The 72089-nt window shown below is 40.2% G+C and overlaps 1 long non-coding RNA gene across 1 annotated transcript; it reads left to right on the top strand.

The window, feature by feature from the left end:
* The first annotated feature begins 19056 nt into the window (after positions 1–19056).
* Positions 19057–66041, top strand: LOC121923796. Its single transcript, XR_006102464.1, has 5 exons — positions 19057–19216; positions 57517–57606; positions 61246–61409; positions 63013–63106; positions 65275–66041. It is a non-coding gene; the product is annotated as an uncharacterized LOC121923796 (long non-coding RNA).
* Positions 66042–72089: the final 6048 nt, after the last annotated feature.

Here is a 72089-nt window from a genome sequence, read left to right as displayed (position 1 = left end):
GACCTGATAGTTCCTGACATGGTCCAGAATTTCAGTGTTTTCAAATAGTATTTTATGCCCAGGGTGGTTTATAACGTGTTCTGCTATTGATGATTGCTGTCCAACTTGAAATAAGAGACCAGACACATATATGGATTGTAAAATGGGTCACTTTATTGAATTAACCTATTTAACTGTCTTCTTGAAAATCTGAAAAATTTAAGGGAGCAACCTGGTGCGGGAGCAGCTGTGGCAGGTGGTCTATTCCTCAGATCGCCTCCTCAGCTTCCCCTGGGTGAAACACCTGAGCTCCGTTGAAGAACCCTTGACTGGGTTGCTCCCCGGCCAGCTCGCATCTGGAATGCCAACCTGAGATTTCCTCACTCAACTCACAGGACTTGATTGAGGGTTATATCCCAGGTCAGCCCTAAGGAAGGTCTCTTTCTCTCTCTCCTTAGTCTCAAGACCTAAAGAGAAAGTTTAAGAGGCCTAACCTTCACCCCAAGCGGGTACCATAGGTGTTCACCTGACAACTAATTCTCCCCCATCAAGAGCCACGGATATAGGGCAAGCATCTGCTTAGCCCCTATCCCCCACCAGGCTGGCTAAACAAGACTGCCATCCCTTTTACATATCTTCAAGAAAAATTTGTTAACTGCTTCACTTAAGTGAATTCCATCTGACCTGTATAATTCAAGTTGCTGCAAAACAATATCTGGATGAGATATGTAATGGCCCAACCCATTATCCAAGGCATTGTGTATCTCGTTCTTGGCTGTATGGCAAGCCTTATTAAGCAAATGAGGATCACCCCCACAACTCAAAACTTTGAGGGGCTACATTGCTGATATATTATTGGAATAGAAGGTCAATAATCCAAAATGGATCAGAGGTCAAAGGTAACCTGTAAAATCAGGGCCTTGCCCTTGAACAGTCCCAAATCATTACCACCAAGGTAAATGACCAGGATGTGTGGTGGAGGCCCACAGCGCTCCCCAAACAAAATGGGCATCAAGCTGTGTCAGCATAGACCACGCTTGCCCATCTATTCAACCATTGCAGACTCGCCCACTCCCAGATGACTTCCAAAACATCCTCGTCTGGCATGGCAAGCTGCCTGATAGATGAAGCTAGGGATGCAGATGATCACTCAGTGTTGGCTCAGCCATAAGCTAGCATCTGCAACAGAACAAAACAGAACAAAAACAAACATTAGAACTGTAAAAGCAGAACATATCTGTGGTAGGCCTTAGACCTTCACCGAACCAGTTATTTTATGGCCCGAGGCTCATAGCCAAGAGTTGCAGCTGTGGACGCTGCCTCAATTCTAAAGGAGTGTGTAACAAATTTAACACCATGCAGCCCAATATTAGAGACAGCTTTAGAAGTAATGAACCAAAACTGATATTTGGTTAAGGGGGACCTGTCTATGTGACAGAACAGAGGACTAGGGTGAGAACCCCTAAACTCAGTGAAATAGCTAAAGGCCAAAACATAGCAGATGGAATTATCACTGTATCGTCCCAACTGTATCTGCAACCTCCTGGCCATTGGTTAGTCCAGGGTGGTTTATAATGGCCTGATACAGACAGCCAAAATAAAGCTGCTTCGAGTCACTTTGGAGATATGGTGTTTCAATGATGCATGCGTCCTAAGAGTCTGGAAGCTTCACCAAAGCTGCACTCCAGTTCTTAGGAGTGGAGTGTGGCTTCGGTGCAGCTTCTGGACTCTTAGGACACATGTATCATTGAAACACCATATCTCCAAAGTGACTCGAAGCAGCTTTATTTTGGCTGTCTGTATAGGGCCAATGTGTTCTACTACTGCTGATTTTTTCTGGCTGACCCAGTCTGCAGTATCTCTCGTGTTTCTTGATTAGTGTTTGAACACTGTGTTTGGTGGTCCCTATGTAGACTTGTCCACAGCTGCATGGTATGTGGTAAACTGTGGCTGTGAGAAGGTCTCTCCTGTCCTTTGCTGAGTGCAGCATTTGCTGCATTTTCTTGATCAATGGATTTTCTTGTTTACATCACAACCTGAACACCACTGACAGAACTTTCATATCACCCACAACAAGTCAGAAACCAAGCTTTTACTTGAAATGATTCTTGCATTCAATTGCAAATTGTCAACTGCTGAGTAATGAAGTGGTGGAAAATCAAGTTATACACACATACATATGTATGAACTATTACCATGATCGCTTTGCCTACAGGAGTGCATAATGCCATCATTAACACAGAGAGACATATCTGATATTTTGAAGGCTAAAATATTTATTTTAGACAAGAACTTTAATTCATGAGCATTTATGCTACACCAACTCTTAATCTGTAAATGGCTTAGATTTCTTTATCTTTGCTGTGTAACGGACTTAACATTTGCTGTTACTCTTCTATTCAGCACATAAATGGAGTGAAGGTCATTGCCCAAAATAGGAATGGCTACAATCACAATGACATTTTGCCTACACTTTCAGTAGGAAGCCACAATTGTACTATACCACATTTTGTGAAGAAATTTAGGCTGCATCTGTACTGCAGAAATAATCCAGTGTGACATCAGTTTAAAAGCCACAGCTCAATGCTCTGGGATTCTGGGATTTGTAATTCGTTGTGGCACCAGAGCTCTGTGACAGAGAAGGCTAAATGTCACACAAAAATTCCATAACATTATTTCTGCAGTGCGGATGCAGCCCTAGAAAGAATATCAATTAAACGTCCTCAGATTTAGCTATTCCCTTACTCCCTCATATCTCACAGTGGAAAAGGAGAATCTTCCCCAACTGTCTCACCAGGCAACAAAAATGGTGAAATTTGCATGTTTTCTATGGATTCTATATGCCACTAATTTCATGCACTTACATGGAAAAGCAACCTAGTTTTTTTATTCCCTAAAGGGGTAGCATGAAACTTTGTATTTCATAATTTTGATTCATATTTGGATTCAGATAAGATTACATCTGAATCAGTCCAAACTGGATCAAACCTAAATTTGAATTGTTGAACTGAACTCTGAATCCAATTCATGGTCATGCATAGCCCTGTTAGCTGTAGTTTTAATTTTTTTTCTCTAACTTTTAACATATTTTTTTGAAACAGAAGACATGATGCTTCAGGGAAGATAATGGATTTAGAACTTCTTAAATGTTAATGATAGTAAACACCTAGGATATTGTATAGGAGGAGCTCCTAGCCTCTTTTGATGTTGTAGATTACAGAAACTATAGTTCCCTACTATTGGCAATACTGGGTTGGGATGATAGGATGTACAGACCAAAACATCCGAACAGCCAAAGGTTCAAAGTCCCTTACACAGGTGATTAAAGGCATCCATGCTCACTACCGAGTCATGCCCTTCATTTCAGATAATGAATAATAAAAAATTGCATTAAAAAACCCAGGTGTCTGTATTCATATCCTGATCTGAGCAAGTGAATTGCATTAATTGCTTTTACATAGTGTTTTCCAACAGAGGAACCACTTGCAAACATATCTCTTTGGATTTTGGTTGCAATGTAGAAAGTGCCTTTAGAAGGGGTGACATAAAGTGTTTCTCCTTTGCAATGAAGCAAACAAGCTTACTGCTAAAGAAAGGATGATGTATGGTACTAGCCAGAGACTTTGAGATCCCCATTTAATTCTCTCATGTTTTGCAACCCCACTGGGCAGCTCATTTTAGTTACTTTGTGACTCAGATGCCTAGCTGTAATATGGGAAGAACAAGAGGCTTGCAAAGGCTAGCCACCTTTTTTAATAGCCATTGTCTATGGATAGTTGTCATCAACAGGAGGCATGGTAGTAACAGCTCCATTTGAAATTATGATGAAGCTCTCCCATAGGTGAAACAGATTATCTTGGGGTGATTTGTCCCATTTGGAGGAGCATGTCTGGCTTCTCCATTTTTTGCATGGTATTTCCATAGGTAGAGAAATGGGATGGCAAAACTAGGGACAGGTGGAAGGAGCTCTTTTGACAGTACTGAAGAGCATTCTATTCCTCATATGACCTTTATCTAGTGAAAGCTCAAGAGGAATTTGGAATCCATCAATCAAGAGCTTTCTACTGAAAGCAAGTTTCTATTTCAATAGGATACAGGGTTAACTTAAATGTTTGGATGCTCCTGCAGAAGCCACTGAAAACCTCTTATGCATCACAATCAAAGAAGCGAGGGGCACAATATTTAAAAGCCAACCAAATGTGTCAGTCAGGTCAATTGTGGTTGCTGTCACACTGTAGAATGAATGCAGTCTGACATCACTTTAACTGTCATGGCTCTTTCTTATGGAATATTAGGATTTGTAGTTTGTTGTGGCACCAGAGCTCTGTGACAGAGAAGGCTAAATATCTCACAAAATGACAAATCCCAGAATTCCATAGCATTGAGCCATCACAGTTAAAGTGGTGTCAAATTGCATTAATTCTGCAGTGGAGCCTGCATCATCACTATTGCTTAGAATAGATCCAAATAGGATGATACTTGCTCCCCAATCATATTGCTATATTTGGTGGAGAATGTGGATTCATTCTCTGCATAGATTTCATGCAAACAATGTAGAATTGTTAAACAATTAGGGTTGACTGTTATTTCCCACAAAATATGGAGTGACTGGTTCTTTTATATCAATGAATATTTTGTCCCATCTTTTGACTGAACATTTTGAATTATTGGAGAAATTTCCAACAGCTGCTTGAGTAGCCAGACATTTAAATTAGCCCTGTATCCTACTGAAATAGAAGCTTGCTTTCAGAATAAACATTTTGAATTTTCAGCAGCTGCAAAAGTTTTAGCGGCTACAAAATTGAGATTGTTTCCTGTTTGTTGTTGTTAACTCCCTCGAGTCGATCTTAACACATGGTGACCCTATGGATGAAACATCTCCAAGACCCCTTGTCCTCCACTGCTCTGCTTAATTCCTGCAACCCCATAGCCATGTCCTCCTTAATAGAGTCCACCCATCTAGCATGCAGCCTTTCTCTCTTTCTGCTTCCCTCCACCTTTCCTACCATTATTTTTTTTCCAGTAAGTATGACAGCCTAAGTTTTGTCATCTTGGCCTCCAGGGAGATTTCTGGCTTGATTTGCTTTAGGACCCATTTATTTGTCTTATTGGCTGTCCATGGGATCCTTAGAACTCTTCTCCAGCACCACATCTCAAATGAATTCATGTTTTTCTTATCTTGTTTTTTAACTGTCCAGCTCTCACATCCATACATGGTAATAGGGGATAAAATGGCTTCTATGATTCTAACTTTTGTGCTCAGTTATGTATCTTTGCATTTTAGGATCTTTTCTAGTTCTTTCATAGCTGCTCTTCTCATTCTTAATCTTCTTCTGACTTCCTGGCTGCTGTCCCTATTTCTATCAGTGTTTGATCCCAGGAATGAGAACTCTTTTACTATTTCTATTTCTTCATTGTCTAGGTTGAATTTGTGTAGGTTCTCCATGGTCATTATTTTTGTTTTCTTTATGTTCAACAGTAATCCTGCTTTTCACTTTCTTCCTTAATCTTCCTTAGTAGCTGTTCCAAGTCTGGTAGGTTTTCTGCTAGTATTATGGTGTCATCTGCATATCTTAGATTGTTGATATTCCTCCCTCCTATTTTCACTCCTCCTTCTTTTATGCCCAATCCTGCATCTCTTACTATATGTTTTGCATAAATTGAACAGGTGGGGTGATAAGATGTAGCCTTGTCTGACCCCTTTGCCAATTGGGAACCATTCTGTTTCTCCATGTCCTGTTCTGACAGTACTCTCTTGTGCTGATACAGATTCCTCATCAGGACTATCAGATATGTTGCACTCCCATGTCTTTAAGGGCATTCCATAGCCTTTCATGATCTAAGCAATCAAAGGCTTTGCTAAAGTCTCTAAAGCACATGCTGACTGTCTTTTAGATTTCCCTGATGTGCTCCATTAGCCATTGTATGTTTGCAATGTGGTCCCTAGTGCCTCTTCTTTTTCTGAGCCCCTCTTGGACCTCTGGAAATTCTCTCTACATGTATGGCTGGAGTCTATGTTGCCGAATTTTTAGCATAATTTTACTTGCATAGGAGATTAGTGCTATGACCCTATAGTTGTTGCAGTCTCCTTTTTTGTGGATGGGGATGTATATTGATTATTTTCAATCTGTTGGCCATCATTTTGCTTTCCATGTGACATATAACATCTGTTGACATATGTTAGTTAGCACTGTAGTTGACTCTGTCAGTGTGGATTGCAGCAGTTCAGCTGGGATATCATCTGTTCCTGGCAATTTGTTTTTTGCCATTTCCCTTATTGGAGCTTGTACCTCAGTTTTAGAATCTGGGATTTATCTCCTTATGGCTGTACTGTACCTGCAAGGAAGGCTTGGGTTTGTTTGTTTGCTTGTTGAATTTATATCCCACCTCTGTCTTAAAAATGGGATTCAAGGCATCTATTAATTAATAAATAAAGGATTTAATAAAGTGTTGCATGTTTTTAGCCATAGGGTAAATCAACAGCAACAACAACCCAAAATGCACACAGACAACTGATGCCCAGATTATTGGAGAGAAGTCAATTATGTATCGGGGCCTATGTGTGCTTTAGACCTATGTGGATTGGGAGAGTACTATTCCACATCTGGATGATCATTGTGGAACAAAAATGCTGGACAAGAACAGCCTTAAGCCTGACTCTGATCTAGAAGGGTCCTTTTTACCTTATTTCATTTCATTTCATTTTACACAAGTTTTGTACATTTTTTGGAACTATATAACATGAAACGTACATCTCGTCAGTAGGAAGGGGGTTGGGTGCTTGTCGTTAAAGCTCCTTGCGCAGTCTGTCTTTCTAAAAGGAAAGGCATGTCAAAGCTCAAAAATGAAACAGTTTGTGTCAGAGGATGAAATGAATGGGAGGTAGAAAGTCTCTGTGTTGTTGTGCATGAGTATAGTATGATCAGAAGGCTGTGAAGGGCAGAATGTCATGTTCAGAGTTTGTACCAGAATGTTCAGCTTTGCCAGCTTTAACAGGAATAATTTTACTTCCATAAGTTTATGCAAAACCACAGGAGATTCACTGATAGGCACTACAGCAGTCTAATGCTCCACCTGTCAGAGATGTCTAATGCTTTAACTGTCAGCAAGCAGACACTGAGTAACATATATTGAAATCATCATACAGGATTAACGAAACCATCTGAGTCTTGTGAAAAGCAGCCTCTAAGGGATTCTGGGTCTGAACAGCTATAGCAGGATTTTAACAGTAGGCAAGGTCAAAATATTTCACATCTGCCTACCAACTATATTCAACATGGAAGTTCAGTAGAGATGGGGTTTTACAAAAACCTTGGAAGACATTCTCACAACCCATATAGAACATATAGTATGCTTTCCAAAATCTCTAGGAATACAACTGCAGAAGTTCACCAAAAAGCCAAAGAGTCAAATATTGGGCCTGAACAGACAGCCATAATAAAGCTGCTTCAGGTCATTTTGGAGGTATGCTGTTTAAATGGTGCATATGTCCTAAGAGAAACAGCACCAAAGCCACACTTTGGAGCCAAAGCCACACACAAGAGCTTTGGCGCAACTTCTGGACTCTTAAGATGTGTGTGTCATTGAAACAGCATACCTTCAAAGTGACCTGAAGCAGCTTTATTTTGGCCTTTCTATTTGGGCCCATTGCTGAGCAGAATAAAACATCCCTCACTCTAGCCCTTCAATATGTATTTTTCATAATGACGTTACTGAATAGGTTTGTGAAAGCCATTTATATGTCAAAGAGATTTCAAATAAAACTCCATTCCACCCAAACAATGGAAACTGTCCACAAATGACATCCTGTTGGTTGGTCCCAACTAAAGCAGACCCAGTGAATCACTTTTTGAATGATGAGTTGGCATACTGGCAAATTAGTGTTACCAGCTTTTCCTAATAGCAACAAAGGATAGTTGAAATGTACAACATGCAGGACTGACAATCAGGAAGTAACTATTACCAAGTTTGTGTTCTATTTTAAGAAAAACAAAAACAAATGGAAGTATTGATTTCTGTTAACATAGCCTTGTATTTCTCTGTAAGATTAACATGTTTTCTACATCCATAAATTATACAATGCACATGTTTCTGTCCGCATGTAGAGCCCACAAACAAAAATACAGGTCTATTTGGCATCTAATAATGTCTATATAAAAGGTTCGGCATTCCAACCTTCAAATAGGGGACAACTTGCCAGCCCTATAAGGGACATGTTATTTGACCATCAAATAAAGGACACTTGGTAACTCTGGTAACCTAATTGTTAGGACAAACTATTAATGCCTCATTCTCTCCCCCTATACTCTCCCAACACACAGTCATTACAAGTTTTCACAGACACAGAGAGAGAGAGAGAGTCATGTTCTTGGAAAATTGCATGTTTACTTTTCTGTTATAATCCTGAAAAGGGCAGATATAACTCACGCTGTGAAGGTATGGCTGAATAAGGATGACGTGGATACAAACCAACTGCTAGTTCTGGCTAGAGTACACCCATTTAATGAGTGGAAATCACCTATGTGTTGATTCACAATTCAACAATTAGTTGAATGGGCTTATTCTAGTTGAGACTAACCAATAGAATTCAGGCTTATACTTGCAAGAAACCTGTAAATTGATATTTGGACTACACAAACACATTTAAGCCGGAGGTGCACTTTATTTAAAATTGTCTTGTTCAGTTCAATTGTTCATTCCAAATAGAGTAAGTCCATTGAATCAATGGGAGTTACGAAATGGCTGAAATAACACATTCCATGCAGTGGCTCTAACTGGAAATAACCATTGGATTTATCCCATAGTAATAATGTCATGACTGTAAATGTGAACAGTATGAGGTCCTAAGTCTGGCTTATGATATTGTAAATACTGACTAGGGTGCCAGTCTGGACTGATGGCTTGTCTACATGGGTGATTTACCCCAAATTCCCCCTACTCACTGTGTCCTATCTACATGACACAGGGCCAAAACCTCGAATGTGGTCTGGACTGTCTTCACAATGCCCATACCCAATTTGGGGCTTCCTCCCGCTGGCCTGAATTTAAATAACTCACCTTTTGTTGTGGGCTTTCAGCTCTTTTTTCAGTAACAATGACGACTGCCTTTTCACTTGTGGTCCCTGCAAGATGCCTGGCACTGCTACTGCAGGTTCAAGTTGCCCTGAAGTCAGAATGAGGAGCTCAACATCAATAGGATGTCTGAATGGCTTGTTCTAACCATAACAGTGTTGCTGGTGACAAAAGGTGACTACTGTTTGTTGTGAGAGCTGAAAAGTCACAGCAAAAGAGAGTAGGTAAGAGGGAGTGGGATCCAGGGCCAGAATACTCTGGGGGCAGCCTGTAGTATTCTAGCCAGTGTAGCCCCTGTCCTGTGTTATTTCCATTTTGTTTAGTGTAAAAAACGTAGCTGATATCCTTAAATTTACATGTAGTCTGGCCTTCAGTTTATAATGTTGCCTTGTTTGAAATGCACAAAATGCTAATATGAGTATGCTAGAGCGGCAGCATCAGGGCCTGCCGCTTTGATAACAACTTCCTTGTGGCCATTCTTCACAGCAGTGCTATGTCAGTAAGAAAAGCTCCAATCTCATTCCTCATGCAGCAAGGGAGATCTGGAGGTGAGGCTGTCATCTTCAGTTGAAATTATTACTGCACCTTGTCCGTGCTGAACACTTGCTTTCATGTTATTAGATTCTTTGCCAAGAGACTGAGAAAGTTATTTATTTTTGTCTACTGAGGAATTTCTTCATTCACTTATCCACAGTATTGCAGGAAATGCACATCCCATCATGTCAAATGACAACATCAAATCATAGGAACCACAGCAAGATGCCTATCGGGTGAGCATAGTACACCTATGAAATTGATATTTACATGAATTGACTGGGGAGGGGAGAAAGAGAAAACATTTGCTCAAGGTGGCATGGTATATATGGTATACGTGGTCTCAGTGATTCTTTTGTGCAGTTTATTGGCTGATTAAAAAAACATGGAACCAAGGGCTTTCATCTTCATACAAAGCCATTTTAATCAGCTAAATCCTCCAGTTTTCATATTTACATTTCACATTTCACTGGATTTAATTATATATCTACAAGGGTTCTTCACTGTGATGAATAATAGCAGTGAAGCACTTTAACTACTTGTATGTAGCATATTTATTAAAATAACTAATAAGCTAACTAGACTTACTTAATGGTTACTTTATGTCAGCTATTTCTCTTTCGCTTGTTTATTTTCATCTGACCTACTTGTTATATTTCACTTTTAATAACATGAAAAAAATATCTATGTCTAAGCACATCCTTTGGGAGGATGTGAATATATTCCTTTGAATGTACTACCTTTTAAATTAGTTCTCAGTGAAAGAAAAAGAAAACAATCATCAAATCTCATCATTATTATTCATGTTGGACATTCATTATGTTGTTTATTTCAATTATTTATGTCTTGCTTTACAAACAATTTTTTAAAAAGACTAAAAAAATAAAATACAATAACAGTATACTAATAAAAACTCACTTTAATATATCAAAGGATGAAACAGTCATCCAAAATAAACCAACCAACCACTAAACACAATTTTAAACTGCAAATATCAATTAGATCTAATTTCTAGAGGAAGGGGCAAGTGCTCAATACCAATCCAAAAATAATTAGAGTAGGGTTATGTTAGACCTCCCAGGATACGCATCTGGGGTGCCACTATTGAAAAGATTTCATTCTTGGAAACAATGAAACGAATATTTGTTGACTGAAGAGAAAGTTATTTCCAACTTATGGTGAACCTATCATCAGCGTTCAAAGGCATACCAACAGATTCTCAGCTATTATGAACAGATAATGAAAGGTGCCACTAGGTCAAAGATAATACCATGGGACTAATGAGCAGTGCAAAAGATGCCAGAAATAAGAAGGATTAAAGAAAAATTAAAGAAATGAAAGTCTTGACTTAAATACTTGGGACCAGAAGTGTTTTGGATTTCAGGTTTGTTTGTTTGTTTGTTTGTTTGTTTGTTTGTTTGTTTGTTTTGGAATATCTGTATTTGCATATCTGTACATAATGAGATATCTTGGAGATGGGATCCAAGTCTAAACACAAAATTTATTTATGTTTCATATACACTTTATATACATGGCTTGAAGGTAATTGTTATATACAATATTTTTAATACTTTTGTGTATAAAACAAAGTTTGTGTACAGTGAACTATCAGAAAGCAAAGGTTTTAGTATCTCAGCCACTCATGTGGACAATTTGAGATTTTGGAATACTTCAGATTTTGGAAATCCAGATACGGGAGACTCAACCGGTACCTATTTTAAGTCTCAGACAGGTTTGCGTGGGTAAAGGTTTTTGCATTCATCTATTATAAATGATTTAGTGCTATTTAGAAGAACTATCTAAATGCTGCATTCTTCCAGTCGCATGTAAAGAGGTATTGTCTTCACAAACTGATTGCATATAGCAAGGACAAGAAATGTTGGTGCCACTACTTTAGGGCATGGACTAAGAATCTGTTTACACAGATTTAGAAAATAAGTTTTTCTACCCACACCTATTTGCTTTTGGTCTGGAAAAATGGCCACCTTGTGTCTAAGGGATTATCCAGCCCCTGTCTCCTTGAACTGTGTGGTTTTTGAAGACTTTCTCACAGCAGGAAGAAAATTGCTAAAATTACTTGTTGCTTCCTTTGAGAAGAAAGTTAGATAAGAATTACATCCTGACTCCAGCTACCACAGCATGATGAACCTGATGTTGTACCTGGTTGCTATCTAGGTGTTCAAAATGAGGAGTTCATAAAAAACAACAACAGAGGGGTTCCTAGTTCAGGACCATAGCTGAATAAACAGGGATTTAAATCCATAGTTTTGAAATAGTGGTGACAAGCACAGTGCCAGAATTTCTAATTTTCAGTGGGAGAGGCTGTTTCAACACATCTAGGTCCAAAGCATACTGCAGAAATATTCCAGTTTGAGACTGCTTTAACTGCTCTGGCTCAGTGCTAGGGAAGCCTGGGAATTATAGTTTATTGCGGCACCAGAGCTCTCTGAAAGAGAAGGCTAAATGTCTCCCAAAACTACAGTTCCCAGAATCCCTAGTATTGAGCCAGGGCAGTTAAAGTGGTCATAAAAAGGATTATTTGTGCAATATGTTTTGGACCCAAAACAGTCTGCCAAGAATTTTGGCCCTAATCATAAAAAATAATAATAATAATAATAATAATAATAATAATAATAATAATAGGATTTATTTATATGCCACCCAGTCACTGGGAATCCAGACATTTTACAACAAAGGGATTAATACAAGGCAATAACAATAAACATGAATTAAATAAAAAATGTAACCTAGCAATGGATTAAACAATAACAATAAAATAAGATAGCAATTAACTATAGCAACAAAAAACAAAAACAATACATAACAAATGTTCTGGAGAAGAAAAGGCTTTGCATCCAGATTTCTGTCATAGGAACAAAAATGTCTATACAAAATTGGCATCTCTTCCATCATCAAATTTGTGGGCTGCAAGTTTGGGGCTACTAAATAACAGGCACTGTAATAGGTTGCTGTAAGAACTACGCTAACACTGTTGGATTTGTGCCTAAACTAATGCTATGCCTTATCTTCTCAGATAATGCTTTATTACACATTTTGACAGTTAATACTACAGGACCTCTTAAATTTGATATTGTTTAAAGGTTTCAGCCCTATGTTCCAAGATCTGAATGTCATATAGAATCATAGGCTAATCATGCAATGGAAAACAAATATTATTTTAAAGTAGTTGTTGTCTTGATAAAATATGAGCTTTAAATCTTGGTGATTTTTTTTTAAATCCCATTTTGTTTGATTTTAGTTAAACTTGGTTTGTAGAAATGAGATATTTAGGGTTGTTGCTGTTTTTTTTTTTAAATCCATGGAATCACCTAGCATAATGTGAGTGAAGAATACTTTTTTGAGTACCTTATTGTGCCTTATCTTATCCCTTACTACTGCAGCAGGGAACATTGCACTTGCTATGAATGAGAAATTGTCTTCTGGAAGTTTTAAACTGTGTTAAGTAATGCAGTTTAAATTCATGCCTTTTCATTTATCTGAAGACATATATTTCCTCATGCAGACAAAGGCTTTTGTCTCTCAATTTTTAATGAGAGACTATATGGGCTCCCACTGGTTTATGTTTTGTCAACTTAGCTGCTTCTGTAAGCATAATGGCTTTGTAAAATTTCTGTGACTCCTGGAGGGGATCTAAAGTCTCTCTGAAAGTCCTTGCAGCTGGTTATTCATATCCTGATAATATTGCTATGTTGATGAAAGAGGGAGGATGTGCAGTGAATATACACGGAGGACCAGAAATGCTCATGGTCCAAGGTACTTGCACTGCCTTCTGCTTCCTGCTTGTCCCTTGGAGTCAGCGCTGCAGTTTCAGGTTGCATGGATGGTTCTGTGGTGTGTCAGCATATGGTGAGCCTTCCTGTTCTTCATTTTGTGCCAAACACCAGAACCCAAAAACTGAACACAATACTACTGTAAGTGATCAACAATTCAACAATTTTTGAATGTTCCACAAATCAAACATTTTCTCTATCTTACCCTAGGGGCAGAAGTAGTCTTGTTTCCCAATTTGCCTAGTAAGCATTTCCTACAGTTCTCTGACATAAAAAGTGTTATGATGTGAACAGGAATAATAATAATAATAATAATAATAATAATAATAATAATAATAAGAAGAAGAAGAAGAAGAAGAAGAAGAAATAGAAAATTTACATCATAACCTCTGGTCACTGTCACATTTCTTAATATGGGCTCCAATACCTAACCATTAAAAAGAGTAAAAGGCCAGAACAAAACAGTGAGCTCCATATTCAGACCAGGATAGGAAAAGCAGTAATTTTGGATGGCCATTTGTGTGGATTGGTGTTATGCAAACTATACCCCAGCCCAGACAAACTCCATGTGGACATGGAGAAGCCATTAAAAGAAAAAGAACCAAGAAAGAGAGAGAGAGAGAGAGAGTTCATGGAGAATCCTCCAGGCAGGCCAAAATTAGAAGTTTGGATTAGGCAATAGGAATTAAAAATTAGGAGTATAGAGATTTAAACTACTCATTAGATATTTTAGTTGTATAGCACCATTATTATTATTATCATTAATATTATTATTAAACTTTATTTCTAGAGTGCTGTAATTATACATTCTATACTTGTCTGCTCAGAATCAAAGAATCATAGACTTGGAAGAGATCACAAGGGAAATCCAGTCCAATTGTCTGCCATGCAGGAATACACAACCAAAGCACTCCTGAAAAATGGGTATCTAACATCTTTTGAACACATTTAAAGAAGAGTCCATGCCTATCCAAGGCACGCCTTTCCACGCTCCAAAATCTCTGTCAGTAAGTTCTTCCTAACACTCTTGAGTTCAGTGGGATTTCCCTCAGGTGACTGTGTGGCAAGATTTATGCACGAACTATGCAAAGTACTAAGCAAGCTATTAGGGGGTTCCTAACAACTCTTCACATACTCAAATAGAATAATAGAATCATAAAATTGTAGAGTTTGAAGAGACCACAAGGAAGAGACTACAGGAACTCTCAACCAATCAGCATCCCTGACAGATGGCCATCCAACCTCTGCTTAGACCTCTAAGGAGGGAGTCTCCACTACACTCCAAGGGAGTGTGTTCCACTGTTGAACAGCCCTTACTGTCAGGAAGTTCCTCCTAATGTTGAGGCGGAATCGCTTTTCCTGTAGCTTGCATCCATTGTTCTGGGTCCTGTTCTCTGGAGCAGCAGAAAACAAGCTTGTTCCCTCCTCAATATGACATCCCTCCAAATATTTAAACAGGGCTATCATATCACCTCTTAATCTTCTCTTCTCCAGGCTAAACATACCCAGCTCCCTAAGTTGTTCCTCATAGGGCATGGTTTCCTGACCCTTCACCAATTTAATCGCCCTCCTTTGGGCACGCTCCAGTTTCTCAATGTCCTTTTTGAATTGTGGTGCCCAGAACTGGACACAATATTCCAGGTGGGGCCTGACCAAAGCAGAGTACAGTGGCACTATTACTTCCCTTGATCTAGACAGGGGTAGGCAACCTTTTTGAGCCGGGGCCTGGGTTGCTGTCCCTCAGACAACTGGGGGGCCGAAGCCGGGGGGGAGCTTCCACCCTCCGGGGGCGGGGCTGCATACTGGGGGTGGAGCTTCCACCCTCTGGGGACGGAGCCGCATGCCAGGGCCTAGCTTCCTCCCTCCGGGGGCGGGGCTTTCTCTGCTCCCTTTCCCGACCTCCAGCTGTCTGAGAGATAGGTAGAAGTGGGGGGGGATTGAGAGAGGGGGGTGACGGGCGCGCGCCTGCTCCTCCTGCCCTTCCTTGGCCCCCAGCTGCCTCTCAGAGACAGCTGGGGAACAGTAAGGGCCCGTGAGGGGCAGGAGCAACAGGTGCGCGGCCCCTGATCCTTCCCTTGGGGCTTTGCTAGGCCTGAGGTGTCCTTCGGAGGACACCTCAGGGCTGCCGAAGCCCTGTGGGGAGGAGGAGGCGTGTGCCCGCCCTCTCCTCCTCGGCCCATTCCTTCAGCCGAACGGGCTCCAAGGGGCCCGTTCGGGCAAAGGGGAGGGAGGCCGAAGGGAAGGGCTTGGGCACCCGTCCCAGGCCATTCCTTTCGGCTGAAACCACTATCATTGTTAAAGCAGACCTTTTAGCATTAAAAGCACCGAAAATACACAGAAATGCACTTTGGAAAGTCACACTGTCTCACCTTCATAAAAAGTGGGGTCAGACTAACTGGACGATAATTGTTGGGATCCTCTTTTTTCCCTTTTTGAAGATGGGGACAAGGTTTGTCCTCCTCCAGTCTGCTGAGATTTCTCCTGTTTTCCAGAGATTATTGCCAATGGCTCCGATATTACATTTCCAGTTCTTTTAATACGCTTGGATGTCGTTCATCTGGTCCTGGAGACTTATATTCATTTAGATTAACAAGGTATTCCTGTACTATCTCTTTACTTATTCTGTGCTGAAATTCCCCTATTCTGTCCTCTGCTCCATTCTCCTCAGGTTGAGCACCCTTTTCCTTTTCTGAGAAGACTGAGGCAAAGAAGGTATTAAGTAATTATGCCTTTTCTCTGTCCCCTGTTAGCATTTTGCCATTTTCTCCACATAGTGGCCCTGCCATTTCCTTTTTCTTCCTTTTGCTGCGGACATATCCAAAAAGCCTTTTTTATTGTTCTTAACCACTCTAGCAAGCCTGAGTTCATTCTGCGCTTTAGCTTTTCTGACTTTATCCCTGCATAGGCTAGCTATTCCTCTTTGGTGATTTCCCCATTTTTCCATTTCTTATACATGTTCCATTTTAAACTTAGCTCAGTTGAAAGTTCCTTAGTCATCTATCCTGGTTTCTTGAGGCATCTCCCATTTTTCTTCCTCACTGGAACTGATTGAAATTGTGCCTTCAGTATCTCCCCTTTCACAAACTCCCATCCATCTTGAACTCCCTTCTCCTGACCATGGGATTACCCTCAGTATTTCTCTAAGTTTACTGAAATCCGCTCTTCTAAAGTCTAGAATGTGTGTCTGACTATGCCTGGCTTCTCCTTTCCTTTGTACAACAAACTCCAGGAGAACATGGTCACTTCCACCTAATGATCCCACCACTTGCACCCCATTAACCACGTCATCCTTGTTGGTTAGGATCAGATCTAAAATAGCTGATCCCCTTGTTGCCTCTTCCACCTTTTTGAAAATGAAATTGTCTTCGAGGCAAGTAAGTAATTTGCTAGACCTTGAGGAGTTGGCTGAGTTTGAATTCCAGCAAATATCAGGATAGTTGAAGTCACCCATCACTACTACATCTCTCCTTTCTGAGTGTGTGGTCATCTGCTCTAGAAAGGTATCATTCAATTCCTCCATCTAACTTGGGGGTCTGTAGTAGACTCCCACAATAACATCCTTGTTGTTTTTCTCCCCTTTAATTTTTATCCAGATGCTCTCCACCTGGCTGCCAGTATTGATGTTCTGGATCCCTTCACTGGTGTAAATATCTCTGACATATAGTGCTATTCCTCTTCCTTTCCTGTTTGGCCTATTTCTCTTAATAATTCCCCTCTGTTTCTACATTCCAGTTCTGAGACTCATCACAACAGGTTTCAGTGATGCCTATTATATCATATTTGCTTTGTTGTACTAGGAGTTCGAGTTCATCTTGTTTATTTGTTTATTTAATGCTCTGTGCATTAAAGACATTGCAGACCATGGGTCCCCTTTACTTGCTGCCTGTGCAAGGTGTTTTACTTTGTTTTGTTTTTTGTTTTTGTTTTTGTTGTTTTTTGCCTCTCACAGTTGGGTCCTTGCACTATTTGTCTTGTTTCCTCTATGTCAGTTTAGCTATTTTCTCCATTCCTTTCGTCTTCCATAATATTGGCTCTCTCCCCCATGGAACTCAGTTTAAAGCCCTCCAGATCAAATTCTTTTGGCAAACACACACACGAGAGAGAGAGCTTGAGAGAGAGAGATTGAGAGAGAGGGGTGTGTGTGTCAATAGCTTTGGTGTCATCCAGTGCCCCTGCCCTGCTCCTTCCCACTAACTCACTGTGCTATTCCTAACCACCCAGCCAAACCCTGTGAGTGTTTCCAGGCTGCAGTAGTGGTGGTCAACTGCCTTGCCTCCCCTCCCCAGATGCTGTCTTGCCCACTTGCCCAGCTGCCTGGGCAAGTGAGACATTGGGAAGGGATGGAAGGGACACACTATGAGGGGCCTGCACTCACCCTTCCCCTCCTTCCTCCTCTCTCACCTGTTTTCTCATCCACCCAGGGCTGCCAGGGGACATTTGGGCAAGTGATGCAGTGAAAGGGGATAGAAGGGATACATGCTGCCCCTCCAACTTTGCTGCCTTGGCTTCTTCCTCATGGAGAGTGCCAGGGCAGCAGAGAAGAAGAGGTGGGCATCAGGTAGAACCAGTACCAACATACACACACTGTGAGGGGGAGAGGACCCAACTGGAGAGTTTATCGCACCAGGGTTAAAACGTTCCCCAGTGCGTTCTAATGTGCCCATATGCTTTAAAACAGTTCTCAGATATGGTGCCCTCTGGAACTCAACGGGAACACGGTTGGAACACCCAGCAGCAAAGGCGGTGTTCCAGTGTGCAGTAAAATGGGGTTCTTGGCCCCATCGCGTTCCCGTCACGTTTCGTGCGAGCCCGCACGCAGGTACTTTAGAACACGCTGGGGAACATTTTAACCCTGGTGTGATAAACTTCTGGGTATCACCACTACTCTGAAGTGTCACCCAGTGTGGTTCACACCCCCATGCCCTTCCGGTGATGTCACAGAGAGAGAGTAATGCACATCTATGGGAAAGGGGAAACACTAGGAGGACTCTTAAACCTGCCCTATCTTAGTGCATTATCATGTCTTAATCTGAATAAGAATGCAGTCTGAATATGAGTGAATACAGAACTACTACTGATGATGCATGATACAAAACCAAAAAACCCAGAGTTAAAACGTCAGACAAGCTGCTCATGCAAATGTATGCATGAACCACTTTGAATCCCATTTTGGGAGAAAGGCAGGATATAAATCCCTTAAATAAAATGAATGAATGAATCAGACAGAGACTGCAATCACCTATGTGTTGTTGTTTTTAATCTCTTACTCAGCAACCATCACAACTCCCTATGAATGTGACAAAAAAAAAAAAAAAAACTTTCAGAGAGTTAGTAAAGGAAAAATCAGCTTGTAAACATATAGAATTCGTGCTCTCAGTCATTTCTAAGCCACAGACGTAGCAACAGTGATGAGGCTCCTGCCCTTTCTATTGTTGTTAATGAGAAAAAACAGGGGACACACAGACATATGTATCCCTGTCATTGCACGCTACAAGCTCAGGCCAATCAGTTACTTGTGGTATGGATTCTCATTAGGTATGGCATAGATTTTTGTTACAAAGCTCAGCTGGCTGCAAATTGGACTCGTCATAGTGAAGTGTATGTTCTCCAGTTCTTCCTTTCCTCTCTTCTTGTTGCTATAGTGACCATCAGAAATCACAGGGAGCAAACAAAAGGGATACGCAAAAAAAGTAGCTCCTCACTTTTAATAGTTGTCTCTCTCTCTAGAACTTTCTGCAATTTCCTTTCATTTTCCTTTCTCTTTTCTTTTAATTCCCAAGGACAATTGTGTGAAGGATGTACAGGTTTTCCTAAAAGCTACCATAAGCATTGCAAACAAGGTAAGAACTCTGCTGTGGCACGATTTGGCATGTGAGTTTTTCAAAAGGAAACCAGAGGAAAATACAATGCATGCACTAGCAGCCCCCCCCCTTCCCACATTGCTAGATTGCTTTCTGAGCTCAAATGGGGTTTAACAGTAGATTGGAGGTTCAAGGTAGGGACCTCCTGGAAATCATCCTCAAAGGTGGAGGTGGGACTGGTAATTGCATGGGGGCAGCAGGGGTGAAACAAAATTGTGCATAATTTCTCATAGACACTCTTTTAGCCCAGTTCTGTTTGCAGACACTCACATTTATAGTTCCCTGATTTCAAGGTTGTAGCTGTTGTTATTTCATCACTCCCAATTATGGATGCTCTTGGGGAAGGTTAAGAGATGAGAATAGAATTAAATGCACTCTTTTTTAAAAAAAAGTAGTATTGTATATGTTTGGGAGGTTGGTTTGAATAACCTTTCAGAATTGTTCACAGTCCATTCCCTCCAATTGCAAAGGCTGTTCCATTCCCAACTCTAACCCCATTAGTCTGTTCCAACAAGTAAAAGTAAGCATGGGAAGAGCACTGGGGTGTTTCAACCCCACTCCTTGCAATACTCTCCTCATATAGTAAGCAATACTCTGAAGCAGAGAGTCTCTTCAAAGAATAGACTCCACATGATTATGAATGATAGACTATGCCCATGATTACCTTAGCAGTCTTCAGAGCAACCCTTTACAAGCTTCCAAACACTATCCTGCAAAATAGCAGCACACATTTCTTTCCCCAAGCCAAGTCTGATAATACTCAGGGAAGTGCAAGATAGAGGACACAATTTTACAACCTGACAGCCAACAGAGCCTTCCACTCTGCTGGCATAATTCTGCAGGATCATGGAAAGGCTAGATAGCCAGTTGAAGAAGATTTTCACACGACATCTTTTTATCATTCCTTTATCATCCCAAAGTGTAGTGGAATCGTCATAACAGATAGATGATTCCAAAAGATTTTCACATGAAGTTGTTAGTGTTCTTAAAACGTTGATATATCAGAATTCAGCAATTCAACTGTTTTTAAATCATTTTGTAATCATTTATTGCTATCAACGTTTTAAGAACACTAACAGCCTCATGTGAAAACCTTTTGGAATCACCTATCTGTTATGACGATTCCACTACACTTTGGGACGATAAAGGAACAATATAACGATGCTGTATGAAAATCTTCTATGACTGGGATGGACACATCTGACTGAGGCTGATGCCCAATGGCAGAATTAATGCAGTTTGACACTGTCATGGTCCCATCCACCTATGGAATTCTGAGATTTATAGTTTGTTGTGGCAAAGAGCTTTCTGACAAAGGCAGCCAAATATCTCAGAAAGCTACAAATCCCAGAATTCCATAGCATTGAGCCATGGCAGTTAAAGCAGGGTAAACTACATTAATTCTGCAGTGCAGATGCAACCTGAGAGTGTGGCAAATTGTTGTGCTGACATGGAACATTTGTGTAAGGAAATCATAAGCAAGCTTTTCAAAGGTACTCCCATTCATGAAGCTGGCAGTTGTGATAGCACAAAGCTCCCAATGGATCCCGGCCTGGAGCAAAACACAAGATGGCATCTCTTTCTGTTTTATATATAAGTACGAAAGCTGACTGGGCTGAAAGTTGCACTTTTATTGTATGTAATGGGAAAATATCACCCACCATATCTAAAAACAGTCCAGCTAGGGGAACAACATGCTATCACCTCTTTGCATCTGCCATCAGAAGTGTCTGCCCCACTCTATCTAATGGTATAGGGGCCTTGAATAGCATCCTAGAGAAAGGGAAGAAAGGCAGACTGGAAAAGAAGAGGCTGCTTCTCTTACAGCCAAAAGTCCACAGCAACATTCTGTTGACTCTCTCTCTGGTAAGTCATAATGCTAATGGGAGCTGTCGGTTTCGTGTTAATGGAGTGCAAAATCCGTTTTGGCTTTTATTTTGAACTTTAAAGGAGCTATCTAAGACTCAAAGTATATTTGGGAGATAGGGTTCAGTTCATTGGATAACACATTCAAAATCTGGAATAAAACCAAGACTCACCACTCCACTGACATGAAAGCTACTAACTACCACTGCATAATGCCCATCTGTGCTTATCATAGGGGTGGGTGGAATCATAACAATTTCTTGTCCTGCCCCCCCCCCCCCCCCCCCTGGTCGACTACTAACCACCCTTGTTCTCTGGACAGTGTGCGGACCCCCGCTCTCTCTCTCTCTCTCTCTCTCTCCCCCTCCCTCCCTCCCTCCCTCCCTCTGTCTGTCTCTGTCTTTGTCTGTGTGTATGTACAGTATGTGTGTATCAAATCACCTGTTGACTTATGGTGGCCCCATGAATTTCATAGGGTTTTCATAGGCAAAGAATACTCAGAAGTGCTTTTGCCAGTTCCTTTCTCTGAAATATAGCATACAGCACCTGCTATTTGTTGGTGGTCTTCCATTCTAGTACTAACCAGGGCTGCTGACCCCTATTAGCTTCTAAGATCAGATAGGACCGGGTGCCTTTAGACACTGTGTGTATGTCTGTCTCTCTGTTTTGCTGTGTGTGTAGTAAATTCCACGGTCTTATAACATCACAAAATTCTAATTTTAGCAGTTAAAAAAAAATTTCAAGGTGACAGAAGGTTTTTGTTCTTCTTTTGTTTTCTTTTTGCTGTTGCAGTCATTGTGCTTTTGACAAAGATGAGATAGAAGTCATCAATATTGCTGTGACTTTGCAATTCATTTATACCACTTTACTGCTTTGGACGTAACACAGACTCATTCTGAGCTTGATGAAATATTGTTATCCACATAATTCATTTTGTGCCATTTCAACAAGGTATTTGAATTTGTGGCTGCTCCCATTAGAGGCTGGAAATTCAATTGAAAATTCATATGCAAGCTGCATGGATACAGCAAACCTGAGTAGGAGAAAAGTGTCAATTAAATTCACCTTTCTGCTTTTAGGCATAAAAATCTGAACCAAATGCCTGTCCCCACCCCCCACCCCAAAAAAGAGTTTCCATTATCATATCAACTGACAAATACAGAGATTATTCCAGACAAAAGTTATCTAATTCATTTCCTCTCTCTTTTATTAAGCAGTGCAAAAGTGTGGGTTGGTTAACATAAGAGTAATTTATTGCTTACTCTTTGAAAACTTGAGCCTATTAAAAATGCTATTGATTTGCCAAAGCAAATTGCTGAGCAAGAAGCCCTTTGGCCTTTCTAAATATTTCTGTCATGACAGGTAGTAGTTATGCACAGCTTGATCACAGACTTTGTGTACCAAACTGGTATATGCAATCATTGTGATCCAAACCAAGTTTCTTTCACCAGTGACAAAAGAATGTTAAGTAGCTTAGAATCATAGAATTGTAGTGTCGGAAGAGACCACAAGGACCATCCAGTCCAACCCCCTACCATGCAAGAAATCATAATCAAAGCATCCCTGACAGATGGCCATCCAACCTCTGTTTAAAGACCTCCAAGGAAGGAGACTCCACCATGCTCTGAGGGAGTGTATTCCACTGTCAAACTGCTCTTACTGTCAGAAAGTTTTCTGAAGATGCCAACCACATATGCTGGCAAAATGTCAGGAAGAAACTTTTCTGGAACATGGCCACATAGCCCGAAAAACCCACAAAAAACTATGTCAGGAAGTTCCTCCTAATGTTGAGGTGGAATCTCTGTTCCTGGAGCTTGCATCCACTGTTCCATGTTCTAGTCTCTGGAGCAGCTGAAAACCAGCTTGCTCCATCCTCAAAGTGACACTCCTTCAAATACCATATCATATCACCCCTTAATCATCTCTTCTCCAGGCTAAACATACCCAGCTCCCTAAGTCTTTCTTCATAATAATAAATAAATAATAAATTTTTTTTTATTTCTATCCCACTTTTTGCCAGGCAATCAAAGTGGCTTACAACATGGTTTGGTTTCCAGACCCTTCACCATTTTAGTCGCCATTCTCGCAACATGCTTAGTGATAGAGTATTAGCTGTGCATACAGAATTTCCTGGACTTGACTTCTAGAACTTTCTTTTAAAAGGATGGAGAATGTATACCCTTTCTGATGTTGCTGGGCTGCAGCTCCCATTAACCCTAAGCAAAATGGGCAATGGTTGTTTCAATCCAGCAACAACTGGACCTCATGTTCACCAATTAGGTAGCAGATAATCAAAAAGACCTGTACCTAGGACTCCAGAGAGAGAGAGAGAGAGAGAGAGCTGTTGCCAATCAGAACAGACTGGGCTAGGCATATGACATCCATTTCCCTCACTCTTAAAGAAGATTACAGTACCTAGATTTCAGTTGGCCCGATTACTTGAGCATCACCTGACTTGCTCTTGTATCTACCCTCCACCATTGATTTGCCCTCCACCATGTCCACTTCTGCCTCCTGTTACCTTGGGGAAAGGGGACAGACTTTTATCCCAGCAGAGTTTGTCCCAGGTTGATCGAAGAATCATGCAAAACTGGTAGGTCACAGGGTTTGATTGATGGGAATTAGTCCCCTGAATCCACCATTGTAACTTACATTATTATTATTATTATTATTATTAGTAGTAGTAGTAGTAGTAGTATTTCTTACCTGCCTCTCCCAAAGGTTCAAGGCACGCTACAAAATAGATTAAAATACAAGATATAACTGCCCATTAAACACTTGAGTTAAAACACATAAACATAAGTTTAAAATGTCCATTCTATATTAAAATCATCCAGATTAACTGATTTAAAATTCATAATTTAATATCGACTGTGTATGTTTAACTGTTGAATCAATCCCAGCAGGCCATTCCACAGTCTAGGGGCAGCTGTTGAAAATACCCTTTGGGTGACAGTTGCCAGTATAATTCTGGCCAGTTGAAGTAAGTGTATGGGGCAGGTTATACTGCATGCATTTGTACAGAAAATGGCAGCAAAGGAATGATTTCCTCCACCCTAATTGGAAATCACATCACTGTAAGTTCTATAGGAGAAGCTCTCCATGGTATGAGTGTATTACAGAAAAGAATTTACTGTATTGGTAATATAAACCTTAATTAAAAACAACTTGCTCTCATCACTGAAAATCGCCCTGCTATTGTCAGTTTGATTGTTTCAAAACCTTCAGATACTCCCTCTATAATTGGTTCTAAAATTACCCACTATTCTGTGCATTTTACATCGTTCAACTAGTTTCCATTCCAATAACTTTCAGAGTGATGAAACACACACATTCAAGGGAGAAAAAGCTGGTTCATGTCAGGAAACATTTAAGTAAATACTGTGCAATGAAATATTAAAATAGAGCCTCTGTTTGCAAATTTTATCTTTGCATTCCATAACTTTTTAAAGTGCAAATGCAGTCATAGCACTTAAGGAGAGGAAGTGCTACAAGGAAAGGGGGGAAAAATAAAATAAACAGGCTGCAAAATATTTTATCATTCTCTGACTCATATGTTACATTGACATGGGTTTTTCCCCCCAAATTTTCAGTTGTCAAGAAATGCTGTTTGATACTGTGCTGTGCATATAGGAGCACTCCAAAGGGGAATCTCCTAAACAAAACACAATACAACCAAAGAGGAAACAATGGCTTGTAAAAAAAAAAACTCATTTACCTGAAGAGCCCAGTGGACATTGGCAATGTTTATTTAATTAGGGTGTTTCACTGAAGTCAGGTAATGTTTGCGTAATATTACATGAACACAAAGATGGGTGAAGAAATAGCACCGAATATTAACCAGAAGATAGCCCAGGTTTGTTTAACAGAACCATTTACTGTATTTACATATTGCTTGGAGGGCACAAATGTGTTCTACCTGTTCAATATTCCTGATTCAGCAAGGGCAACACTCCAGCAGTAGTGATTTCTCCATGCACAGCCTACTTCCACAGATGCAAATTGACACTATATATGATGTTTCCAGTTGTACCCATCTTCCAAATGTGAATGCTTAATGGGTTTAGAATTGTGACTCTTGAGAAGCTCTTGGAGATGATGAAGCTGACCTTTATACTGTTCTTGAGTGATAGGACAACATTGGCCTTAACCTGGTTATGAATATGCTTGATTCAGGATATGAACCTAGATTCCAGCCAAGTAAGGCATCCAGTGGAATGGAGCATCATTGGTCTCTGACAGGGTATTGCTGGTAAAAATGCCCCAAGTATGAAATGTTCATAGATGTTTATCACACTATGCTCTTAAAGAGCTACTATTCCAGTGTGACTCCTCTAGCAGCCTCCTGTTGCATGCTGGGATTGGCAGTTTTAAGGAGCTGAACTTCTCTGCCTGAGAATTCTAAATACCCCTCCTTAAAACTGCCAATCCCAGCATGCAACAGGAGGCAGCTAGAGGAGTCACACTGGAATAGTACCTCTTTAAGAGCTCGTCTGATAAACACCATACTTTCAGCCACGCATGAGCAGGGTACAAGGTCATGTTGGCATGTCATCCTCTGGTATCCATGCCTTCAGTGCAAACATCTGCTGGGAGTACAACAAAGATATAGTTCTGTTGTATGAGCAGATTTTAAGAGAAAGAATGGAACAATATATGTGACATCAGGACAGAGATTGTTGTCATTATCTTGTCCACCTATTGACTCAATATGTGAATATTTGTTACGAAGAGGGCTAAGGACATGATTCAATTCACAGAGCTCCTTTCCTTTTTAATGTAATTCAAATTATCATGTTCTGTTTTACTTTCAGAAACTGGAATTTGGATGATAGATTTAGTAGATTCATTTTCCAGTTCTTTTCCTGCATACAACAATCGGAACAAACCACATTCTAGAAGTGTGTTTACACAACACAAGAGAAGTCCTCTATAGCCAATTCCACCCCAACCCCCCCCCTTACTCAAAGAAGGCAACAGGCAATACAAAACTCTGCTGTCCATGATGTATGCTCTCCACATGAGATGAAGACTCAGGTGGTCCAACCCATATAGAGAGTCTTCCTTTTCTGACCCATTGTTCCCCTCATGTATGGGGCAACAGACGTGATGACAGAGGCGGCTAACACACTCCTATTCTACACATGTTGGGTAAACAGGATCCTGCACTGACTAAATGGGGCTCTTAACATTTCTTCTGAAAATCCTTCTTCCTCACAATGGGCTAATTCTGTCTCAGGGACAGTTTGTCTATCAAGAGCTCCATTCCCTCATGGTAATTTCTTGAGGCCACTTGCCAGTGACTTGTGGGTCCAAAGCTCCAAAGTGGATAAGGCTACCCATTGTTTCCTTCTCTGCCTGCCACTCCCTCTCCTGACATCCTTTCCAGCTAACAGGTTGCCAGAGGATGGACTCATCATTTTGGTGAGAGGTCTGAACTAAATCCATGAAAACTTTTGAAATTAGATCAAGCAAAGCAGTTTGTCCACCCAAGGCGTGGTCTGAGACTAGCAAACATCACCCTAAACAGACACAATGGAGTTTATCACATGGGAGGAATTTCTCTTAATTTTGAATGAAAAGAAAATGGGACCAGAACGCATTCACGTGAATTCGCTAGTTCAGCGAATTTACGTGAATTCAAATTGTGTTTGAACTGACTTCTCATTGCCCAAAAATAGCTTGCCATTGCCCGAAATTCCGTGTGGTAGTCTATCATGCAATAACATGAAACCCTATGATTGCGTTCGGACTGACTTCCCATTCCCCGAAATTGCGTGTGGTAGTCTATCACACAATAATGTTAAACCCCATGGTTGCATTCAGATTGCCATTGGATTATACTTCCAATTTCCCTTGTCTGATAAACTCCAATGATTTCTTCTATGATGCATGGGCTTCTTTCATAAGGAATCATACAGAAAGATTTCGATAAGCAGACTCATTGCTTCCTATTTTATTAAGAGAGTTGAACTTGACATGAATTCCAAGGCAAAAGTAGAAAGGACAATTCTTGCTTGGGTCTTCACATCGGCAAGAACAGCAAGTTAAATGGATTTCAATATAGTTAGCAAAATTTGTTGAGAAAAGAATAGAAGACACATACAGCAATTTTGTGAAGTGGTTCTGATGCATGGCATTCATACTAATTCAGATGTGGCTAAGCACTCACTGCTAGACACTGATGGAGAATCTGCTTCTCATTTGAAGTTAAAATTAAATGTTCAAGAGTGCTTGGGGATCTAGAGAAAGTGATTTTCTAAAATTAGGACTTTCTACATAAGCTTGAATGGACAGGCAATGTACATAATCACCCCAGTATTCAGACTGTGGATATTGTTACTTATGTAACCATAACTCCATCATCCACCAATGGCAGGGGATTGTTGGCAAGATTGGACAAACACCAGGTTTTGCAACAGAAAATATTTTAAGGGAGGACTTAAGGAAGGACCACAGAATAATTCAGTGAGGACTGCTCATGAACTAGTGACAGGCTGTTATGGAAAGGGTTAAAAATGGGATGAGGAGAAATTGATTGGAATGGCTACAGCACTTCAAATACTCAGCTCAGCATAGAATCATTTCATCACTTGGATATTGTAGAGTGACAACTGGACAGTCGCAAATTTCCCATCAACTCATTAAAAACAGAATTACTCAAAAGGACAAAAAACAGCTACTGTAGTGAGGGAGAGAATAGCCCCTTATTATGGTAGCCTAAGATTCAAAGAGAAAGAGATTTGGCAGGTCGGTGGAATTTTTCCCTTCCACCAACTTGCTCTGAGAACTGAACAATGAATTTGCCACTTAACACTTCTTTGCAGATTTTATATTAAATGAGAAAAGGTAGATGGAATTAACATAATCCTTCCAGAAGCTCCTTGGCAATGAAAATAATAGGTTTCTGCTGCACATTCTAGGAAGGTTTAGAGTACCTGATTACAGTAATGTGCCTTATTTTAGTTACTACCATCTTCAGCTTTCTGGTCATTTTGTCATTAAGGTATAGCATATGATGGATTTACTAAAATCCTCTGCATCTTTATAACCATCATATGGAAAGTAGGAACACAAACTGAAATACTGTGTATTCACAGAATCATAGAGTTAGAAGAGACCACAAGGGCCATCCAGTCCAACCCCCTGCCATTCAGGAAATCCAAATCAAAGCGTCCCTGACAGATGGCCATCCAGCCTCTGCTTAAAGACCTCCAAGGAAGGAGAGTCCACTATACTCCGAGGGAGTGTGTTTGTGTGTGTATGCATGCATGCATGCCTTAACTGTAGTTGAACTCTTTCAAAATTCTGATGCTTGTGTTCTTGCCAAGTCAGGATGAAGTGTATTTCTGCACATCTGAAGAAAGATGCTTTCACTGTATCTGTTTAGATGTATTTCTAAATATTTGAAGGGTGCTTCATTCAGATTCTTTCTCTTTCCCTTACCCATGCAATGTTCCTACGAAATCAACCACCCTAGTCAAGCCAAGATTTATAGACACCCATCTGTAGTCCAGGGGCGAGCAATTTCCAGAGGCGTGAAGGTCCACATATACCATCTGAACCTCAGGTCCTTTGTTAGAAAACCCTACATCCCTGTCACTAAATATGGGATTTCATATTTTTCATATTTAAATCTGATATCTGGCATTAGGCATGTTTTAAAAGGTCGTGATATGCTTTGGAACACTCGGAATTTTCATGTGGAAGGACATGTGGAAGGCCTACAATAAACACAGAATTGATTTGCTTCCCAGAATTTCTGCATATCCATTCACAATGAAAACTAACCAAGTCTTGTCGCAAAACAGTTACAAACCATACCTCCATTTCACTCCAGGCTGTGTCCCTATTCATCTTTTCTGTCCAGTTATCTTTCTGTTAGCCTTGTATGGGTCTTAAGATTGCATTGTTTTTGTGTGTTCATGTACATCTTTGCACATTTCTAAATAAAACTCTTTTATGAACTGAAACAGGTGTCACCCTGCACTGAGTACTGGTATACATAGGTGGAAAGATTCCCCAAATTACCCACCTCTCACAGGCCTCCTTTTGAGCTAATAATTCCCCCCAAATACCAGCCATTTGTGGGGACCCTAACCCATCCCCCAACCCACACTTTTGGGTAATATCCTCCCTGACGTAAAAGATCCCATGGCCTCTAGAGGCATAGGGATACTTTCTCCATGTTCAAAAGGTGAAAGTGAGCTATTCTGGGCACAGGATGCATCCTCTTCCACCAAAAAAAGAAAAGGAAAGAAAACAAATGGACATGACACAAAATTTACTTCTGGTTTTGAAAGAGGAAAAGCCCAAGCTAAATCTGCAACAAAAAGCTAAATCAACTTGGATGGGCAAATGGAGGGAAAAGGTGGGCTTGGGAGTGCAGGCCATGAGCCACACTTGTTTCAAACTAGAATTCTTTCATACTACACAATTGTAGCACTATGACTCCACTTTAATTGCCATGGCTGCATTTTATAGAATCCTGGGGACTCAGAAGAGGGGGCAAAGGAGCTCTTTGGCTGAAATATCTAAATGGCCCTCCCAAACTTCAAACCCCAGGATTCCCTAGGATGGAACCATGGCAGTTAAAATGGAATCACAGCACTGTAATTATGTTGTGGTCTTTGATCTATAGCAATAGTATCTCTAGTATCTCTAGACTGCCCAGCTGAATGACTGCTATACTGATGAGAAGTTGATAGTCAGTATACAAGTCACCACAAATTGTCTTAAAATACATGGCCTCTGTATGTGTGTGTGTGGGGGGGAGTGATTATTCTTGGTTATGCTCAACAGCAAGACTTTGAATCCACCACGAAATGTGAAACTGGGATTCCATGGGTATGTATGTGAGTTTGTAATTTATGGATCAGCTGGTGGGTATAACTGTTGAGATCAAGGGAACTGTGTAGCTGCAATCTTTGAAGGGTTATTTATGAGTGACTTCGGGCAGATAGCATCAGCATCAGCAAGTCCCGAGCTGGGGAACCTTCAGTTATCAACCCACTGGGCAACTATCTGGTAGTTCGCATAGCCACCCTACGATAAAATACTCAAATGAATTCAAGATATCTGTATTCTCAAGATAGGGACTGCAGGGCTTTTTGTCTAAAAGAAAATACAGTACTCCATTTCAAGAAAGAAAGGGGGAAAGGAAACAGAGAGAGAGAGAGAGAGAGAGAGAAGACAAAGTATTGCAGCTAAATTCCACAATCCACACTCAGAATCTGAGTCCACTCAAAGTTGGAATCTCAATAGGATTTCAAAAGTGACATGTGGCTAACAATGTTTTGTGGTAGCAAAGTCTTGCCTTTGTATGGGAAGCTAAAATCAGCATTACATTACCTCACATAGCAAGCAATGGTGATAAGTCTGCATTTGGAATTCTGTATTCAGCCCCAGCAGACACATATTGACAAATGGAAGGGGAGATCAGCAAAGAGCAGGCAACATAATTAGTGGGCTAGAAGGATTGATTTAAGAGTTAATAATGTATCACTTGGCAAAGCAACTAAGGGGGAGGGGACCTCGCCTACAAATACTTAAGGAACATAAATGCTGGGGATGAAGGGGAATTATTTAGATGGCTGCCGGTGAGAGCTCTGGAAGGAAATGGAGAAAGAGAAAAATTACACTGAATCTCAAAAAAAATATCCAAAGCCCTAATCCATCTCACTGACAAGGCAGCATTACTTTTTTTTTTAAAGGAGTTGCATCTCTTGTCTCTGTGCCATGAAAGTCTGTCTCGGGATTGAAGAACTTTCACTAGCAGAGGTACAGCACTGTAGCTAATGCCTGCTTATGAGTGCACTTTCACACCCAAGGGTTACACCGGTTAGAGGAATGAGAACAGCATATTGCTTGATGGTAGGGCATATTGGACTAAATAAGTCTTAAAGTCTTAATCTCAACTAGAGTAGACCCACCGAAAACAGCAACACTTAGATAAGTGGTGATTAGCAAGTCCTATCCATTTCAATGGGTCGACACTAATTCACAACAATATTAGATTTATTCTAGGGAGCAGAGGGGGGTAGATTGGTCTTTGGGACTCCCACCAACCTATCAAATTCCCTGGTGACAAAAACATATTTTCAGTGTAAAACAACAACAACAACAAAACTTTTGTGAGCCTATTACAATTTGTTTTAGGGGACTTTCCACTCCAAAACAAATCTACTTGAGAGAGAAAAAAGCACTCTGAGAAAGTGCTTTAAGTGATGTAAATATTTAAATATTTGAAGGGATGTCATCTTGAGGAGGGAGAAAGCTTTTCTCCTGCTTCAGAGACTATGATTTGGAGTAATGGATTCAAACTACAAGAAAAGATATTGAACCTAAACACTGGGAAGAACCAGTGCTGTCACTAGGGGGTGCAGGAGTTGCAGACCACACCAGGTGACACCCTAAAGGGGTTGACACCACTGCTCCTCAAATATTTGCATTTTGGCAGAAACAGCTGTGGCATTCACCTGTTTCCATTCAAAATGCTGTAAGAGGTGATGTGAGTGGGGTGAGACTCAGAGAAGAAAAGAGAGGATCCAGAATTTTTTTTAATTAAAATTAATTTTTTCAAAAAATGTTTCATTTCTAAAAAAAATCTATCTATCTATCTGTCTGTCTATCTATCTATCTATCTATCTATCTATCTATCTATCTATCTATACTTTAATTAAAACATCACTTTTTACCAATGTTTTCCACTTTAACCACATGAAACTATGCATATGTAAATACATTTAGGCTGTACTTATGACATTGTAATTTTAAAGATATAATTTTAATTTTGCTAGTTGTTAATGTCACAGCTATTACAATCAAATTCAGTGATGTATGTGAATGATGATTTATGAGCAACGTTAGTCGAAAAAACATTTTTGAAGATTCAATATGGTAATGGGGGGAGGTCAAGTGGGGTGTGTGTGACACTATGAGTTACCACACAGGGTGACATCAACCCTGCTGATACCACTGCGAAGAACTTACTAACAGAGGGCATTCTCTGTTGTCGCCCCTAAGCTCTGGAACGACCTGCCGGATGAGATCCGTCAGTTGACATCTTTAGACAGCTTTAAAAAAGCTGTCAAGACGGATCTCTTCCGGCAGGCCTTTCCAGATTAAATTTTTTCCCGGCCCAGGCTCCCGGGTTCCCCGATTTCCCTTATTCCTCTCGTGGCCCCATCCCCTGATGGTGAGGATTACTGAGGGTTTTGGTGTTTAGTTTAGGATAGTATAATTATACATTGTTATAGTCCCATTTTAATACATTTAAGTGTTTAATAATTTTTTAAGGGGGGGAAGGGAGTATAAATATTTATGTATATTTTATTCTGTAAATTTTTATGTTGTTCACTGCCCAGATTGACTTTGCCACCGGGCGGTATAGAAATAATAATAATAATAATAATAATAATTATTATTATTATTATTATTATTATTATTATTATTACTACTACTACTAACAGTATGAGCTGCTCAGTAGTGGAATATACTGTCTTGGGAAGTCATGGAGTCTCCTTCTTAGAAGTCTTTTAAATAGAAGATGGATGGCCGTCTGTCAGGAGTGCTTTGATGATATATTCCAGAATGGCAAGTGCTTGGCCTGGATGACTCTTGTGGTCTCTTTCAACTATATAAAGTCATGACTCTTTACAACATTACAACTACATCATAGGATGCCAGTACAAGATGAGGGTGAAGATGAGAATGTTGATGTTTAGCTGTATACAAATTCAGCCACCTTGATATTTTTCCAATGTTTAAATATCAGGATTGCATTTCCAAATTTTTATTATAGGTGGTGGATGTGGTGTGTGCATGTGAGAGTGATTATCCAACAGTTTTACAATGGTGAGATTCACCATTCACCATGGCAGTGGCATAGTTACATTCCCAACTCCTCAGCTGCGAGTGTGTGTGTATTATCATTGTGTTGGCAGCTTGGGATATTATCATATTGTATTTTTTAAGAGGACCTTAATGTCCCACTCCCACCCTGGCCTTTTGACAAACTTATATTAATAATAATAATTATTATTTATTTATTACCCACCCTTCCCCATGGATCAAAGTGAGTAACAACAGACCAAGGTCCTGGGTACCTTATGTAGTTTTAAACTCTGTGCTTTTCATGTTTGGTGTGGGATGGCTTTTAATCTAGTTTTATCTCATATTGCTTTTGCTGTTATGATTTTATGTTCTTTTCTGTATCTTATTTAAATTGATTTTATGTTTATTTGGATGTAAGATGCCCAGAGACCATTGTATGATCAGGTGGTATGCAAAAGTTGAAAACAAAATGGAATAAAATACATGCATCACAAGGTAAACTTTTAAACGTAAGGCAAATACAAGCAATTGAATTTCCAGTTCTGAGCAGATTATAGAGCTAAATGAGAGGTTTTGACCTCTTCAGGAAGCAGTTGCACCTCTTTGAATGTGGCTGCTGAAATGTGAAAGTGCACTTACTGTTCCTGTAACTGCCTGCTGATGCACCTCAGTGAGCCTGGTTAACCCCCAAGCATTACTGATGTGCCAAGTGTTTCAGTGAAAGGGCAGGCTGATAATTTAAAATAAATAAATAAATAAATAAATAAAGAAAGAAAGAAAGAAAGAAAGAAAGAAAACCAGCTTTTTATTTTGGTGGCTCAATCACAGGGGAAAGGAAGAGGCAGTTGGGACTTTCCAATTTAGTTATATAGAGCATGCACCTTCAAGTTCCCTTTCTTGAAGGGGGATTCAAAAGGGTTTTTTTTAGAGAGTGTTTGCCATTACTTTACTTTGAATATAGCCCACAAGGCTTGATATTTCCTGGTGGTCTTCCTTCCAAGGGACAACCAGTCCTGACACTGTTTAACTTCTGAAATCAGATGAGATCTGGTACCTTTGCTATACTGCTAGCATTCCTGGTCTGACACTGACATGGCCAGTTAGAAAATAGTGGATCTGCATTTTGAACCATTACACTTAATTATTTTTACATCCTACAAAAGTTTAAAATGTAATTAAACTAACAATAAAATTAAAAGCAAACAATTAAAAAGAAGAGCAAATATAAATAACAACTATTATTATTATTATTATTATTATTATTATTTTCCTATAGCCCGCCTTTATCCCAATACAGGGATTCAAGACAGCAAACAAGTATAAAACAATACAATTTAAAAACAGTACAACAATATTAAAATATATAAATATAAAAATTTAAATAACAATTAAATAATTTTAAGAATTAAAACAGTTATAAATTAAAATATAACATCTTTAAATACAAACCATTAAAATTTTTATAGTCGAGCATTAAAAACCCAGTCCTTCTCAGCTTAAAAGGCCTGACTGCACAGGAACATCTTTACCTGGTGTCAGAAGTATAGTAAGGATGGCACGATCCTGGCTTCCCTAGGGAGGGAGTTCCAAAGCTTGGTAACAGTCACAAAGAATGCCCTCTCTCTTTCCAATCAAATGCATCTGAGAGGGCGGTGGGACAGAGAGAAAAGCCTCTCCAGATGATCTCTGTACTCTGGGGGGCTCATATAGGGAAATGTGATCCTTCAAATAGCCTCGACCCAAGCCATATAGAGCTTAATAGGTCAAAACAAGCACTTTGAATTGTGCCTGGAAATGTACTGATAGTCAATGAAGCTGTTGCAACAAAGGAGTTGTATGCTCCCTGTATCCAGCAGGGAGCATGCAACTCCCTGCTGACTGAAAGGCCCTTTACATCTTAGTAGTTAGCTCTCAATGACATGTTGAAAGAAAAGAAGGGTGCCAGTCTAATCTTTCTAAGAAAGGAGCTTCAGGCCCGATACAGATGGCCAAAAGTGCTCCAAAGGCCTGGGCATCCATATGCACCCAGCCCTTCTAGCAGAGCCCATGCACCATCTTGCCAGTGCCCCACCCACACGGGGCATGCAATGATGACATGTGGGTATCCGTGCACCTAAACGGCATTTACTGGAAGCGGCAGCATCAACGCACACGAGCGCTATTATGATGCTCCCAAAAAGAAGCCGCTCCTAAAAAGAAGCCACTATAGGCTGCTCCCCAGATGATTCAGGGATGCTGGAGATGAGCGGACGATTCCCTGCTGTTTAGGAGCGGATGATTCCCTGCTCCATCAGGCTTTCACACACATGCACTTCCTAAATGTTTTAGCAGCATTTTACCAGCAGTAAAGCATTGGCATGAAAATCTTCCATTATTCACAGCAGACACTAGTTTAGTAACAAAAAAGCTTCCTTGAAATTAGTCAGTAAGGAGTAATAGAGCTGGTGTCATATGTGTACTGATGATACCAAACCCCAAAACTCCATATAATCTTTCCCAGTGGTTTTATGTAAATGTTAAACAGCATGGAAGAGAAGAGCAAGCCGTAAGGTACCCTACAGACCAACAAATATGGGTCGGAACAGCAGTCCTCCAGCACCCAGTGAAGCAGCCAGAAGGATCCTGTGCTCAATGGAACCAAGAGGGCCAACAGAACCAACTGGGACATGCTCCCCTGTCCAGTTTCCAAACTGAAATAAATCTAGATAACAATACAAACTAGATCAAATATTGAAAGCAGAACATAGAAAAATCAAAGTTGTTTTTTTTTGGGGGGGGGGGTTTTTTTGGGTTTTTTTTGGTTGGTTGGTTGTTTTTTGTTTTTTTTTTTTTATTTATTTTTTATTATTATTTTTTTTTTTTTATTTTTTTTTATTTTGGTAATACAGTATGATCCCGACCCATGGGTAAATATGTAAAGTCGAAGGCTTTCATGGCTGGCATCCATAGTTTTTTGTGGGTTTTTCAGGCTATGTGGCCATGTTCCAGAAAAGTTTCTTCCTGATGTTTTGCCAGCATCTCTGAAGATGCCAGCCACAGATGCTGGCAAAACATCAGGAAGAAACTTTTCTGGGAAATGGCCACATAGCCCGAAAAACCCACAAAAAACCATGGGTAAATATGTTCTTAGACTTACTGCAGATAGCGAAAATTGTGGATAATGGTGAACCCTATATTTATGGCAGAAGTTGACCATAGAGTTGTACTGGAGCACATACGGAATTTGTGTTTGCCTAGAGACACACTTTCCCCATGGTACTGATCCTGCAGATAAAGGGGCCACACTACAAGCTTTTCAGAAGGCATACTGGGTGGGGAATTGGGGTATTATAGTACCCAGATGTAATGTTTCCAAGCACCAATACAAAGGGAAGGTGGCAATCTAGAGCTTTTAAGGCTGGTGCTTTGAATTCAGTTATGAGTATCTGGGCTATATCTTACAAATATGCCCCAGTGAACTCTCAATGACTTTGTCTCTGCCTGGTCATTGTGCCAGAAGCACCCACATTTCTAGCAATATGGAAATGCAATGCTTGGCAGGATTACTCCTTGAAGGTATTCTGGATAATTTAGGCTGGTGTTAATTGTCCTGCTTCTCCATTTGGGACAGATTGCAAAAATGACCTTCAACTTGTTTGCAGGAAGATTGAGAGGTGGAATTTATGTTTAACCAAAGAAAATACCATATGTACAATTTACGCTTGAATAAAATTTTGAGACGAGCAGAAACAGTGTCAATGACCTGCACCCCAAAAGAGAGTAGAAAACAGGCAGCATAGAGAAAGATTCAAGGAATCATGCTGTACAGTGGAATTCCTATCTGAAAGCATGTGTGACATACGGGGTTGGTGTTTGACAGTAAATTGTTTTCATAAAATGGAAAGTAGATAATGGTAAAATGCAGCCATACAAGCGAGGCAGTATTAAATCAAAACAGTATTAAAGTGAAATGGCAGATATTAAATAGAAGGCCATGACTGAAAGATAAAACTTCCGCTGATAAAAGGAAGGCAAAACTGGGATCTTTTAAGGGTCTGTGTGTGGAATAAAGGCAGACAAAACAGCAGCAAAAAGAGATGGTTTGGGGGTTCTCATGGGATTTGGGAAATGTGCAACAAATAACAAAATGACAGAGTGTATGTGCTAGCAGGAGTCGATGGCTGAAATATCCCTTATAACATGTTTCGTCCTTAAGAAATCAAAGAGGGATTTCAGCTGGGGCCACAGTGTAGAGGGAGATGATTCTTTGACTCCATATGCCTTCCTTGACTGTATTGCCAGGGAATTATTGTATTATGCTTACACCAGTGCAAGTATTTTTGTAGGCATTGCGAGGAGGTATCTCTTTGCAGAATGCCTTCACTTGGGTTCACATCAGTAGTTTCTGGCTCCCGTGGGATGTCCAACTGTTCTTCCACACCCAATAAATTCCCTTTATTTCTTCTTTTCTCAATGAACACTGATAGCTAGGGACAGAGATATCTCCCCAAACCTCCTGTTCCCTGTGCACATCCAGAGGGAGCAAAGAACAACTTTCATCCCTCAGACCACTAGCATATCTATCCTAGAGTTTAATCTTCTGCCCAGAGGTCTGTGGTGTAGTGGTTTGAGTATTGGACTATGACTCTGGAGACCAGGGTTCAAATCTTGGCTCAGCCATGTAAACCCACTGGGTGACCTTGGGCAAGTCACACTTCATCAGCCTCAAGGGAAGGAAATGGCAAACTTTCTCTGAACAAATCTTGCCAAGAAAACCCTGTAATAGGTTCACTTAAGGGTCTCCATAAATTGGAAATTACTGAAGGCACATAGCCAGCAAGTCAGAAATCTTAATGGATCTTGGCCCGAATTTGCTGGTAAAGAACTCTTCAAATCCACTGTTAGTAATATTCCAATGCTGGGAGACATTTGGCTTTCCAAATGTTGCTGGACTGCAACTCCCACCCACCCCAGACTAATAACTGTGCTCACTAGAGAAGATGGGAGCTAGAAGGTTGCATGTTCCTTACCCTTGTGCAACAAGGAAAATTTAGGGAAGGAAGCTCTAGTGGCTAATGATGGAGAGATGATATTGGAAGTGCCAACTACAAAACTCAGACAAAATGATAGTTTGGCCTAAAGACATTGCTACCAAGGATTTATCAAGCAGACCTCAATATCTTATGACAGAAGTGGGAAACATGCAGCCCTCCACATATTAGTGAAGTGCAAGTTTCAGCATTGTTTGCCATTGGTTATACTGGCTAGGGCTGCTGTAAGTTACTGTTCAGCAATATAACACCGGTCTGTTGAGGCCCTTAGCTGAGATGAGGTGTCATTTTCTGCTGTGTCTCTAGCAGCAAAATATTTTGAGCTACTGTGTGGTTCTGTGATAAATAGCTTTAATTAAAAAAAATCAGAGAATGAAAAACACCAAACATTGTGCAAAGAATGTGAAACAGCAATGAATTTGCATATGCAAAATTTCACTTTTTCTTTTTTCAGGATGCTGTCCAGAATTCTTAAATGTGTGACTCCATCCTTGCTAGACTCTTTTATTGGACCAACATCTTCTTGATAAGAAAGTGTGAGCAGTAAAGCTCCTTTGGCTCTTCATCCTTTTTTAGCTTGAAGAATTCTATTAACCCTGAAAGCTTACACACTTTGCCAGTAAAGCACTAGCAGGTGCAGTAAGAAGATACCAGCTTAGCTATTTTCAGCATGACAATGACTGGAGTAGCAAATTTCCCCAGGGATGTGAGATACTATAGTAAAGGGAAGCTGCACTTTTGCCCCACTAAGAATGATTCTCTGTAGCGTGCAAACTGGCACAAGAAGATAAAAGCATCAGTCCACTCTGAGTGAACTGTATTTCCATTTAATTCAGCTGAAGTGGAGAGCAAATATATAGCAGAGCTACTTTCTGTACTATTAAAACTACTCTTTTGTATCCGTAGTTACATCTATGAGAATGCAATTGAACCACCACACTGTCCTACGCAGTGTGAGGTTCACAGTAGTACTAAGCAATCCAAGTATTAAAAAAAATGTTTTCAAACAGCGAAAACTAGCAGAAGGGTGAAGGAAAAGTGCCACTAAATCAAAGCAGAGCCCAGTTCCCCTGTTAGTAAATTAACATAAACATAATTAACATATGTTCTTAATTAACGCAAGCAAAACAAGTGTTGCAAACTTATTAGAGTTTGCAAACAGAACATGCCAGAAATAAACAGTTCAGGGTACTTTGAAGTTTTAAATTGTAGCCTATTTAAATGTGCATCTTTTCCTGCTAATTTTAACATACTGGTATATGCTCACTGAAAGCCAGCATGGTGTAGTGGTTTAAGTGTTTCACTATGAGTGAGGACACCATAGTTCAATTTCACACGGCCATGGAAACTAGCTGGGTGACATTTGGCAAGTCACACTTTCTCAGCCTCAGAGGAAAGCAAGGGCAAACCACCTCTGAACAAATCTTGCCAAGAAAACCCTATGATAGGTTTACCTGAGGATTGCCATACATCAGAAACTATTTGAAGGCACTCTGCAACACATATGCTCACCACCTCCTTGTACAGTTGAGCTTCCTCTGGTAGGAAAAAAAAAAAGCATTGCAGCTGCCCCCCCCCCATCACTGGCTGCGGAATCGAATCCACCCCACCTAGTTCCCATTTGGGGCAGGGTGGATTCAAATTTGCCTGTGGTTCCCACTGGAATGAACCAATTTATTTGAGAATAAATTGATTTATCAAATTAGATGGGAACCATGGTGGTTTAAACCAGATCATTTCAAATAACGATGCAGTTTAAACCATAGTGGGAACAACCCCAAAAGTGACCCCTGCACCCCAAGGTGACTCAGACTCACAGCTAACTTGCAGCTGTCTCTACCTCTTAACAGTCATAGAGTTATTTATAGTGCAATGGTGTGATTTCACTGAAGACCTATCACACAATAGCTATAAAAAGATTTTTAAAGGAAAGGTGGCAAAGAGAAGGGGACACAGTGTTCTGCTGTGTCTCTGAAATAAAAAGAAACTCACTCAAACTGGGATTAAAATGTTGCAGCTGGTGCCAGGAAAAGTCCTAGACAGAGAAGATGTCATTAGGATATTTTAAAAATATCTTGCAAATTATAGCAACAAATACTGCAACCTCCTGACACCTTTACCCCATCTGGGAGTACCTTCCCTCTCTGTTCCAGCCTCTTTCTCTCTCAAAATTTTATAGATGAAAACTGGAATACATGTGGCCAAGCAACACCAGAGTGTGGTCAAGAGGGCAAAAGGTGTTAATGAGAAAGAACAGAGAAGTTAGGAGAAGCTGCAGCGGTTTGCTTTTGCCTGAGCCTACTGGGAAATGGAACATTCAGCCCCTTCCACTCCTCTCTCTCCTCTGCTGAGTGAATTGAGTACAAACTATTTTTGCACTTCGAACTCAATTTCCACCAATTAAAGTAAACTGAGGACAAAGAGAGAAACAAGTAGGAAGATGAGAGAGAAACTGGTACATTTTAAAAACAGCTGAAAAAAACGGACAACACGCAACCCATAACCCCATTCCTATCTTCCTTAAGTCAGGAAGACAGAGAAAAAGGCATGTACTGTCAGCCCTCTGTATCCATGGATTTTTTTAATCCAATAGAATCAAGGATCCATGACTTGAAAATATTCAAAAATAATATAAATTCTAAATGCAAACTTTGTTTTTGCCATTTTATATAAGGGGCACCATTTCACTATGACACTGTATTTATTGGGACATGAGCATCCATGGATTTTGGTATCCATGGGGGTGGGTGGGTCCTGGAACCTAAACCCAGTGGATACCAAGGGCCCACTGTATCACTTTCCAGGTTTTGATAGCCTCTCCCATTGAAAACCCTCAAAAGACATCTCTGACTGTTTTTAGTCTCATGGATCCCTACTCCAGCCTTCCCCAATCTGGCACCATCCAGAAGTGTTGGACTACAACTCCCATCAACATCCATGGAGCCAAGATCTCACAGCAGCATTATATGGTTTGAGGTAGTCCTGTTGTGATAGAACATATTCTGGGATGGGCTTGCTTTGAATTTGCAATTAAGAGCAATTAGTATTACAAAATTAGACCAATTTGCTTTAGAACAGGATTATTGATAAGGATCAATAGAGCCACTTGTGTTTTTGGACTCTCCTTCAAGAAATAGCTGTCAGGATGAGCACCCCCCAAATTTACCACTATGACATTGGTGCCATCACTGAGCACAACAATTTATAAAGTAAAAAGGGACAGGTCATGGCCCTGAGAAAATTTATAATCTATACTTTGATATAGGGCAGAGAAGAGCAGGAATATAGAGGAAGCAAAGGTTGTAGAGGTTCACCCCCTCCCTTTGCCAGATAGATCATTAAACCACAAAGCTCTGCTACTGAGACATTTCAGCTTAGAGTTCATTTCGGTACCTCAGCTCTAGCATTCACAGACTGTTAGACAAATAAAACTCCAGGCATGTTTTGTAATCCTAAAACGCTCATCTCATTTGCTTTCCCTTTGTATTCATATAATAGCTTGCATCTGTTACCATCACTGTATGTACCTAGAGAATAAGGAAGTATCAGATGAGAGCGTTCAAATGGGCTGCAGATAATTTGCAGTTCAATATGTCTTTGGCACAGTGTTGTACATCTTCATAGCTCTTGTCTAAGGCTTTGCTTCTGCACGTCCATCATATGCATTCCTGTTCTTTTCTCTTCAACCCTCTCATTTCTATTTCTGTTTGTTCAGCATTTTCCTCCTCCTTCCCTTCCAGTAGTGCTTATCTATCCTTAACAAGGATATGCAAAACATTTCTCAAGTTCTTGTGGCCTTAATCTTTGCAAAAGACACATCACAGAATTACTACTTGGATTTTAGCCAATAGGACCAAACATGGCAGCACGCTCAGATAAATTTATTTTCAGCCTCTCAGGCTTGCTACTATCCCATTTCAGATACAACCTTGGTGTGGACTTGCTAGAAAAGATACTATAAGGGTTGGAGTCCAGACAGATGCTAGGGTTCTCTTTCTAGCTAGAGCAACCAAAAATCTTAGCTGATGTCCCCAAGGTCTCTTCAAAGCACATTTTTACTAGTTTTCTTTCCCACTTCTCTCTACACATGCACCAGGGATGTAACCAAGGGGGGTTCTTGGGGTCCGGACCCCCCCTTCCATTAGAAAAATGAATGGTGCGTGCTGCTGCGCTGCCCTGCCCAAGCCCCATTATAATGGTGGCACTTAGGCTGGACCCCCCCCTTCCTAAAATCCTGGCTACGTCCCTGCATGCACTCATTCAGTACAGCAACCATACTAGTTACAAAGAATTAAAACTACTGTATCTTATTGTAAGTGCCACAACAGTCTTGGGGTGGGGTAGGGAGTCAATGAGTGGGTAGACTAGCAATCTATCTCTTCTCCCTTCTTGGTACCTTTGATTCATGCATCCAAAATTCTAAACATTGATGCATTTTTCTCTCAAGATTAACTATGTGCTGATACACTATCTGTCATAAAATTTTAACTTTATATATCTGCAACTTTCAGTTCATGTAAATCCTCAAGCATTATCTTGAACAAAGTTAATTGCAGGGCTGGATTTAAACTGTCTACCTCAAGTTCTCATCTTCAGGGCAACAGTAATTCTTTTAGATTACTCCCACACATCATTTTATCAATATAACTCAATGGGAGGAGGGGTAATGTGCGAGACATTATGTGAGGATACCAAAGGATATTTGTCCGTTCTTCCGGCAAATACTAAAACAAAGTGACTGGTAGTATAAATAATTTAATGCTCTAATATTTGTTAATTTGTACAACCCAAACATAAATATTTGATTATTCCAGCAAGAGTAGTTTTGGAAATGGCAGTACAGGTACTATAAATGGGGATTAATACCTCCATTGAACAAAATCTAATCTGACAAAAAATTCTCTCTCTCTTTTATATTCTTTAACAGGTTAAAAACTTCATAAATACTCAACATGATATTCTGAATTATTTCCTACAAGTATTAGCTAGTTCATCTTCACAAACTCCTGACCTGATAACTGAAGCAATGGGGATGCAGAAAATATACTTCAAGTCTGGAACACTCAATCTAAGTATTTATGGTTGCTCTAGTCTTCGGGGAGGATATATCTTTGGAGGAGTTTCCACTATTAAAATGCAACAGGGATATCAGTAATGCACAGGAGCACTTTTTACTCTCTTTAACTGAGATGGCAGCTATATCTTTTCCACAGCTTGGAAAAAATTACTTCTTGAACTAGATCTCATAGGATTCCCTAGTAAGCATGACCACCGTATTCCTACAATAGATACTAAGAAATATGGACCGTTAATTGTTAAGATACTCACAGAATTATTACTAATTTACAAAGAATGAATATACACCATTCTGTTATATGAACTTCCCAAATGACTGCTCTATGTTAAAAAGGAAAGAAAAGGGGGAGCTGACAGACTACTGTCACAAACTATGAGGTAAGGGAAGCACATATGTTCGCCTACTCACTAAGAGGCCTCAAGATGATAATTTATTAAATATTAAAATATTATCTAGAGAGTTCCAAAATCATTGTAGTTCTTTTCATTGCTCAGAAAACTGTTTTGACCGCCCACTTTTGTTATAAAATCACGCTCACTCTTCTCTTCCTTCCAGTGTTATCACATGGTGCAGTAACTTATGGTGTCATCCCAACCCATTGCCCTCCTTCTATCGCAAACCATACATAATCTTTAGTCATCTTTTTGGACGAATGTTATTAATTGTAATCCCTGCATATCACTGAATGTCATGATAATAACGGTGACATAAACAACTAGCAAAATTAAAATTACACCTTTAAATTACAATATCTTATGCACAGCCTCAGTACATTTACATATACATAGTTTCATGTGGTTGGAGTGAAAATTTGGTCAAAGGTGATGTTTTTAAAGACAATTTTTAAAGAATATTTTAAAACTTTTTTTAAAAAAAATTAAAATGTATTTTTAGAAGAAGAAAACTATAGGACCTTTCTTTTTTTCTTCCACTGAACATTTTTATCTTTTTAATTGTATTTTATTCTTTTAATATGTAACTTGTTTTAATATTGTAATAATTTAATTCTGTTTTAATGTACTATTTTTGTATGCTTTTAATTGCACTATTTTTAATGTGTTTTGGAGAAAAAGGTAAAATAATAATAATAATAATAATAATAATAATAATAATAATAGTAATAGATAAGAAGGATCTAGCCATGTTCATTCATGCTTTAGTGACACATCTGGATTTCTCTTCTAGTTTGCCAGTGACTATTTCATTACTTTCAACCATCTTACTTCATTTTATTTTTACCATTTTTTTACTCCTCAATTTCTGTTTCAATATTGCATCCATTCTTTAGAGAGCCACAACCCTTAAGAAGTCACTCTAGGCTGCTCCTTCATGGCAAACGTTATAATATAAAGAGCAAAGTGAGGAGTCTCTTTATACTTTCCTAAAGCCCTCAGCAATTACTAGAATATGAAACTGGCCCTTCCAGGAAAGCCTCATAATATCAGAAGGCACCGTTTGCTAGAGGTAAAAATGCAGGGGGGGGGCAAAAGGTAAGTTGTTCCCATTAAAAACAAAAGCTTGGTATAAAACACAACACACACTGTATGTTTCTGAATGCAGTTTTTCTCTCCTGTATGAAGAACAAATGTGTATCCTTCACGTTACTTAACATTCACCTCTCCTTTGCTTCTTCAAGCCATTTCACAGTCTATGAACTTAAACATCTTAAAGCAAAAGGAGAGATTTACTACATCAAACCAATGATTCATTTCATGTAGTATTCTGTCTCTGCCAATGGTCAACAAGATGATTCTGAGGAATTCATAACCAAGACCTTTTATATAATACATGAGCCAGCTTAGTGTAGTGGTTTAAGTGTTGGGTTATGACTCTGGAGACCAGGGTTTGAATCCCAACTTGGCCATGTAAATCCACTGGGTGGCCTTGTCAGCCTCAGAAGGTGGCAATGGCAAACCCCCTCTGAACAAACTTGCCAAGAGAACCTCCTGATAGGGTTGCCATAAGTCAAAAACAACTTGAAGGCACAACAACAACAACAACAACAACAACAACGGAAATGAGAGCAGCTTAGACTTACTCCTGCTTCCTCAGATAAACAAATAAATCCCCAAGAGGTGGATCTAAGGAGAACTGCACTTTATGGGATGAAACAAAAGGTATTAAAATTTCCTACCCACTGAGCTCAGTTGTAAAGCCTGGGCCCACCAGGCACAAAATGGCAGTACAAAGTGGTGGTGGATAGAGATGGAGTTTGCAGTAATCAACTAGTAACTGTTGCACTATTTTCTGAAGATATCTAATCCCTCTTTGAAAAGTGGTAAATAGATTGATACAGGCTAAGTACAGATGCTGCTTTTATAAGTTCCATGTTGGGCACAATTTACTGATCCAGAATCCATAGACAAAAAGTCTTTTTATTCTCCATTCCCCCTCTAATGTCCTCCCATTTTTTATTATTATTATTATTAAGCTTTATTTATACAGTAAAGCGATGTAAATTTACACAGCGCTGTACATACAATCTTTTTAATTGGACGGTTCCCTGCCCTCGGGCTTACAATCTAAAAAGACATGACACAAAAGGAGAAGGGAAAGATGGTGGGGAAGGGGCCTCTCTAGTAGGATAATACATATAAAATACATAGCAATACAGGAAGTGATTCAATAAAACAGACAACAAAAGAACATCAAATTTCCCCCTCCAGTGAGACACAGAGGTGGATCCTTCCTGCCGATCTCTATTCTCATGCATTTAGACAGGTAGGTAATAAATCAATAAATTTAATAAAAGGCATGAAATTTACATACACACACATACACACATATATATATAACAAAAAATATTGTATAGATTTTGCAAGATGTGTATCCATATGCACAAGCACATGCAGGTTCTGTATCGTACCCTGATGGGCCTGTGAATGAAGTCTGTGATACTGAGTATCAGATACCAGAGGAGAACAATTCAGTTCAATGAGTAAAGGGATGAATATTTGAGAACCAGCTCTCTGTCTTTGGTAGCTCTAGTTATAGAAAGCCGTACCCTGGTATCTTATAGCCCAACCTTTTTTTTTTGGTCACCCCAAATGTGACAGAGAACTGATATAAACTGATAAACTCATTTGTTTGAATTACATATATGCACACATTAACACATGTAGTTGCTTTGTGAGCTTGTGATAATGAATGTTCCCACAGTTTCAGACAGAAAGCTATATTAATTCAGACTTCAAACCATGTCTCATTAAATTTCCAGCCCAATCATTATGCTAATAATTTGGCTTTCTGCATAGCTTGATTTAACCCATGGATCTCACAGCACTATGTTTCGTTGTCAGAAAACACAGCTTGGCCTTTTTATCCACAAACAACCTATAATTTCAAGATTGCAAAGAGAATGGCTCAATTTGGGGTCATTAACAGACATGCACATAGATCTTTTGTCACGAGAGTGAATTGATTTTGTGCCATTTTCTGTTATAATTACAATCTGCCAAGGGAGACACAGAAAACTGCAGGAAGCACGACCAACAAATCAGATCTTTCCTTTCTGGTAGCTGTCTGAATGAAAGCAGTCTGAATGTTGACTTAATCTCAGAAGTCAAGAATTGTCGTGAATGATACAAGCTTGTGATAAACATCTTGAATGTGGGAAATGGTGAAAATTACTTTTCCCCCTGCCCGCCCACCTTACAGCTTTCAGACTGCAGTCTCTCTTATTCTCCACTGATCCCCCAGCTTGCTAAATTAGATAGAGGTTGGGAGCGAGAATGTTCTGATTGTTAATCACAAAATGTACTGTAATCCTTGGCAAGGCAGTTCTAACCTTCTCAATCAACATCTTACTTAATTACATGAAACTCAGCACATCAAAAGAGGTGCTGTCAGATTTACATTGGAATTATTTTAAATGTTACCACCGTAGTCATGGAGATGATATATATAAAAGGACAAAATGCCAAAGACCTGAGAAAATGTCAGAGATATGTTACACCCACCGCTTCTTTCTGACTGGGAGTTCATTCGGCACTTCTCTATCTCTTGTGGAAGAGACGATATAACATGGCCCATTAAAATACTCAAAACAAGGCTATCCAGACAAGCTGGCTTATTGATCTTCACTTCAACACCTGCTTTACCAGGCTTGCCCTCTCTTTGAAGAGCTTATAGATATTAGCTAATTAATCTTCATACCTACTTGTTAAGTAAGGAAGCAGCTCCAAATGTAATGCTGGATATAAAGTATTGGTGGGGTTGGTTTGGCATGATAAAAGAATCAAAACAAATCATTGCCTGGGGCGGCAAAGATCAAAGGGAGCTTTGCCATGGCATACACACATGTTACTGCTTTCCTCTTGGTTTTCCTATGCCAGACTGCAAGGGGCCTCTATTTCCTGAAGGTGAGCAGAAGCAAAAGTGTCTTCCTTCAGTGTCTGCCCACATCCATTGTCAAGCTGGACAGGAACTTCCAAAGGGCTGTGTTCAAATTCTGAAAGAAAGACACAAGACTAGGGTCATGTCTCCATGGGTTAAATAAAATGGCCTTCCCCATTCTCTCAGAATCCAGAAAATGCCGGGCCCAATCCTTGAGTCTGGTATGAACAGCTGGGATAATGTTCAGCCTGTTCAGTGCCAAATCCAGGATATATCCCACTTAAAATGGAGTTTAAAAAGTCACTAGTTGCTCTAGATCTTCCTGGAAGATCCAGAGCCCTCTGTTCCAACACTGGGTAGCTGTTCAAACTGTATCCTGCTATGCCACCTGGCATAGTTACTGCTGGCATAAATCACTTGCTCTGACATCAGAATAAGGTGCCAAGCCATGTGATCAATGCTGGGTGCCCCATTCTGACACAAAGTGAAGCATCCTATGGCAGCAGTGGAAAGGGCAGTGGGATGTACGTGGGAACAGCTGCTGAACATCAGAACCAGCTCAAGCTAATGTAGGGATGTCAGGGCAGCTCCAGAGCCAGAATACTCTGTGCTGCTCTCAGAGTATCCTGGCACTTGCAGACACCACCTAGTTGGCTTGGTTTCAGGCCTTGTGTATGTTGAGTGTGAGAGCTTGTAGGCAATGTTTAAACATGGTAGCAACAAAACAAAACACTTGAAAGCATGTATTCACAGTGGAAGAATGAAAGTAGACAAGGTTCCACATGCTGTACGATGCTCAAACACTTATTTTTTTCAAAAAAGCCCAACATGTTTTGGCCTTATCACCAAATGGCCTTCTTCAGGGGCTATCCTAAAACAAACAAAAACACATTTACTATGTATGAAATGTTTGTGAAAAAATCCCTTCTCCTCCCCCCTCTCTCTCTGTCTCTCACACACAGATTTTAGCTATGAGAATTGTACAAGCAAGTTAGCAGGATAGGAAAATTCACCATCCAGGCTATTTCCAGCCTTCATATAATTTTCCAGCCTCAAACTTCCAAGCAAATGCAAATTGTTTCAAACAAAGGCTGGACTTCATGTTTACAGTTACAAATGCATAACCTAGAATTAAGCATTCTCAACTGATTCATATTCACTACCCCTATACACTCATCCCTATGTGGGGAATACAAAGAGATTGTAAAAGTCCCCCCAACCTGATTTACTGGGCAGGAGCCATTGTGAGAAATGGGGGTCTGTCATTCTGTCAATCAGGGTACAGCAGATTGATGTTTCCATCCCTACTTCCACAAGCAATCTCCAGAGCGAGAAACAATTTTAACAGGGACCGTGCTTCTGACTGTCACACTGGAGATCACTGGAGGAAGGATGGAAAAAGACAGGAGAACAGATCCCCATCACTCACAGTGACTCATGCCCTGTAAGTCATGACTGGAGTCAGAAGACACTACTTAAATAAGTATACTTAAATGCATAGCTGGTCTAAAATCTTGGCCAATGTCACTAATATAAATTGAGTCAATTTATATAAGTGACATTGGCTAAGATTTTAGACCAGCTATGTACTTAAATACTGAACAGCTGTTAACACTTGGCCAAGATGCTAACAAGGACTCCAAGGTCCATCTGTCTAACGGGAGAAACCCAAAAATACATCAAAATGACATTTCCTTTGACCCCAGACTAGTTTCTGGAAATTCCTGGCATCAACTACAGCATTTTCTTCCCACCTCCAAGTGGCTTTCTTTTAAACTTTGAAATATATCTGAACAGTATGTTCCCTTTTCTTCTTCTCCATTCTTTTTTATCATTTAATTTAGAATTATAGAGCTATAGTGCTTCAATGAAACTGCTCTAATTGTATAACTCTAATTTTTAAAAAAATAGAAAAAAAATCAGAAATAGAGAATTTGTCCTCCAGGCCATGAGACTGCCTCAGTAATCATTGTCCCAGTTGTTTTTAAAAGTAATACCTTGAAGAAGCCTAATATTGATCCAAGAAATAGCTGCAAACAGCACACAAAAAGGATAGAATGAATGGACACAACTGACAAAAGCCAGCAAAGGCCAAGGAACTATATTGCAAGAACTCATGCTTCTTTAGATGATTCTGGATCACCTCCTTTTCCATTTTTACCTTCTATCCAGTTTTGTCCTAATGTGTTTTTGTTTGATTTGCTACCATGATTAAAAATGACAGGAGACCATGTTCTAATCTGCACTGCACAAATCATGCAGTTTGACACAGCTTTCCCATGGGCTCCATACTATGGGATTCAGGGATTTTTAATTTTGTGAGTTATTTAGCTTTCTCGGTCAGAGCGCTCTAGTGCCACAACAAGCTACAATTCCCAGGATTCCATAGAATGGAACCATGGCAGTTAAAGCAGTGTCAAACTGTGTTCTGCTATAGTGCTATATGATGGTCAAAAACATTTTTAAAAAATTCATTGCTTCTGCACTATATAATCCTTAGGAGTCCATCTGTCACCTGTCTTGATCTGGAGCATGAATACCACAGTCCAGGGGCCCCATATAACCAGTGATGAGGGCTGAATTTGATTGCTGGACAGGGATAGTCTGCGTAGTTGTGCAGTGATGCTGGGCCCCATCAGACAAAAAAGGCTAGAATATTTCTCTGCCATCTATCATCTGCTGCATCATTTTACCACCGCTAGTGTTTATCTTATAGAATTAACATGTATTATAGAAATAATGTGTTTGTCACTGACAGAATTCTTGGAACGTCCTTTGGAATAGAAGAACCCAACAACCATAGCAACAAATACAGCAACCTTTTGGCACATTTGGTGCCTCTGGAGGAGCTCTCCTTTTCTTTATTTAGATGCAAGAGAACAATTCTTATTCTACTCAGGGAGACTGGGTTGATTCCATATCCCCACCCCTTGTTTGCAAATTTCTCATAACATATAGCTGGGAATATTATAGGAGAAATGTTAATTTTTCATAATATTCCTAACCTGAGAGGGCAGTCTGAAAGGAGCACAGCAGGGAAGCAGAGGATAAACCTCTCCTCCCTGTGTACTGTAATCTAAGAACCCTCCTTAGACTTTTAATTTGTTAAATTAAAATTGGAGACTTGACTACAGTTAGCAATTAAACTATTTGGCCACCATCATATCTGAAGTTAACAGAGAAGGTCTGTCAGTGCACTTTTCCTGTAGTCAGGAATGATGAAGCCAGGCAGCCAAGCAATGGTGCAAGGGTGCAATCTGAAGGCATTCCTGTGGCCAGTCTGTGGCTGTCAGTGTTGGGATGATAGCTGGGCTGCCTTAATTTGCACCCCAGCAGTCAAACTGATTGCATGTGGAGATACTGCATACCTTTTTATACAATATTAGCAAAAAAAACAGTTGTGTTAGAACAGTGGTGGGTTACTGCGCTTGGACCGAGGGCCAATTATCCCCACCCTCCTTCAGAGGAAGTGTCACATCACTTCTGGATTCCCTTTTGGAGGGGAAACAGAGGAAATAATAAAGTATTCCTGCACACCTCAGGAAGTGTTTTTGTGCATTTTTAGTTTGGCAGGCATTTTTTGTCCATTTTTGTACATGGTGGATTTTGAGAATACTTTTTAGGTAATTTTCACCCAAAAACCATGCCAACAAATTCTTAAAATGTAGGCAAGGAAATGACAGGATCTTCAGGGCCACATACGTGGGGGGTCTGTGTGCAAAGGGATCTTTGAGACTATCTGAGAGAAAAATGTTGGCAGCTGTTAGTGTTGGTTGTGCAGTGCGTGATGTGTCATGCCAACCTTTCGCACCAGGGTCACCACCTCACAGGCGACAGGCAGCTGTGTGCAAACTGGAAAATGCCTCTCCCCTTCCAGAAGCTGACAAAAGAGATTCTAGCCAAATGTCTTTTCACAGGGCTTTTATTTTTCAGAAGTTCCACTTTGTATAAGGCTATCTTACAACTTACAACTTACAGCACCGTCCACCATCATCCACAACCCACACTGTGACTTGAGACACACCCCTTTTATAACCAGGGCTCCATGTGGCCTTTTTGGCCCTGCCTCTTCCTCCTGGGTCACAATGATTTCTGTCCCCTGTCCAGGGTGACTTTGCACTTTTGCAGCCCTTTACTGCACTTGGTGACCAGCATCTCTGATGTCACTTCCCATGACTCAGCACTGGAGGAAAAATGCCATGTCATCATGGCTGAAAGTGACCCTTTGTTGTTCAGTCACTATTTAATACTACATTGTGCATTTTCTCAGGCCTCTATATCCCAACAGTAGCATCAGCTTTTGCAGACTTCAGTCTGCTTTCTCAGATGTTTTGAGTGAAATGCCTAGGAAGAGATCTTTATAAGCAGGCTGTGTGTAAATAGCAATAGAAATGTTCTGTATATACTCATCTATAAGTGAAAAAATTTATGCCAAAAAATTGACTCAAAAATCTCTGGTCAACATATTTATCAGTCAGTATGGTAATGTGATAGCAGCTCTTTCAGATTTCTACATGCAGTCAAGAGAGCAGTTTCTTTCTCTCTTGAGCCAAGCAGAAAGAGTCCTGTGTGATTGATTGATATTGCTGTGGTTTTTTTAGAGTCCCTCTCCCACCTCACTGTCTGGGGAGTGAAAGTTGAAATGAAGGCTGAAACACTGAAGCAAAAGGCCTCAGTTAGAGTCCCTCTTGCCAAGCACACATACACACACTGAAGGAGACTCCAAGTTTTAACCTCGACTTATCCACAGGTCATAGCAAAATACATAATTTTGCCCCAAAACCTCCCCTCGATTTATACATGAGGTTGACTTATAGTCGAGTATATATGGCAAAACCTTTCACTCTCCAGAGTTATGAGAAATTTGCAAACAAGGGATGAGGGTATGGGATCAATCCAGTCTCCCTGATTAGAATAAGAATTGTTTTCTTGCACCTAAATAAAGAAAGGGAAAGCTCCTCCAGTATGGTTGTTTAGGCCTTGGTATCTGCTGGATTTTGGCTCCAGAACTTCCCATGGAAACTAAAATCCATAATGCTCAGGTCCCATTAAATACAATAGCATAGTAAAATGGTGTCCCTTATATAAAATGGAAAAATCAAGGTTTGCTTTTTGTAATTTATATATTTTAAATATATAAATTATGTGTTGTTTTCAAGCTGTGGGTGCTTTAATCCATGGGTAAAAAATCTCTGGATACAGAGGGCCAAATTCACATGTAGCAATCAGAGGATTTCCCAATATAGTGTGATAGTTACTTGTTTGCTGTGTAGCTATATGATGGTGTCTCGAAAGTGAACTTGTTCTGTTGATAGTTCCAGACTGACATTGATGGTAGGGTGGAAGTTGTTAAAATGTTGGTGAAATGTCTAGAGTGAGTCCTCTTCATGTGTCCAAATTATGAAGACATCACCAGTCATCTACCTCAGGCAGAGGAGGGATTTCTGGGTACATGTTGAGGACATGTTGTTCTATGTCAACCATGAAGATGTTGGCATAATGTGATGCCATGCATGTGCCTATGGCAGGACTGTTATCTTGAAGGTATATGTTGTTAGCAAAAGTGAAGTAGTTGTGTGTGAGAACAAAGTGTCAGACTTTCGTGGCTAAGTCTGCTAACATCCCATCTGGAATGAGGTCCCTGACAGCTTGTTGTCTACCCTTGTGTGGGATATTGATATACAAGGATTCTACACCTATAGTGGCTAAGATGGCATTCCCTAGGAGATTACAGATGGACTGTAATTTCTGCAGAAAATCTGTAGTGTCCTTCACATAGCTGGAAGTGCTGGTGGCATGTGGTGTAAGAATATTGGCCATATATGCCGGGTTCTCGGTGAAGGACCAGCCCAGGTTAGGTGGGCGGGTGGTGTGTGGCCTTGATACATAGGAACACCTTGTCCCTCACCAGGAACCACATCCGACAGACGTCCTATATCGAGTGTATTTACCTGACCCTAAAAGCGAGGGACAGTCTAGGGATTCTGTTGGTGTATCGGCCACCCCGTGCGCTAACGGACTCCCTTAACGAGCTGACACAGCTGGTCGCTGAACTGATGCTGGAGACGCCCAGGCTACTTGTCCTGGGTGACTTCAACATCTCTCTCACGGCCAGCTATGTTCCATCCGGTGCGGCTCGGGAATTCATGGATACCATGGTGGCCATGGGCCTGTCCCAGCTGATTGTGGGTCATACGCATTGTGCGGGTAATACTCTTGATTTGGTCTTCTGTTCGGATGCGGAAAATCCGTGGGCGGAAATAACCAATATTTCCCCCCTGTCATGGACGGATCATTTCCTGGTGGAGGCAAAAATCAAGGTCTCTACCCAGATCCCCCCCGGGGGTGGCGGACCTATTAGGATGGTCCACCCTCGAAGGCTGATGGAACCCAAAAGGTTCCAGGAAGCCTTAGAGGGGTACATGGTTGGAAGTGACGGCGACACTGTTGATGCCCTGACTGGTATTTGGAATACCGGTCTCTCTAGGGCTATACACAGTATCGCTCCTAAGCGCCCTCTCAGGCCCGCTTCCAAGCGTAAGCCCTGGTATACGGAAGATCTCTGGGCAAGGAAGCGGGAACTGCGACGGCTAGAGTGCCGTTGGCGGAAACACCTTCGCTTAGACGACAAGGCTCTCCTAGACCAACTGTTACAGGACTACGGAGAGGCGATGCGAGCAGCTAAGAACTCGTTCTATGCTGCTCGTGTCGCGTCCGCGGAGTCGCGTCCAGCAGAGTTGTTCAGGGTGGTCAGGGAGCTAACTCAGCTCCCTCCTGCCCCGAACCAGATCCTTGAACCTTCTAAGGCCTGCTGCGACCTATTTAATAGTCTTAACGCCGACATTCAAGCAGAACCTAGGGTAGAGGCGTCCAGAGCCTCCGTGGACTCCATTAAACTGGATCAGTTTGAGTTGGTAAGTACCGATGATGTGGACAAGATCCTCGGAAGTGTTCGGAAGACAACTTGCTCTCTCGATCCCTGTCCCTCATGGTTAGCGGCCCAGGGGGGACCGGCGGTAACTATTGTTACGCCGGATTATTAATACATCTTTGAGGGAAGGGCAATTTCCATCCGCATTAAAATTGGCCATTGTAAAACCACTACTAAAAAAGCCCTCCCTCGACCCCCTGGTTCATAATAATTATCGGCCAGTTTCGCTGTTGCCATTTTTGGGGAAGGTGATCGAGAGGGCGGTTGCAATCCAGCTTCAGGCGGTCTTGGATGAAACGGATTATCTGGACCCATTTCAAACTGGCTTCCGGGTGGGTTACGGGGTTGAGACGGCCATGGTCGCCTTGGTCGATGATCTCCGTCTGGGCATCGACAGGGGAAGCGTGTCCCTGTTGGTGCTCTTGGACATCTCAGCGGCTTTCGATACCATAGACCATGGTATCCTTCTGGAGCGCCTGGCAGAGGTGGGAATCGGGGGCACTGCGCTCCGGTCCTACCTCTCTGGGAGTGCCCAGATGGTGCAGCTGGGAGACGTGTGCTCCGATGAGAGGGCCCTTAAAACTGGGGTCCCTCAGGGAGCCATTCTGTCTCCCATGCTATTTAACATTTACATGAAACCGCTGGGAGAGATCATCCGGAGACATGGGGCGTGGGGTTATCAGTACGCTGATGACACCCAAATAGTCTTCTCTATGTCTCCGACTGATGCAGTGACTGAGGATGGCGTCTCTCCTCTCGTGGCGTGCCTGGAGTCAGTAATGGGCTGGATGAGGGAAAACCGACTCAAATTGAATCCAGAGAAAACGGAGGTACTTGTGATAGGTTCCCCTGGTCCAGGAATGGCGGTAGTTCCACCTGTCCTGAACGGGGTCACGCTCCCTGTGAAGGACTCTGTGCGCAGTCTGGGGGTGCTTCTTGACTCGTCGCTTCACCTGACTGCTCAGGTGAATGCGACGGTCAAGAACACCTGTTATCAGCTTCGGCTTATTCGCCAGCTGCGCCCATACCTGGACCAGAGGGACCTTGAAACGGTAGTACACGCTCTGGTAACCTCGAGATTGGATTTCTGCAACGCACTCTACATGGGGCAACCCTTATACCAAACCTAGAAGCTACAATTGGTTCAGAATATGGCAGCCAGGCTGGTCACTGGTACTTCCAGGGCCAGCCATATTACACCGGTGCTCAAAGATCTGCATTGGCTGCCTATTCGCTTCCGGGCACAATATAAGGTGTTGGTAATGACCTATAAAGCCCTAAATGGCTTGGGCCCAGGATACCTGAAGGACCGCCTCTCCCCGTACAATCCGTCCCGCGCCCTCAGAACATCTGGGCAGCAACTACTTAGGGTGCCCGGGGCTAGGTTGACCTCCACTACTAGGAGGTCATTTTCCATCGTCGCCCTGGCCCTTTGGAACACGCTGCCCATTGAGCTCCGCTCGGCCACCTCCCTGGCCCAATTTAGAAAGGATCTTAAAACCTTTCTATTTCAGGATGCATTCCCCGATTAAAGTCCAGTGGGCCTCCCTTCCTCTTCTGTGGCAAAGAGGACAGGCTAACGGGGCTTTATTCTGTTTGTGTATTGTTTTAACCTTGTTGTTTTGATGTATATGATGTGTTTTATTGTTTTAATATGCTGTAAACCACCCTGATCTTCGGAAGGGCGGTATAAAAATAAAGTTTTATTAAAGTTTTATTATTATTTTATTTTTTATATATCCAGAGGCACAAAGCGTGAGTGTTCCACTGTTTAAGACAATGGGCCGTTCAGGGCTACCATGTTTATTTATTTTGGGTAATAGGTAGAAAGTACCTGGTTGAGGCTCCTGGAGTATATCTTTTCGGATTTGGTTCTGCACTTCCATGGGAAATTCCCTAAGTAATCTGTATATAGTAATTCTTTCAAGTATTTATCTGTGGAATCGTTAGACAGGATTCTGTAAAATGTAGCATGGGCAGTTGCCTCTCAGTCTCCTGCATGTAGTCCGTTTTGTCTATGATGACCACAGCTCCTCCTTCACTGGCCCCTTTGATGAAATTATTAGGATTATTCCTGAGACTGCATATAGTGTCTTGTTCCTTGTGGTAAATTACATCTCTTATTGATTATTTCTATCTGGGCACAACAGCGGCAGTATTCTATGTAGAAGTCTAGTTCCATGCACTATCACAATGAGTCCCTATGGAGTTCCCCTTAGCCCAATAAGTGGTGTATGACAACACACACAGCTGTCCCCATTCCTGAACTAGAATAGCCACTGGTTACACTAGCATAATAGCACAATAGCAAAGATTCCAATCCACGTGTAGTTTGTCCCTAACACTGAAACCATCTTAAACTCATTCTCGGAGAGGTAATGCTTAACACAGCTACCTTCTTTAAGCAGCTTTCCCCATTCATTTCTCATGCTCCCACTTTTGCTTTCATGCTGAACTAAAACAGGAAGGACATGCCTATTATCTGAACAGCTTTGCTTACATTTTAGCATTAAACTAAATGTGAGATCCAACATTCCTGGCAGATAGTTTTACACTATCTGAACTACAATCCATGTTAAATACTGTTGCTGAAATTAAAGACCCACTTTGGTAGCTGCTTACTGATGTAAAGTTTAGTCACATTAATAATTAGAATAAATTCCCATATCTGAAGTCTAATCAGCATGTAATAAATCCTCATTATGCAAGTTCCATGGTGTGCTTCCTCCATATGGCTTTCGCTAAACATAGCTTTGTGGGCTGTTTTTTTTAAAATGCCACTGTTTAGCTAAACAGCCTCCATTCCAAACTTTATACATAATCAAGTTCCCCCCAACAAACATTGTGTTGTGTGTGATTTTATGAAGTACAGCCATAATTAATGCTAACATTGCCGTATATGGTACACCATCACCCCAGGACATCTAAGGGAAATTGCAGTTGTGAAGTTTGTATGGACTAATCAGGTAGCGCATAAGAACTGGAAAAGGCTGTGACGCTGTTAATAAAGACTCTTTCTAATATTCAGTCACATCAGGAATACCCCAACTTTCCTCTGTCTTCCTTTCTGGCTACATTTTCCATTGTATTGCTGGGGTTGCAGAGGTCCCTATGCTATGATCTCATTAGTCAAAAAACTCCACCAAAAATAATCTGGTCTGCTTATTTGTTTATTTATTGATTCTGTTTTACCTCATCATTACAGAAAAAGAAAGAGAAATTTGCAAGCATATTCATGACAATTTTCATACACTGTCCTAATTGGAAACAGAGTGATAATAGATATGCCAAAAAGGTAAATGAACTCTAGGGTTTTTATGCAATGCTGAAAGTATGCTGTAATCTTGTGTTTTTAGTACAATTAATTGTTAAGGATTTCATATTGTATTGGTTTTTAACATTGTTTTGGTAACAATAACAATTTAATTTTTACCTTGCATCTGTCGTGAACTTACTTTGACTCTGCAGTAATTGCAGGAAAGGATGCATAAATAAATTTGACTTGACTTTTCCTTTCTTTATCTAAACCACCTGGGAATATTTAGTAAAACAAAATATGGTATCCAAGTATTCACTTTGATTGCTGGTGAGGGTTATGCCCAGATCTCTGAAAAAAGAAGCACCATAATATATCCCTCTAGAATCCATGTCTTGCATCCACACATGTGGTAACTGGGAGGGGAGGGGGCAATTTAAAAAAAATCTGTGCCAGATGTAGTTATGAGGTCTGTATTTTAGAATCAGTCTCAAGTGGAGAGCACATCCTGAATGAATAACTGCTATGAGTATCTGCTGGATACTGCACATATGAAGTTATATTTAGAATTCTGGGACAAAGAAGCAATGACTATTCTAGATTTCTCACAATATAAACCTTTGCTGTTAGAACTATCTCTTGCTTTAAGACTCACAAATTTCTGGGCAGGAAGAGAGCTGACGTAAAGAAAAACACGATATCCTAGTATTAACAATGCCAGAGACTGAAAAAGAATGTCTGTTAAAGCTAAATGATGAGAAAGTTTTGGCACCGTGCTCAGAAATACAATTATTTCCTTTCATTATTAATTTCATTGTTGATTTTGTGGGGTATGGTATTTTTATAACTTCTGTGAGATCCATATTGGGCAATATTTTACCATTTTAAAATCACTGTCGGTCATCAAAAACAACAACAACCAGGAGCAAGAAAGTAACATTTTCGAATTTAAGGTGGATTTGTTAACAAAAGAATAAAACATATGGATGCAAGCAGGTTCTGAAATTAGAAAAAGTCCGGAAGTCCGGGTTGCTTTAAGCAGAATAATAATAATAATTATAATTATAATAATAATAAAGATCCGGTAAGCTAAGTTGCTATGATAAGAATGTAGAATTAGAAGATAATGCATTATCCATTTAGCAGCTTTATCACAATACAGCAAAACGCCAGAATAGAAAGTGGCTATATGAGCCCCAGCTAGGGAATATATTACAGAAAATGATGAGCAGACTATGTGATTTATCTGCATAATGGGCCCAGTGGGAGAAAGGACTGATTTTTTTTCCTGCTGAGGAAGAGTGCCCTTCATTCATTGGTATCATCACCATTTCCCTTCATCCTGTTGATCATTGATAAGCATTCACTTATTACAAGCATCTTGCCAGTCACAAAGGCCATTGCAGCAAGCTAATAATGTACTGTTCTGCAGGGCTGGTTTCCTCAGTGATCCTTCCTGTCTAAGATAGGGAAGAGTTATTAGAAAGATTAGATGGCAAGGAATAAAATATATCCACTGCCTAAGCCCAGCTGGTTTACTCTAGGGACAGACTAGGCTCTATGTCTATAGCAGCGAGAGAACAAGGAGAAAATAGGCAGAGAATTAAAAAAATATGGCAAGCACAAGGAAGGGACCTGATTTTCTTGCCTGAATAGGATTAGCATTGGAATAAAACAACAACTCAGCAGCAATTTATAAAAGGGCAATATTACCTGTAGCCAGAAGCAAAGGGAAGACCTAAGATATCTCCAAGGCAATGCGATTGATGCATATGGTATTAAGCAGTCTTGTATGTTGTGCTTGGACACATTTATCTTTCAGCCAAGGGATGGAAACAAGAATGAGAAACAATTTATTCATAGGGAGTAGCCAGAGAATAGTGAAGGGTGAGTAGTGCTGTGTCCAATGCTCTTCCTGTAGCTAGGCATGGGCAATGACCATGAAAAGAGCTTGTGATGTCCTAAATCAGACTTTTGACATCATAACTGCTGAGCAGGAAGCCAGCCTGTTTGCCCCCCAGAAAGAATGCATGACCATTTTATTAGAATTGAGCATTGATAGTACGATTTAATGACATTTATTTACTATAGCTAATGAATGATCAATAAATCACTAATCACTAAGATCAGTTGTTAGATACTATGCACAGTTCTAATCACCATACCTGGAACTCATAATTTTTTTAACAGCCATGGTATATAAAGCTACTTAATGGGTTACATGAGGCTTCAGAGCAGTAATTAATTTGTGCATTTAATTAACCAATGCTCTTTCAGATATTTCTTCCTACAAAGATGTATTTTAATAGTCCTGCTAACCACAGAGGAATATATAATGAAGAATGCTCTCTATTTTTGGCACCCCACAACCAAAAAGACACAGCAATATGGGGATGTTTTCATACCTCCTGTATAAATATGAAGAAGGCAATATCTGGAAGTGTATTACTGTAAATGTTTTCTTGAACTCAAAATGAATCAAGGAATTGAAACAATGAGAGAAAAGGCACTCATATGTGTAAAGATGGAACTACTTACTGAATACTCTTTGTGAACTAATTTCCTCATCTTCACTAGCACCCTGTATGCATTGCTGCTGCTGTTGTTCTTCAAATCATTTTCAATTTATGGCAAACTTAAGGCAAACCCATCAGGGCTTTTCTGGGGCTGAGAATGTGTGACTCATGCAAAGTCGTTGAGTGTATTTCCATGCCCAAGTGGGAATTGAACCCTGGTCTCCAGAGAGGTTGCCCAATACTCAAACCATCTGTACATATAACCAGCCTCTAATTTTAGGGTTTGAGTCAGGTAAATAAAAGCAAGCCAATGACAGACAAGAGGAACCAGTCTTACAAAACAAGTGAGCCAGTCTTATATTTATTTCTAGATAGCAAAGTTTAGCTAAATGGTGTTCAGGTACATCAATCTATCTTTTCAAATAAAAGAAAATTGCATTGTTTACTCTTATAGAGATTGATAGCAGCACCACTTCAGCACAAAGAAGAGCATCCAGTTTACTGGGAGAAAGAACTCAAATAATCTTAAAACTTCATTTTGTATAACCTCCGGGCCTTCTTGTTTTACTCACTCTCCAAATCTCTATAGTATAGAGATTTGGGGATTCATAATATCTTCCTTCAAATAATTTCAGTGTTGGTGGCTGGCTGCTGTTAGATTTTAAAAAGTTATAAGAAGGTTTTACAAATCTAGAGGTAGCCAAACTAATAGCCTGTTGATAGGATAGATCTGGGATAGATGTTCTGAGAAAGATACTCCCTAATAATTCTAAATTCCATATATTATGATGATTATCCAGGATCCATTTGTATCTTTAGAAAATAGCATAATTTGGGTTTAATAATTAATTTAATTAAAATTTATGAAATTTTGATGTACAAAAAAAATCCCACCCTTTTTAAAAATTCTACACTTTCCTATCTGTTATTAGATACTGCAGAATGAAGCACTGATTTAGTACACTGAATCCCTTCCTAAAATTAATTTGTTTAAAAGTAATTATTTTATTGGTCTCAACCCCAACTAATAATCTGTTCAGTGGGAAACAGGAAAAGAATTTAGAATGAATTCCTAATATGGAAATGGTTCTGTCATTGCTGCAGGTTGTTTTATTATCTTTTTAAAACTGGAAAGCATAATTTTATTTTTCCCCCATTCTAGGATATCCAAATTGAGTGACAGATACAAGAAAACAACCTTCTCATAGAAGCAGCTTCCTCCAATTTGAATTGAATTTGAATAGTTCTGGAGGCAATATGTCCTCACTGGCAGTTTTGCCACTAATCAGCTGAGAAATGAACTCTTGAATTCTTTACCTATCACAGGTGACCATTTTGCGATATCCTTCAAAGGCTCGATTTGCAATGCAGAAATGATCCCCACTTTAACTCCCATGGCTCAATGCTGTGGAATTCTGAGAATTGTAGTTTGTTGAAGCACCAGAGCACACAACAATAGCAATAACAACAAGGGTAGTGTACCATGGGTTTGGTGCTGAACAGACTGTTTATCATCCAGGCATTTCAAGCCAGGTTCAGAGACTGGGCCCTGCATTGTCCAGACTGAAAGCCATGAGGATCATGAGGAGGACATGGTATTTGGCCTGGGCAGACATGGCCAAGATCAAGATCTGACTGAGTTGTAGAAGCAGTAAATATAAACCATTCATTCTTTTTCCCTTTGCAACTCTTCTTATAAAAACATGTATTCCCTCTCTTTCCTAGCTTAAACATTATTTGGCCATAAAATTTTCTCATTTATCTGTCTATCAAATAGAGAAAATTGATATTAAAGAGTAGCCTGTTAAGCTAGACACCATTTGATACCTCCTTATCATTAAGGCAAGTAACTACATCTCCTTCACTCAAAGCCCTTCTGCTGTTATCATAAACATAGATTTCCCTACAAATGTCCCTGTCCATTTATTTAACAAAACTACATTTACATGTGGAACAGTTAAATTATGAATTCAAAAATAGTTTACTTGGCTATTTTGTGGATTCTGAGGTTTCTTGGCACGTTCCTCCCAGTTCTGAAAAGAAATCCCATAACTGTACCCCAATAACTTGGGATTTGTTAAGAAAACAAAGGCCAATACATCTCCTTAATACAAGAACTAATTTTAACCACTTGTTAAACTAACCCCAGGTTGAAAGAACTGTTGGCTTGAGCAACAACCAATATCTCCATTTCAATAAAGGGTGCTATTGCCTGCATGTTAGGCTGTGGCCCTGAAAGCTTCTGCCTTAAACAAATCAACTTATTAAAAATACTTTCATATGCTTGTGCTGTAAGAAAACATTGGCCTCTAAGACATTCATATATAGGAGTGACAGATACCTGCCTGTTGACTGGAGAGCCATTTTCACTCATATTGTCCAACAATTCATTATTAAGATTAGTCTTCACTACCTCATCTCCTCTGGGACATAAGCCTCTACCTCAGGATTGCTTAGAACAATTGCCAATTCTCCATCACCACATTATCCTTTAGAACTGCTCCACTTTCATTTCCTTCCCAAGTTATGATTAAGGTGTGAAAAAAAAGCATTGTAATATACATATAAATCTATAGCATCTGACTTAAACGAGGCTGAATATCAGAAAAATTTCTGTCTGGTTCTGTGGGGAAGCAATATTCCAGCATAGATTTCTGGACCAAATGGATGATTCTTTCTTTATTTTATGACCTTTCCTTGCCCTTGTTAACAACGTAATCGTAACAAAACAAAACAAAAGATGCCTTCCAATGAATAAAGCCAGCTATACATAGGCTCTGGTCCCATCTCCTGCCCCTGAATAGTAGAGGGGATCCACAAATTCTATCCAGCCATGACCACCCACTCATTCATCCTGTGTGACTCAGTAACTTAGCAGGAGGTTACTGTGGGGTTTAACCTGTACTTTTCCTCACCTCTGACTCTGCAGATACTTTGCCTCCCTTCCCATGGACGATGAAAATCCTATATACATATGCAAGTGCACACCGAGCAAAGACACATGAAGAGAGCATGGAAAAGAGGTGATATTTAAACAAAAGCTTTTATTCTACAGTAAGCAAGCAATCTGACATTAGTGAAAGGGTATCTTGTACATGAAGGTCCCTTCCTTCAGGCATTACTCAGGAATGGTTACTAAGGCGCGTTACAGACCGCCCTAAAGCGGGTGGTCTGCCGCCGCCGCCATTAGCTAAGTCAAGAAGCCCCGGTGGCCAGACTGCGAGGCTTCCCGGCGCAGCTAAAAAGGAGTGCCTAAATGGCGCTCCTTTTTGAGCCCTGGAAGTGGCGCCGCGAGGCGCGAGGCATGCACTAGCAGCATCACTTCCGCCGCGCCACGTCTGGACGCTGTGCATCTGAGACGTAAATATGGCGGCACCCATGTGGATGGGTGCCGCCATTTACTACGCACTCCGCACGTCCTAGGAACAAGGCTGGTTAGGAAGGAGACCCTTCCTAACCCTAGCATGCCCCTTCCTAACCCTTGGACTCGTGGAGCGCGTAGTAAATGGCGGTGTGTAATGCGCCTAAGTTAAAAGAAAACAGTTTAAGTACACATAGAGCCTTATTGCATTTAAAAACAAACCTGGCAGGCAAATGGAGAGAAGAGCATTTCTGTCTCAGCATGATGTCAAAGCCCTTTCTTTCTCTTCCAGTTGTAAAAGCATGAGAGAGGGTGATAAAAACATCCCTTTTGCTTATCAGATTTTTCCAGTTTGGCAAAAGGAAAACTTTTACAACATTTCTATGACCCTCTCCCATGCTTTTATGACTGGAAGAGAATGAGAGTGCCTCAATGCCATGCGGAGACAGAAAGATAATGCACTTCTCCTTATTTGCCTGCTGGGTTTGTTTCTAATGTGATAAGGCTTGTAGACTCACATACTTGTAAGTTACAGGTACTTCATGCACCTGATGGCATTTGCTGTAGTTCACAAATGTAATAAACATCAGTCTTTAACCCTCATGAACCAGCACAGGACCTTTTCATTCATGAAAGACACCCAAAAGTTGTCCTTTAGTATAGGCATCCTGAGGCATTGTCAGCTGTACAGTTCTCAAGAAATAAACTACATTTTAATCACTTGCCATGAACAGATTTTTTTAAAAAAAAATAATCAAAATTCCTGGGGGGGGGGGGGGGAATTAGGGATAGAATTGGGGGGGGGGAACCACAGAAAATTCAGGAAAAACAAAAGACGGGTCCCCCCCTGTGTTTTTCCAGGAGCTTTTTTTTTTCTTGAAAATTTAAACTGGAAAAATTGATAATAGTGGTTTTTAAAAAAAACAAAACAAAACAAAACAACAAAACAAGAATGATGAATAAAATGTTTAAAGGAAGGCAGTCATGTATCTACACCCCCAGATTTATTTCTAAAATCTATGTAACAGGAATAGCTTTATATAGGTCTTTACAGTTCCTAGTCTTGATTTCATTTTTCCATTTTAAGGGAATGAATGTTTTATGTACACTTATACTATGGATAGCTACACTAATGTTAATGCTTTTTTAAAATAGTCTTTTCCCTGCTTTTTAAAAACTGGCAAAACCAAAGAGGTTCCCTATATTGCAGGAATTTATTACAATCCAGGATCTTCCACTTACATTAATTAATTAATTAATTTAGAATGGGAAATTCAATTTGTAATTATTGTATGAATAAGCTCTATATTAAATATACCAAAGATGGTGATTTTATGCCAAAAATACATAATGCATTTTATTTCTCTAAGTTAACTACACTTGATCTTAGCCAAAAGGCCAAGAAGCGACTTTATTTCTCTAAGTTAACAAGCTCACTTTAAATCCTTTTCTTTTACCCCCCAAAAAACTTCATTTCCCCCCAATAAACAAAAAAAGTTTTAAAAAGTAATTTTCCAGGGCTTCAACATTTCTGGAAAAATGACACCTCTAGAAATGTCCCAATGAATCTACTGCTTTTATGTTGGACACATTAACAGAAAATCAAAATTTCTTCCAGTGAGGGAATGGATAATGGAATTCTCATTTGTAATATTTAATCCTATCACCAAATTTAATCTGAATCATAACTCTAATCCCTGATGCACTGAAAATCTCATGCAGATAAGAAAATATTCCACACTTCATCAAATGCATGTTGTTGTTTTTTAAAAAAGAAAAATCTGGTGCATGCAAATTAGGGTTGCATGAATCTTTATATTACTTTTGCAGGAACAGAATAAAACAGCTACTCCTTTGGAAATAAAAGGAATTACTTCTTCACACAAAGCACATAATTGACAAGAAGCAATCTTGACAATCAGTTTGGCAATCAGTTTGAATGACATTAAAGGGAGATTGAGTCTACTATCAAGGTCTACCAGTCGTGATGATACCAATATCAAAAGTGGTATGCAGTTCTCTGAAGATGACAGCCACAGATACTGGTGAAATGTCAGGAAGAAACTCATCTAAAACATGGCCACATAGCCCGAAAAGCCCACAAAAAACTATGGATGCCGGTCATGAAAGCCTTCGACTTCACATTGAATACCAGTTGTTTACTACTAATGTACATGAGCAAATGTTACTGTGCTTACTGCTTACCTGTAGACTTCCCATCACTCTGCCATGACCACTGTGGAATATATTGCTAGACTAGAAAAGCATTTGCTATGATCCAACACAGCCTTTCTCACTGATAAACTTAACTGACAGAGTAATGATGAAAAGCTTAAGTTGATTAAATAATGAAGAAAAATTTAAATCGGTGATGACAAATTTCAATAAGAAGTATGATAGATAAATGCAGCATTGCTGAAGAAACTTATATTGGTCTTTTATTGTAGCAGGAAATGAGCAGATTAATAGTTGACTTTACTTCTAACTTCTAATTGCTTTTTAAATTCAAAGTGCATGTTATTTTGTATTAACTTCAATATTCTAAATAATAAAAATTTACTTACATTCAAACAATGGACCAAATTATTAAATTGCAATGCTGAACATTATTCAAAACTCATGTCTTGTTTTGTTTGTTTGTTTGTTTTAAAAAAGCTTATGACCAGTCTAAGTTCTAAGCTAATTTTGCAGGACTCACTCTCCCATATATTAACATGATGCACTTTCTGCAAAATGGAAAAAAATATATAGTCAGGAAATCGGAAGAAGATATGACTTGGAAGGGCATCTATAATGGAACTAGATAAGATCCTCAAATATAAAGACATATTATTGAAAGCCAAGGTTGGGACCATCATTGCCATAGTATTTTTGATTTCTATCTATGATTGTGAAAGCTGACAGGAAGAAAATCAATTCATTCGAAAATGTGATGATACAAGAAAGTTCTACAGATCCTGTGGACAACAAAAAGACAAATAAATGGGCCAAAGAGCAAGCCAAGCCTGAACTGACTCTAGAAGCCAAAGTAACTAAATTGAGGCTATTACACTTCATCCATATCATAAGATAACATGATACATTAGAAAAGATGAAACACTCAACAAATAAGGGGGCAGTAACAAAAATAGAAGACTAGGGCCCGGTACAGACTGCTGCTTTGCGTTGGCCTGGGGCCAAAATTAGGGCTTTGGGGGGCTGGGTGTCCATATGCTCCCAGCCCTAGTAGCAGTGTCATGGCTCTGCCCACACGGGGCACACGGGGATGATGTGCGGGCATTCGCACACCCAAACGATACTTGCTGGAAGTGGTGGTGTCATGGCACAAGAGCACCATTATGGTGCTCCTAAAAAGAAGCTGCTCTAGGTGGCTTCTTTTTAGGGAGTGTGTCGGTGCTGCATGGTGCAGCTGGCATGGCACCGAGGAGTGGTAAAGATGGGAGGCATGGAGCCACCCATCTGTATCCCCCCCTATGCTACAGTTGGATGGAATCAACCAAGGAAGCCATGGCCCTGTGTTTGACAGGTTGTCTCATTCATAGGGTCGCTATAGTTCAAAGCCAACTTAATGACAATTAGAACAACAACAAACCTGCCTCAAACAGTGGAGCATGAGAGGTGGCAATATATACAAGAAGTGTCCAGGCTGGATCTCTAGTGTGGGAGATTGGTAAGATTTGGAGAGCCACACTAGCTACTTTTCTGTAATAAAATAGGTGCCATATGGATTCCCAGAGTCCTCCAAGTCCCACACAGTTTCTTCTTCTATATCCTCTTTTAGAGTGGGGAACTGTGATCAGGATAGCTGTGATTACTGTGACTCTCCACTAGAGCATTGCAGCACAGGCAAGGTCTGTAGCTACACTCCTTCATTTCAAAAAGGTCCCTTCAGAGCAAAATTTGTTGAAAGTGATGGAGAAGAGAGCTGAAGAGAAGCACTGGGGAAGGCAAGATGCAGTGTGTGTTGGGAAGTGGTAATGGTGGCATTGTGTGTTCCCCCATCAGAGGTAGCAGAACAACTTGTGCCACTCTTGCCCTTTTAATAAAATGTATTCTTTATCATTCCTTGAGATAGGCTGTGGTCAAAGGAAAATGTACTGTAATATGAAAATGTACACTTTTATTACAGGCATAACAAAGAGACTATATAAGGCATTAATTATTACCTAAATAGTTTCACACACTATAAAGGAGCAATATACTAGTTTATATACAATTATATTTCAGGACATATATCCAGCACTGCCACCTGGTGTCCTCCAGCCTGTAGTCATAGATATCTACATATCTACTATTTATCTTCCACTGATATGATGTGGAAAATGGAAGAAATGTGAAAGACAGCAAGCTCCTGTGGAACCCAGTACAAGTACATCAAGGAAAAGTCAAAAGCTGGCCATTTTAAGGGGTTGTGCAATGGTATAATAAGAAATAAAAAAAGTAATTTAAAAAAACCCATAGGAAATTATCCTGCATTATGAAATGAATGGAATTAGCACAAAAGCGCCATAATCATCAGCTTTTCCTCTCCTTTCTTTTCTTTTCTTTAGTATTGTTCTCCCTGCTCTGAAAGTTTACACAAGAGCAAGTAATGATCATTGGAATTACCAATGCCTGTGTGACTTCCTGTGCCTTAATTCATAAAATTAAAAAAGTCACTCTCCTGCTTAATTGTTTTATCCTAAATCAAATTTTCCAAAAATGTTTGATTCTGTTCTGTTTCCTATTCTCACATTCCAATCACCCATGATAACAAACGTGTCCTGTTTTAATGTGTGATAAATTTCCTCCTGGATGTTCACACAGCATCTTGCAGTTTCTTCCTCTCTAGCCTCTCTAATTGGAACATCAACTGGGATAATGGTTATATTGATATGCTTTGCATTATGTCATATTAATATTATTCCATCTGACTTTGTATTATCCCATGACTGCTTTTCCTACATCTTGCCTTACCATTAACACCATCTCTTTTCATCTTAGGGCTGAAAAAGACAACCAAAAGGGGGAGTCATCACTGTCCCTTTTAGGCTGGATAGGGGCCATGGCAAACAGACACAGAGCCCCAATCCAGCCAGCTTTCACCCCAAATTGGAGCGGGGAAAAAATCAGCTCCTATTTGGGGCAGAAAAAAGCCACCCCTTTGCCTCTAGAGCCGGCTTTTCACCGGCTCCAGGATGAGTGGCATCGAAACACCATGCCCCCAAGCTAGATAGAAGCCTATTGGCCACCTTAACTGGGCTGTCTGTTTTGGCTCATGGGTTGTTACTGTATTTCCAGAGCTAAACATTATTCTTATTCTTATTCCAATATTTTCATCTATATCCCACTTTCCCCCCAGCAATGGGACTCAAGGTAGCTAACAATATATTTAAAAACAATATAGATTTAAATTATACGAAGTAATTAATAAAAATATAAATATAAGAAAATGTTCCTCTCCTATACACTTGAGCTCCTTCAGCCCAAGTATTACCGTATATACTCGACTATAAGTCCACCTCATGGATAAGTCAAGTGCAAGCTTTGGGGACAGAATTGTGCATTTTGATATGACCCATGGATAAGTCGAGGGCACTCTTTGTGCCTGCATCAGTAGCTGTTTTGAAGATTGTTGGCTATGAAGGAAGGGTGAGGTGTCCGCTACCCCCATCAGCACAGAGAGAGAGAGAGAGAGAGAGAGAGATGCATGCACAAAGAGAGGGAGACAAAGAGTCAGGCACTCAATCTCTCTATCTCAGCAGCTGTTTTACTGGCTATGAAGGAAGAGTGGGCCATCTTTTGGGAGCTTTCTAAGCAGTACTACCATATTGCCCTGTGTATAAGTCGATCCAGGATTTTGGAAACAATTTTGGGGCACAAATTTCTTGACTTATAGTCAAGTATATACAATACAATGTTTATCCATTTCTTTTCTTCTTTAACTATTATTAGCTTCTCTTGACTCAGGTTTCTCACATTCCATGTTCCTTTTGGAACTTTATGCCACTCTAGACTTTCCTTTCACATATGAACAAGTCAGCAGTTGAATGTCCTTTTGGGCTGATTCCTGTTTCATCATTTGGCTTTTTGTACATGTCTTTTGCTCTACCTCAGTATCTCACTGACTGCCTTCTGACTCATGGGTCTCATTTTCCCTCTCTGTCTCTAGCTTCAGAGTTTTCATAGTAAAAGACATTTCAAAAATGGCTTACCAGTGGTTCCTTCTGTGCAGTGCTAACAAGAGTTAACTAAAGTGCCCCTGCTACTGTGTCTGAGAGATCCTCTGCCAAAGTCACCCTGATCCACATTACTGTTTCTGCCCTGTAACTTACCCTTGCTATAGTGAAATGTTTGGCACACTCAGCCAGAATTCACTTAGGGATATACACATGTGGAAGTCACACTATGCCTATGGGGCAATAATGTCACCATTGCACAATGGACAGTTTCTGCTGATAGCAGTGGAACTGTAATTGCTCAGACAGCATATTAATCTGTGCCTTATTGTTGCAAGTTATGTATTGTGCATCCTATTCTTTTCATTTTTGTTGTGCATTTGCTAAGGGGATGTTGGACTGAAACCTCAGTCTGGCATCTCAGCAAAAGCCTGTCCAACTTGGAAGACCCTATCAGTGGCACACATACATTTAACATGGCCTCTTGCCTTCAAGACGTACACAGTCCCACCACCATGGAAAGTTAGTACTGTGGTGGAACAATATCTAAACAAATACAGTTATGTGGCACTGGGGGTTTCCAGGGAGGAAGAATTTTTGGTTGACTCAAGATAACCAATATACAATGTGAGTAAGATGAAATAGTAAGATGAAATAGCTATCTCCCCTAGTAGAGCTTGGGTCCAGTAAACTGGTAAAAGTTACTGTATGCTAAGCTTACTCCAAAACTTGGTGCTGATAACTTTCCTAAAGAATATTTGTTAAGTTTTTACCCCTTTGGGATACTTGGACTTTTCCTTGTTTTATTAATATTCAAGTATCTTTCACCAGTCATTTGTTATTAGGATCAAACCTCTTATGTTAGAGAACCATACAGATTTACCAAATGCACTTTCTTTACTCTTGCAGGAATATTTCTATAGGGAAAAGATATTTGAACTAGTGGCCTTTTCAGATGAATGAAAACAGTCGTCAAATCTGAAACAACCACTACTGTTTAATGGAACTGTAGATGATAGGATTTTATTTTAAGTGCCTGATTAAAAAACCTTCCTCTTTCAATGGTTTCATATTCTCTTATCTCTCTACTCCTGTAATTTTCCTGTCTCTGAGAAAAAAAGGAGGGAGAAATCATGACCCGATATTTATAAAAGCATTTAAAAATGACAAAATGGTCCTTTTGTGCCTGCTTCATCATGAAGCTGAAAGAAAACCAACAAAAGCGTTCTTTTTTTATCATTGTGCATCACCTCTAATATGATGATCGGTTTCCCCTGAAGATCAATGCTGCTATTTAAATTGCTGTTTGTTTTCTTGATAATTGCACCAACTGCAGATCAAATTATCTCTATGGCTGTTCTGAAAACACAAAGACAGGAAACAAATTTCAGTCCTCAAGAACATGGATTAGAGAGACTTTTGTGGGGAGAAAAAATCCAGTGTTATACAGCTCTAATATTTGATTATGCATCTTTACACAAATAAATGCACATTCACTCACAAATTTAAGCTCCATTGAAGAAATTCATAAAGAAGATTCAGAATATCACCTGTTTCCTAAAAATCTAAAATGATTTACAATCTCATCCTAAGCATGCTTCCCTAGGCGGAACTATAGCTCACAGACAATGCACATATTTTGAATGCATAGGATCTCTAGTTCAGTCTCCAGGCATCTCTGGCAGTTATCTGGTATTTTTGGTAAAAGACTTGGCAAAGGCTGTCATGGAAAACTTCTGTAGTCACAGCGCTGGACTGTGTGGACCAACCAGTCTGGTCAGTTAAGCTTTTTCCCAGAAGGAACTTCCATTTACAGTAAACTGTTTTTGTTATTTTTGTATAACTTCAATTCATTTCCAGCCCTAAAGTGACCACTAAGGGTGTGTTTTTGTTTTGTTTTTTGACAGGATTTCTTAAGAGGATGCTCACAATTGCCATCTTTGGAGGCTGAAAATCTATTATTTGCACATGGTCAAGCAGTGGTTTCCCATGGCTGAGTGTGAATCCAAACTCTGGTCTCCCAAAGTCTTAGACCAACATTTAAACCACTACACCACAATGACTCTGTAGTAAAACTATATACAGTGGGCCCTTCATATCCACCAGAGTTGAGTTCCAAGGCCCTCTGTCCTCATTCACACTGGTGGCATTGCTCTGGAACGAACTGGTCAAATTCGGGGGGCTCCCTCCCGAATCTCTCTGGAAGCAAGTGCTGACTACCAATCAGGGGCATTTTAACATGAATGCCCTCTTGGAGAATTCTGGTTTAAGGTGAAGGTGCCTGGCTGTCAATCAAAGTTAGTTCCACGATGGTCATAGGTGACGTTTCCAGCACTGATAGGGGCATCAGAAGTGTGCTTTCCACCCCTCCTTTTTTTTTAAAGGACCAGGCACCACTTGCCAAATTTAAAAACCTCTGGTGTGTGTGTGTGTGTTGTGGGCATTTGGGTCAGTGTTGTAGATTATGATCTGCCCTTGGCCCCATTT

This window comes from Sceloporus undulatus, chromosome 2, assembly GCF_019175285.1.
Source record: "Sceloporus undulatus isolate JIND9_A2432 ecotype Alabama chromosome 2, SceUnd_v1.1, whole genome shotgun sequence".
Taxonomy (NCBI): domain Eukaryota; kingdom Metazoa; phylum Chordata; class Lepidosauria; order Squamata; family Phrynosomatidae; genus Sceloporus; species Sceloporus undulatus.
Note: the sequence above shows the minus strand (reverse complement) of the source record. Positions and strands in the feature narration are given on the sequence as shown.